Below are 72,089 nucleotides of genomic sequence, written 5' to 3' on the forward strand. Positions count from 1 at the left end.
GGAGGTTTAGGGATTTTCACCCAGGAACATTTATGGCGCCCGTATGCTAGAACCAAACATTTCCGGTGTCCCATTTGGCCATCTACGATATACCTGTGGAGGCTACGACCCTGATGTCGCTAGGGCGTACAGTAATCATAATGTGAGAAGCATGAGTCATACAATCCAGTCATGCATCAATCATGCGCATACCGCGTGCTCAAGTGAGATAACCTCTGCCTATCAGGGAGTATCATAACAACATGCTTAATGACATATGCAATAATCAATCGCATCTCATAACCAACATGCAGATGATGCGTATGGGCATGTATCATGATGTTATGCTGTCACATACTCATAATCGGTATCAATAACCGGCATCGACCATTGACATCGACAATGTGGACATTTAACCAACATTGCCCCTAAGGAATGACCCACATATAGCCAAACATATAATGGACCCACAGCCTCACATAAAGGCCTGATATACAACACAGTGGGTCTTACTCAAGGGACACATAAACACAACAAGTGGGCCCTTCTCATGCGCCTCAAATACATGACATGTGGGCCTTACACATGGGTCTCGAATACATCGAATGGGTCATGCATCATGGGCCATGAATACATCACAATGGGCCTTCCTCATGGGCCTAACATACATCACAATGGGCTCCATCGCCTGGCCCTCAAATGCGTCACAATGGGCCTCATCACATGGGCCTCATATACATCACATTAGGCCTTAAACACGGGCATAATACACATCATAACAGACCTCAAATATGAGCTGCATATACATCACATTGGGCCTCAAACACGGGCAAAATATACATCACAATCGGAATCCACAATCGGTCATGATGATTGCCCTCGATCGATAATCGGCCAATCGGCCATGACAATCATAATCGGCAATCACCCTCGATCGCTAATCGGCAATTGGTCAAGTCAATCGGAATCAGCAATCGGTCATGATAAATGACCTTGATCGCTAATCGGCAATCGGTCAAGTCAATCGGAATCGAAAATCGGCCACGACAATTGAAATCGGCAAATCGGAATCGATCAATAATCGGAATCGGTAAATCGGTCACGTCAATCGGAATCAGCAATCGGTCATGATAATTGGCCTTGATCGCTAATCGGCAATCGATCAAGTTAATAAAATCGAAAATCAACCACGACAATCAATATCGGCGAATCGGTGCGACAATCAGAATCAATCAATAATCAGAATCGGCAAATCGGTTATGTCAATCGGAATCAGCAATCGGTCATGATAAACGGCCTCGATCGCTAATCGGCAATCGGTCAAGTCAATCGGAATGGGCAATCGGCCACGACAATCAGGATCGATCGATAATCAGAGCCGGTAAATTGGTCACGTCAATCAAAATCATCAATCGGCCACGACAATCGACCGAACAAGGCCTAAGGAAAGGACACAATGTGGACATTCAACCACCATTGCCCATCAATGTGGACATTCAACCAACATTGCTCCTAAGCAGTGGCTCACATAGAGCCAAACGTAGAGTGGCCCTATGACCTAACACAAAGGCCTAATATACATCACAATGGGCCTTACCAAATGGGCCTGAAAATACATTACAATAGGCCATGACATATGGGCCGTAAATACATAGTAGGTGGGCCTCAAATAGCCAATGGGTGGGCCTCAAATATACATCATAGGTGGGCCTCAATTATACATCACAGGTGGGCCTCAAATATATCGAGGTGGGCCATAAAAAAAATTCATATTGGGCCTCAACGAAGGCTACAAATACATAATAGTTAGGCCCTTAAATACATCACATGAGCCATATAAACATCAAGTGGATCGCACTAATGGGCTGCACATACGTCAGAACTCATGGACGGAATACTAATTCATCGAGGTGGGCCTCATGGATGACCACAAATATATCAAGGTGAGTCAAGGTAGGCCTCATGGACGACCACAAATATATCAAGGTGAGCCTTATCACATGTGTATTACCTCACACTATCATTCTATGGGGCACGTGGCCCACTAATGATATCTAGTATTGTCCAGACATTGTCCATGCAAATCAACACCATCTAAATATTGTCACCGTCCAACACTATCTGGACGGTGTGGATGAAATACATACAACATGGTGCGGTCCACAGCACCACCCAAAGATGGTCCAGCACATCAGCACCGTCCAAGCATTGTCCAAGTAAGTCTGCATTGTCTAAGCATCGTTCAGCATGGTCAGCACCTGTCCATGCATTGTGCAGTGTGGATGAAATATATAGATCACGGTGGGATCAAAGACGTGTAGCAAGTGGGGTCCACGGCTGGACCGTGTGGTTAAAAACACATATCACAGTGAAGTCCACAGCACCGTCCAGCAACGCCCAGCACTGTCCAGCTGGACGGTGTAGGCAAAGCACGTACATCAAGGTGTACCCCACGTGTGAGAAATGGATGGTACTGGATCAAAGCATATAGCATGGTGCCCCACTCGTAAGGCAGGTGTGGATGAAATGGATGGACGGTTGGATAACATACGTGCCGCATGTGGGTCCCATAGGCCCTGATGACGTCATGACAGCATCTATATTGCTGCTGTCAGCGCATACCAGTCAATACGTTGTAAACAAGGTGGGTTCCACGTAGGGCCCACCATATATCTAATATATTATATTATATAATTACTATTATTATTATATCATTATTATATTTGTTTATTTTTATTTTTCATGGACCAGCGTTCAGCCAGTCACTGTCCAGAGATTGGACGGTGCTGGTGCAACACACAGAGGTGGGTCTCACCCGTCCAAGGTGTTGGGCGGTATAGATTCCACATGGTGGGGCCAGAGATATATGGTTGGCGTGGATACAAAGTATAAGGTGGGCCCCACTAGCAAATGGATGAACGGTTTGAACAAAATAATGCATTAGGGTGGAGTCTACCGTCCTGGCCAATGACGGCTGGATGAAACCATACACCTTGGTGGCTGCTGAAAGCTCCTGCCCATCCAGTTAAATGAATGGACGGTGTGGGAATAACATAGGCATCGTGGTGGGGTCCACACACGTGGCCCACCAAATATATAACATATTATATTATAATATATAGATATATATAAAAAAGGGGGGTCTCCAGAAAACTTGCTGACGTCTCAGCATCAGCAGCTACAGCTGCATGTGGCGCTCTAGCCAATCCACTCCCAATCTGGTGGGTCCCACGTGCTGATGCAGCACGTCAAGATGGTGGGCCCCACGTTGGATCAAGCTGTTATTTGTGTTTTCCTTTGTTCAGGGCTGCTGGACCATCCAACTAACCACTGGACGCCAGCAAGGTGGGATCCATGAGTAGATGGTCTGGATCAAAAATTAGGTGGGCCATAGGTCATCACAAGGGAGAGGGATAGAGAGAGAGAGACATGATGGAAGGGAGGGACCCCGCCACTATGGCCCTCCTTATATAATACATACATCAAGATGGGTCCCACATATGTGGGCTCTCAAATCATAAAATCAATAAATAAAAGCACCCACCAGTAGATCTCGGACTCTTCCTTCCACCGATGCGATCTAGAGCTCCAATGGTTAGAATTCAACTGTCGAGATAGGCTTTGGATGGTGGGGATGGGAGATAGGAAGGTGGGCCACAACTAGCTCTCATGGTGCTTGAAAATGCTTTGGACGTTAGCTACTCTTGAGAGTTGCTTGAGTGAAAAGAGAATGAGAGAGAGAGAGGTGATGGGAGAGAGGGATGATGAGTGAGTGATGGGTGATGGGGAGAGTTGACTTTGGGGATGGGTAGTTGTACTTGGGGATGAGTGAGTGATGGGGTGTGATGTGTACTTGATTGATGGGATTGATGTGATGGATTCCCTTGGAATTAGTAATGCGCGGCGTTTATCCCCGAACTGAACGCGGGCCCACATCTCCTAGTAAGGGTATTGCATCGGCGTGTGAGACTTGGCATCGGAACCACGGCGACGGCACGGTCGCACTGGTACAACTCTCGAGTCGACTGGACGTCATTTAACAGATGATCAGGATGAAATATATATGCCAGGTGGGTCCACATGTGTGGGACCCACCACACATATATCTTGTGATTAGGGCCCACAGAACTGAGGTCTTATAGTAGCTACAGTTGTCGATGGACGGTTGGATCTCATACAGCAGCAATTGGAGTCCACGGCTAGACAGACTGGATATAACACTTGCCTCATGTTCAGACCCACTGAACTTGCTGGCGTTAATACAACAGCTACAGAGCTGCTGTACACAGTACTTCAGCCAATCCACTTCATAAAAGTGGGTCCCATGAGGGGCCTACCATAATGTTTATTTTCCATCTGACCCATTGATAAGGTTAGAATACATACCTCAGGGCCCCACAGCACCGTGTAAATGGTCCAGCACCGTCCAGCACAATCTGGACGGTGTGGATGAAACAAATACATCACAGTTAGGCCCACCCGAAAATGGGTAGCAAGGTGGGCCCCCGGATGGACAACGACGTGGATAAAATACATTCATCCTGATGGGCCACACATCAAGAGAGAGAGAGAGAGGGAGAGAGATAGAACGATGATGATGGGAGGAGCTCCGCCACTATGAGCTCCTCCATGGTATAATGCATACATCAAGATGGGTCCCACCACAAGTGGGCCCTCAAATCATCAAATCCAAGCAAAAACATATAAATCTAATCCTAGGAAAGCACCCACCTTAGGTCTCTTCTTCCTTCTTCCGCCAATGCATGCTAGAGCTCCAGTGGATGAATTTCAACGGTTGAGATGGACTTTGGATGGTTGGATTGGGTGGTGGGAAGGTGGGCCATACTAGCTTCTTTGGGGATGGGTAGAGAAATGAGAGAAAGAGGGTTGTAAGGAGAGAGAGGGATGGGTGATGGAATGATGTGTACTTGAAATGTAAGGAATGGGTTGCCTGGACTTTGGGGTTGCTTTGGTAAGGGAATGATGGGATATGTACTTGATTAATGATGTGTACTTGATTGATGTGATTGATTGATTGATTTGACATGTTCTCTTAGGTTTTGCAAAGCGCGGCATTTTTCTCAAACTGAACGCGAGCCCACATCTCCTGGCCTGGGTATCACCTAGGTGCGCGAGACGCGGTGTCAGAACCGCAGCGATAGCGCTGTCGCAAGGGTGCAAGTCTCAGGTTGAGCTGACTCAGATTGACAAGGTACAACTCAGGGTTGCACACAAATGTCAATTACATGTCGTGGATTGCCGGAATTCAACCAGGAGGACTGCGGAAGCCTATGGAACGGTATGGTCTAGGATACGGGCCTTACAACTGAGGTAAGATTTCTAAGAGGACTGGAAGATTGCATTTTCTCAGTTTAAAACTCCAGTAAGTGACTGAGCCATTGTCAAAGATCATGAGTAGCGACAGTATCATTACTTTGAAACAAAGTGAGTCTCTTAAAGAAGTATCACTTTCTTCTTGTAATGCCCCCTCCTCAATTTGTAATCTATTCAATGTTGAATCAAATGGCCAAAAGGTGCTGGATAAGAGCTTTTCATCCACTCATCCATCCTTCAATGTACAAAAAGAGTCACTTGGTTCATCCAGACCACATTAAGGACCTAAATTCCATCCTAAGATGTTAAGCTCGCACTCTAATCCAAGCAGTCCTATTTCTTATAATTCTCATCCCCAAGACCCCAAAGAGCTTAGTTCTCAATCTTCTTCTTTCTGTACCAATCTGTACTTGTCATCTTCAACAAGCTTAGAGACCCATCGGTAGCTTGGCAACCTACCCTTCCTTCCTCATCCTCCGAAGTGGGACCAGCCTGTATATTCAAAGTCTCCATTGCATTTGGGTGAGGTTCTTGGTGATCAATGGGATGAGGGTGATTGCTCAGAGGATCTGATGAAAGACTTTCTTAATTTCACTAGGATGCTTCTAATGGCAGCTTTGATGATGAGACTTACACGAGCAAAAGTTTAGCATTTACAAAACAACTGGACTTATAGATTTTGTCAGAGGAACTCAACATAGCCATCATAGGCAATGGGGAAAATCCTGAGCTGGACTTATAGATTTACCATGTGCCTTTTTTTTTTCCTCCCCTGAATGAGGTGCTAACAGGAACATGTTCTTTCAACACGTCTTTTATTTAATAAGTTTGTGGCAGTGTCTTGCTTTTCACATTGTTGATAACTTCATGCAGGAAATTTATGAAATGCCTCAAGTTCCACCTATCCCAGTAGTTAGATCTAAAGGCATTGATACCCATCAGCATCTGGTCTCTCCTCCAGTTCAAATCCCTTTAAGCTCAACTTCTGTGGCCGCAGCTCTAAACAAGCCACAGTTGAGATGGACGCCTGAGCTCCATGAGCAGTTTGTGGAAGCTGTTAACAAGCTTGATGGGGACGAGAGTGAGCATATAATTTCTTCTATTTCCTTTTTTCCTTTTTTGTCAAGTAAGGTCAGTGACGGATGATCCCTCTTATGAGGGTTTAACCACTGTCATCTTGCTCGGTTGTTGAGGGTATTTGCGAGTGCACAACTTCAAGTAATGCACACACACACAAGGCATTTTTCATCTCACACAGGTCAGTATGAAATGCAGAGGCAACTCTGAAGGGTATATTAAAGGTAATGAATGTTCAGGGTTTGACAATCTATCATGTAAAAAGCCACATTTAGGTATTTTCAGTTTTTTTTTTCCATGAATTATCGTTATCTTAACAATTCATTCAACTATTATCACACTTGATTACTTTGTGTATTCAGCTTCTCATGAATTACCTAGATCTTTAATATTGAATCAGTTCCAATGTCATTTGATACCTAATAGTTTTGTATGTGGTCATAACTTATAGAAATACCGACTTGCCAAGTATCTTCCGGAGGCAAAAGAAGGTAATATATGATAACACATATGGACTTGTTCTTATGTTGAGTAATGAAGTGCTTACTACGTAATCTAGTAACATGATATGTTAACCACCAGTCAGTCACACTACAAGAAAAAAGGGGCTTTAGCCTCGGTTCAAAACTGTGGCTAAATAGGTTAAAAATTGAGGCTAAAGCCTTTAGCCTCAGTTTTGCCTCGGTTATCCAAACCGGGGTTAAAAACTAAGGCTAAAGCCTTTAGCCTCAGTTTTACCTCGGTTATCCAAACCGGGGTTGAAACCCCGGTGGCTAAAGGCTTTAGCCTCAATTTTAGCAACCGAGGCTAAATTGACTTTTATAGCCTCAATTCTTCAAGTGAGGCTAAAAACCTTTTTAGCTTCAATTTTCTCGAAATGAGGCCAAATCAAAATTTTAGCCTCCATTATTTTCAACTGAGACTAAATCTAAATTTTAACCTCAATTGCCTCCAACCGAAGCTAAATCTATTTTTAACCTCGGTTCTCAACAACCGAGGCTAAAACCTTTAGCCACGGGAGTTGTAGTCTCAATTTAGGTAACTAAGGCAAAACTGAGACTAAAGATAGATTTAGCCTTTGTTGACATCAATTGAGGCTAAAATCAATTTCTAACATCATTTATCAATAATCGAGCCTAAATCATTTATTTTAACCCATTCATAAACCTATGCATATTCAGTGGCCATTGATCAAATGGCTTGCATTTTTGTTCTCATAAGGTAACAACTCATGGAGAAAAACATGAGAATCACATCGACTTTTCAAATTGAAATTTTAGTTTCTATTTGGAATAGAAATCTGAGAAAAAAAACAGAAAAGAATTCAACAACTGAAGCTTTGATCAACCGTCATCACTGGATTCTAATTCAGATTGCTAGATCTTGACTGCAACAACTGAAGCCTCTGGTCCATCTCAGAGAAATCAGCCAACATGATGGAGCTGTAGTTGGGAGAGATCTGGTGCGTCATCGGCAGTGGAAGCTTTCCTCTGCCAACGGCCATAATCACAGGATCGATGAATTCAACATCAACATAGCAGCTATTTCCAGCAACTTGTTGTTGCAGATTCAAATTAGCTAACTGCCAAGGAACGATACTGTGCAGCTGAACCTGCCACAAGAAGGAATATAAGCATCCACAACAATCAGAAAAAAGATCTTACCAGCAAGAAAATAAAAAAGGAAAATAAAAAATAGATGGTAGCAAAACTGCAAGAATTTGAGCCAGTAGATCAATGGTAGACAGGGTGCATTTCAACATTGAGGTCTCAGATTTGAACCTTGCTTACCTGCCAGTCAACAAAAACAAAAGAAAAGAAAAAGATTTTTAAAAAATAACTTGAAACTGCCAATGACATATCCACGATTTGGATCACTGAAACATGGGTATCAGTTGCACAAACTGAAACCTGGAGTATACTACATATCCTGTGGTTGTTGATAGTCCAGGTCCTCTGTGATCATACCCTTAATTTGTATCCAACCGATTGTTCTAACCAAAAAGAAAAAAATCATCATCATAGTCCTGTGACTCCTGTCCCACAATTTAAAGCTGGCTAGAGGTTGGTATTGAAATCCCTTCATCCAAGGGTTTTTTTTTTTTTTAATTTAAAGGCAACAGATGTATAAATGGATTCCAAGGAAAGGAAAACATACACAAACATATTAGCTGGGTACAGATTGGTATTGAGAGTCCTCCGAAACCTACTCTGTTGATCACTGACAATATCAAAACTGCCCTTCATCCATCAAAGATTGAGGAAATCAAGACAAAAACTGTTTTTCTCTTTTATCTTTGTTTGACCACTAAAGGTTTGGTTTGAGGAAAAAAAAAAAAAACAACTTTTGGTTTCCGAGAGGTGCCTTTTATTAGAAAATGGTTTAGGGATGGTCTTTTGTAACTATAGAGATCTTTGAATGGTTGTCTTTAGGTATAGAGCGTGACCTCCTATGACTACATCTCAAAGTGGATGATCTTGGATGTGTTACATGTCGGCATGTAGAAGACAGGTTTTTGGCGCTTAAAGATGGACCAATCGGAAACAGCATTGCTCTTTATAAGGAACTCACAAAACAGGAGAAGTTTGTATAGGAAATGTACCTTTCTGTTCTTGAGTGATTTATTTTCTGATTCAGCTTTTGCACGCAACTGCCGACGCCGCAAGATACCGTGATATTGCTTTGCATTGACATACACAGGCTCTTCAATTGCATCTGATGGCAATGGCACCCCAGCTTGCTGCATCCCGAACAAATGAGGGGGGATCTGAAACCAGTCATGAGTGAAGAAACACCAAATTCATATTAAAAACAAAGCACCAATTTCATGATCAATGGCACAAGTCTGTATAGGTCTAGAACTGGAGGAAATGACAAAAAATAATATTAAAACATGGCATTGTAGATAAGTGACGTACTGGAGCTTGTCCACCGTAAGTTGCCATCATGCCGGCATAATAGGGATGTGGATACGCATATGCTGTTTGAGCCTGCAAACAAAGTTATATTTCCAATAATGTAGTCCAAACAACATCATCTTTGATTATATAAATCTCCGGTTCTCACATTAATATATGGATAGCTAATATTAAGACCATTTCCCACATTTTTTTTTCTTGTAGAACTTCTAAATCGATACACAGTTTAGAACCAGAATGAATTAACTTCTAAAAGATTGAATACAACTTCCATAATCCAAATTTATGCCAACTACAAAAATCATCTCAGAACCAACCAATCCGATAGTGCGAGTTTCTAAGGGCCTGTTTGGATATGCTGGAATATCATTTGTTATTTGTAAATTACTTGTAAACGCCATTTCCATTTCCCTCCAATTCCTGGAAAGTGCACCATTTTCATTTCCTTGCTCATACTTACGAAACATAATTTCCATGAAATTGGGGAAAAGGAGAGGAAACAACCCTTTCCACAAACTTCCCCAAAGCCACGTGTGCCAACAGCCATCTCCAAGTGCCCACGTTTGCAACTGTCCATTTCTTATGTGCCAATGTGCCACACATGCAACATGTGCCACCATCCATCTTAAAGCATTGTGCATTTGCAATGTGCCACATGTGCAACAACCCATCTTGTTGCTAATGGCGGTAGTTCACAGTTGATGCATGTGGTGATAGGTACTTCTCTAGATACAGAAATTAAATGACCAACTTTATAGAAGCGAAGACTTGAATGAGGTAGCATCTCTATATGGAGAGTAGAGAGGATTAACACACCTTATTTGCTAGCTGTACAAGGCACTTCTCTAGAGAAGAATGCAGAGCAACCCTTTGCTCATTTATGGCATCTCCCAATTTTGGTAATTCAATGGAGCACAGGAAGCATTTGCGCAAGTATCTCATCAGGTCATTTATTGCACCAACTATAGCTACCATATCGAAAAAGAACAAAGTCTTTTGGAGTTTGTTTCAAAATGAGATCCCGCACACAGCCTCCAACAAGGTAAACGTCATATCCTGCACCAAAAGCCTTTAGAATTGCAAGGAGGATGATATGAAGATACTACAGACACTGAAGTCAATGATTCAGAAAATCAAAACACAATGAAAGACTAAATTCAAACCCGATGCCTTATCAAGAAACAACATGGACTTGAAGAGTTTTTTATTTGAAACAACATATATTTATATCATTCAGAACAATTAAAAGAAATTTAAATTCATTGCTACCCAATTCACTAGTACACTTGTTGGAAGAGCCTCTTTTTCTGGAAGAGCCCAATATGTCAGCATATGCATAATTACCTGTCTTTGATTAACGTATCCATGTGCAAAACCCAACATTATGGAGGTATCACACAATGCTCTACCTTTAACATTAAAATGATCCGTCAATCAGATAGTTAAGAACATCCATGGAGAGAGAATCCTTAGAGCATGGCGCATGCATGATGTGGCCCACCAAATGAACAGTGGATCACATAAAAGTGGGCCCAACCCATCATTATGATAATTGCGAATTCAATGCTACTACATGTATATCGAAGTCCTCAGTACTTCATTGCTTAAAATTGTAAATCTCCACCACATCCTTGATTACATTCATTCAAAACATGACTGAAAATAAAATGCTAGAAAAATGCAATACCTTTTTTCCTAAGTCCATTGAGAACTAATCTTGTCGGCTTTGCAATCATCGACGTCGTGATCCCGAGTTCTTTAGAACTCAGCTTCTTCCACTCCATCGCATTGACATCATCAGTCGCTTCAAACAAAATAAAATAAATAGATGAGAAAAGACGATTCATCATAAGTTTCAAGATTGACCAAGCGTGAGTTCACCATACTCAAGAGAGTATTAGCAATCCATCCATACATGCGCTCAATCAAATTCAATCATGACTGTCCAAACCATCGTCCCCAATGTGAATGGAGCATGGACTAGAAAAGATACATGATAATCCAATCTTAACCATCCAATTTTGCCTGTTGATTTGGAAAGTTTTACATTTTCTTTTACACCATCCATTTTGGTAGCTACCAATGGGAAAATGGTGGTAGGCCAATATAATTTTTGGGGTATGCTCTGTCACACAACTACACTTGTGATTTGGATGGTTCCAATTGACATGTGTACGCAAGGCGTACAGTGGATAGGGCCACCAATGGGCCAGGTGTGACTGAAGGACCATCAAACTTTCGATTGGGTACATCCAGCGGTACTGTACTGGCCCGGCTAACATTGCCTCGCTGGCTAAATGTATAGGCAAATGCACCATGATATCAAAGAATGATGGTGGAAAGATCCTCTCTAAATGGCAAAGTGTTAAAGCAATCTGAGATTCAAGAAACTTGAAATCCTGCATCTGTTTGATTGATTGGACTCAGCAAACTGTTTGAGATGGTTGACAGGATAATTCCATCCCGTTGCTGTTGAGTAACCTCCATGGCAAGACCTGCGTCCCTTGAAATCCTTCAAGCTGATTTCTCCATTCTCTTCACAAGCTTTCCGGTTGACAACAGCGACAGAGTTATAGTTCTCAGCATGGTTCCAGTAAACCTCATTTGCAATTGCTTTCATGGAGTAATTCAAAAACGCAATGTATGCTAGTCCTACATCCAAGTTTATTAAATCTGCTTCCCCATTCTTTATTGAATTCAAACATGCTTCAGTTGTTTGCTGCTGAACACTACACAGAGAGTGCAAGAAAGGAAAAAGGGAAAGAAATCAAGATCTCTTTCACATGTTTGTGTGTTCAACTGAATCCATTCACAATAATTCAATTCAGTAAAGATTAAATGACCATAGTGTGGTTAACCCTTCTCCGTAGTTAATGACCGACTAGCCAGCAAATGAAATTATTAGCATTTCGAGAACTGCAATTGACTAGCGATGGCACAGAAATGTAAATGTTTTACGGTTAATCATGACAAAAGAAAAGCTTGATTATGCCAAAGGTAAAAAACAGAGAAAAGTGTTGTAACTGCCTGCAAGTGCATAAGTTCATATACAAGTTCACATGGAATCTTTTGGTCCAAACATGATCAGTCCAACAATATGAAGAACATGAGCACATCAGAGTACTGAAATTACGCAGAGTATGAGCCGCTACAACAGCCATTTATAGGTCCCTTCTAGCCCCGTTTTCCTTTGACTTCCACATAAATTTAAAATGACGACTGGGTCCTCAGTACAAGCTACTGAAATGGTCATTTTTAGATCTGTTCTAACCCATTATCAAGTGAAACTTGCCTAAATTCTAAAATCAACTGTAGAATCAACTGTAGTTCCAAGCATCCCAAGCTCAATAGCCCCAACCAACTAGCATTCAGTAATAAAGGCATACTAATAATCACGACTAAATAGACAATTTGATAAACTAGTAAGTAATTTTTGAACTACTAAAAAATAGCAGATGAATTTTTAAATAGATAGGCATTAGCAAGTAACAATGCTCTTTAACTAAAACCACGATAAAACTTGAAGAAAAGAAAAGAAGAATGAGGAAGTTGCCACATTCCACTAGAACCAACTATTGAATGATGATCCTAGTGTAAATGCACAGACTATGAACACAAGTCTGCAGCTATCACAAGGTAAGTGAGGATTGCCCATGGGCAAAATAAACATTAAAACATCAACAACCAAGTCTTGGTAAATGATGTGAACAACGAAACAATTCAAGAAGTAAAAGAGCGTAGACAATTCAAGAACTACATAACTGGAAATGAGATCTCAGAGTAGCATATATACCTTGTCCATTTGTAGTTAACATCCTTCTCATTATAGGCAATAAAATGGGCTCAATTTGTATAAAAAGAGGGTAAAAAAAAAAAGACATTAACATATGCATGGATAAATTTTATCTGGATATAGTAAAGAAGAAAATTGAAAAACCTATTCAAAAATAGAATAATATATAATATTCAAAGAAAGATAAAATGAAAAATATATATATATATATATAAATTAAAAAATAATAATAATCTGGAAACAACGAATTAGTTGAATGCCATGTACGGAAATCCTAAACAACTTGTAGCTGCCTTCGTATCATCCATCATACTATGCTAGAGTATGGCCGCCGTTCCGTAACTTGGGGATGCTTTTTAACCAGTAAATGAGTTGACTCAGCGTGTTTGCAACAGAGAAACAAGACCTTGTCATTAGACATTGCAAAAGCTAAAACTGCATTCAAATATCCCTACCCAAAAAATAATAAGAAAATAGAAATGAACAGAGACAGTGTAATAGGCTGCCACGTGTCACCCCAGCAGGCCTTATTTGATTAGGAAGCATAAACTATTAATTACGGATGATTAAGGTGAGTTGGTGGAGGCGGGAACAGATATCCAGCGCTAGGGTTTGTGTTGGCCCTTTGATCTTCGTAATCCATTGTAAAATCCATCATCACCCTTCCTTTTTCCTTTTTTACCTAAATGCCAATAAAAAAAACAAAATCAATACAATGGCCTGGAAATTCCGATGAGAAAAAAAAAAACCCACCTCAATTTGATTGAAAGAAGCTACTTTCTCAAATCTCATCTCCTTTCTTCCGGATCCTACAAAACAGAGGGCTCAATTTGCTGTTGCTGCTGCTTCAATCTTTGCTGCATTCTCCCAACCTTCTTGAAAGTATTGTCCAGGAACCCAACGGAAAAAACAGCAAATCTCGGGCAAGAACCCTAGAAAGGAGCGACGAAGAAGGATTCCAGCTCTTTTACAGAGATTGAAGCTGAAGACGAGAAAAAAGAGAGTAAAATCTACGAATCGGGAGCAGAAACCCTAGGCGAAAAAGCGAAGAAAGAGATCGAGGTCTTGATAGGTTCTTCAAAGATCGAAGAAATCAAAGAGATTTGTAGAAAATTAAATGAAAAAAAAGGAGAGACGATCGAGGTGTGAAAATCCCCGAGGAAAACCCTAGAAAGAGAACGAAGATCTCTCTCGCTCGCTTGCACAGCGAGTGAGAAAAGGAGTCAGGGAAAAATCATCCATGCGCGCCTGTCGAATTTATATTTCAGAAATAGAATTTTAGCCTCAGTTCCTTATGCAACCGAGGCTAAAAGGCAGACGTTTGGCCTCGGTTCCTATGCAACCGGGGCTAAAAAGTCCAATTTTATTTGATAATTCTCAATTTTTTTTTCAGAATTTTCAATTATTTGAAATTTCTCAATTTTAAAAAGATTTTCAATTTTTTTTTCAAGATTCTCAAATTCAAAATTCTTATTTTTTTAAAAATTTCTTAATTTTTTTAAAATTCTCAATTTAAAAAAATCATACTTTTTCATAATTATCATTTTTTTTATTCTTAATTTTTTTTAAAAAAAATTTCTTAATTTTTTAAAAGTTCTCAAAAATTTTAAAAATTCTTAATTCTTAAAAAATTCAAAATTCAAATCTTTTTCAAAACTCTCAATATTTTTTTTTCAAAATTCTCAATTTTTTTCCAAAATTCTCAATTTTTTCACAATTGTCAAAAATTTTAAAAATTATTAATTCTTTCAATATTCTCAATTTTTTTTTTTTAATATTCTTAAATGTAGACTTTTGGCATTGGTTCTAGGATATAAAGTAGACTTTTGGCCTCGGTTCCCATGTAACTGAGGTTAAAAAGTAGACTTTTCGCCTCAATTCCTATGCAAATGAGGCTAAAATGTAGACTTTTCGCCTTCGTTGCTAAATTGAAGCTTAAAAGTAGATTTTTCGCCTCGTTCCTATGCAATTGAGGTTAAAATGTAGACTTTTGGCCTTGGTTCCTATGCAACCGAGGCTAAAAAGTAAACCTTTCACCTCGGTTCTATGCAATCGAGGTTAAAAAGTAGACCTTTCGCCTTGGTTCTGCAACTGAGGCGAAAAAGTAGACCTTTCACCTTGGTTCCTATGCAACCGTGGCTAAAAAGTAGACTTTTTGCCTCGGTTCTATGCAATCGAGGCTAAAAGTATATTTTTCACCTCGGTTCCTATGCAATCGAGGCTACAAATTACACTTTTCGCCTCCCTATGCAATCGAGGCTAAAAATTAGACCTTTCGCCTCGATTCCTATGCAATCGAGGCTAAAAATTAGACCTTTGCCTCGGTTCCTATGCAATCGAGGCTAAAAAGTAGACCTTTCGCCTCGGTTCCTATGCAATCGAGGCTAAAATGTAGACTTTTCGCCTCGCTTCCTATTGAGGCTAAAAGTAGACCTTTCGCCTCGGTTCTTATGCAACCGAGGCTAAAAGTAAACCTTTCGCCTCGCTTCCTATGCAATTGAGGCTAAAAGTAGACTTTTCGCCTCGATTACTATGCAACCGAGGCTAAAAGTAGATTTTTAGCCTCGGTTCCTAGCAATTGAGGCAAAAATGAACTTTTAGCCTCAGTTCCTTACCAATTGAGGCTAAAAACACATTTAACCTCCATTTTTTCAACCAAGGCTAAAAAATTGAGGCTAAAGGCCTATATTCTTGTAGTGAGTAGAACCATCTTGAGTTAAAACTATATATTTGTTAATGGCATGTATAGTGATTTCCAATATGTGCTCCTAATTGATTAAGTCGGGAGGGAAGATGAATTCTCCAAATGTTCTGGTAGAATAATGAGCTCATCTTAATTAAGTAGACATGTCTGCAAATTCTATACATCTCCCTTAGAGGCATACTTGTAATTGTCTCTTTACTTTTGACAGTCTTGTCTTTAGTTATGTATTTTCTCATTTTATTCTTGGGTAATTGTTTGTATTTGGGAGAACACCTCATTTCTTGCTGTTGCAAGCATGATTTTTCCACCATCACCTTCTCTCAACTGGAAGCATCTATGTTGTGGGCTCTTGGAGCTTTGAAATGGCACCGAAAAAAAAAAAAAAAATCAAATATTTGTAATGAAATTCATAACCCCACAGAAGGGTACTTTTCATAGGAAGGTCCTTGTGTAGTAGTGGAACTTAGATTTCTTTATGATTTTTGGTTTTGACTATGTGCTATGTAGAGAAAAAATCTTCATCCGAAGACATGAAGGGAGCTTCTGTTGGTACTAAATCCGATCCACGCATCCAAAGGTAAGCCTTCATCCTATCTTTTTTTCTTTCTTTTCTCTTTTGTTCTTTTACCCGCAAATTTGTCAAGTAACTCTTCATTATTTAGTATTATTTTAATTTTTTTATTATATATTTTTAATTTCCCAGATTCTCATAACCATATAGCATATAGTGGACACTTAATCCCTGATGCTTCCTTAACCTGCCAAGTTGCCTTTTAGTCAGTTTATTTATTTATTTTTTAAATCTATAAATTAAAAACAGTGCCGTGAACCACTATCTATCACTGATTTTTGGATTTGTTAAATGGGCAGAACCAAGCACATGCTGCATGAGATGGAAAAGTCTCAAACTGAGTTGTGGGTGAGATTGGTTCCTTACAAACCCAATGTTAATTCGGGGGAGCTTCAAACACTATCCATTAGTTCTACTACAATTTGATCTTCATATGGAAATGGCTCTATCCACTTCTTCAGTTACTGGTAAGTTGAATTAGGGAATGTTTGTAATCTTTTGTGCATGGTAGTGGAAGAAGAATGGGTTGGACCTAATGGATGGTCCAAGTAAGTGACATGCTCATGAGGCCAAATGTTACTGTGTATGGGATGGTTTCTATACACTTCGCCCACTGAATCATTTCTCTTTAGGAAATTATGAAAGAGGAATATGGCATGTAAAGACCAACGTATTAAAAAGTAGTTATGTAATGGCCGCTACGTTGTTACATAACAACCATTTCTTTTACACGATTGTTCTACTCTCTTCATTAATTAAACTGTTTTGGTTTGTACTTGAAAAGCAATTAAGCTGCTTTTATTCTTGTCATGAATGATTTGTTTGGATGCACACAGTTGTACTATCTTGATGTACGTTGTTAATCCAAAACCTTAAATCTTTCTATTTGTAGTACATTGCAGATAACAATCTTGAGAACAACCCATGGCATGGATTTGATGAGTGGTCACTCGAGATAAAAACCAATGTGCCTGAATGAAGTTCTGAAAATGTTGTTGGTTTTTCTTCTTCAGTTATTCTTGAAAGTTATATTGGTTGCTTTCAAAAGATAAGCGACAAGGCCCTCAGTATTCAAATAAAATCTTATTAGTTGTTGCATGGTTTCTTTCACGAGTTCTGGTATATTGCCTCAAGAAGTTGCTACACCCACACCTGCATGAGGTCTTTCCCATCCACATGCAGGCACACACGCCAATGTGGCACACATGTACAGGATATGAGATTTCCATTAGGTATGCGACACAGTTTAGATATTCTGGCCAAAATAAGGCCATTTCACCTAGATGAGCAACAGTTAACAAAAGAAATGCTTGGCTAAAACATTTTTTTTTCTAGCCATCCATTTGTTTTGTACACTTTGGCCGACCTGAGTGGAACAACCTGGTTTTGATCTAAACAAGTGCAGCCCACCTGATGGATAGCTTGGATCTTGCACAAGTGTGCCATATTGGCACATGTTCTTTTATGTGGATGGGCAGCAGTTCACTTGTATGTGGGCTCAGCAAACCTGTTGTCTCAGTTCTCAGTCTCCTTAAGTAGTTAGTCTTATAAAATACCAAATTTCTTCTCATTTTCAGGATGAAGTGAACAAGCTTATCAGTTCAACCCCGGGTGAAAGGGAGAGAGATATAATACGCCTTTACTATGTCCTGGATAAAGAATCCCATACATGGGAAGACATTAGTAGACAGTAAGTAGCTGAAGTTTTTGTCTCATTTTCTTTTTTCATTTTTTAATGAAAAATGACAGAGTGATGCTTATCAAGCCACGGGCTGCTATAACCTCCTATGCTATGATGTGCAAAATGGTAATAATGGGATTGACACTTTCACTTGGGTTGAGTTGTTTAGTTATTAATGGATGGGTGGAATTTTGGTGTTGGGTGTTTTGAGCATATGGGCTTGGATTTTGCTATTAAGTTTTTTACGTGTTTGGATGCTCAGTTCAATTGCAAATCAATTTATTAGGATTGTTGTGTAATTTGGAGTTAAGTCTTCCAAAGTGAGGGGAAGTTGGGCTAGCCCCAAATTCATTTAGGACTTGTTTGCTTGGATAGGCCTGATGAAAATGGATAGGATAGGCCATCCATTTTGCTTCTATTGATGAAAGGCAGCAGATTGGAAATGGGTCCATTTTTAATGTTTACTTTCTTTCAAACAGAACATTTTGATAGACCAAACACCTGATTTTTTCAATGATGAGTTCAATCACCACTGCTTTCAATCTAATGTTTATGTATCCTCATCATGGATGTAGAGCTGAAGGCGAGTGGTGACCTCACCAAGGATGTAGAGCTAAAGGGCGTGTTCTTAGCCATTGGTTAGAGTGAGAGGCTACGGAAGCTATTGATGTCTATTGGTTGAAATTTAAGTTTATTCAGGTAAGCATGATTTTTGAGCATGGATTTTCTCAGACTTGAGTCTATTTCTATGATAAGAGTACTCATCTATACATAAATGTAGCAATGCTTATTAGTTGGAATGGGTTTTTGTAATGCCCCGAAAATCGGGGGTCAAGCAAAACTCAACTTCCGAGTTCCAACGCATCACTTATGCAATATAAATAATGATGATTAAATGTTGTCCATATTCATGTATTAAACATGAGTGGGATTACACCAATTCAGCATATCATACTCCATAGTCAATGTAATTAGGCAAGCGGGAAACTGAATTTAATATATAAAGTATAGGTACGTGTTTAATAACTTCTAGAGTATGATTATGTAGTTGGGATGAATATATACATAGGTTATTTCAAAATACACAAAATGTCAAAATGTAAATGTTCAACTAATCCAGAGTCCATGTAATCCCCGCGATCGCAAATCTAGGTCCACCCAGACCCACCTAAGAGCTGAACGTAGGAGAACTCCTCCTCCATGTCGAAGAAGTCCAGCTCCATCATGTAAGCCGCATCACTACCTACATCTAAATTAGAGTCTGGTTGGTGTTTTAAAACACCGTCCCAGAGTGGGAGTGAGTGATCAACTCAGTGGTACTATAAGGCGAAGGTTAACATGTTATCAATTCAGTCAAGTAGAATGATAAAGCAATACAACAATCATATCCTAATTACTCTTGTTAATGCAAGAATGATATGCGTAATGATGCATGCCCTCGCCTGCACTCCCTCAGTGACATCATCTCACGATCGCGCATGACAAACTCCCTAAACGTGTGCTTCCTCACCAAAACACATGCAATGCAGTGCATGGTCGTGTTAGCCAAGTAATTTATTAGGCTTATTCATACAGCAGATTTGGAAAACTAAGGTACCTCCCTTTATATCATTTACCCAAACAAGGATCCATCTAGGGTCATCAATCCTAGTTAGTCACATACGATAGGCAAGTTGTAAGGCATCACCCCTGATGAAAGCAGTGGATAATTAAATTCACGAGTTTGCACTCGAGCTCACTACAGAGAGGCTCGTCACCTTCAACGTAGGCCTATTTTATACTCGAGGTCACTACGAGAAGGTTCATCACCTCATCGTAGGCCGACAGCTCGAGTACAATGTCCCATACCACCATATTTGGCTTACGAGTTTGGGTTGCTCACTGGTCACTACGGGGAGGCTCGTCACCCCAGCGTAGGCCAACAACTTGACCATGGTGTCCCATACTACCATGCCCGGCTCATGAGTCTTAGCGGATCTTGGTACATGGTTGAAACGGATTTACACTGGTAAGTGGTACCTTAGATTCAAGCAGTAGCGTCCATACATGGTAAACACACAATAGGCCAATCGGGTTATTTGACAAGTTCAATTGGTATAAGCACACATTGAATTGATCGACATGGAGTGCGTAAGCACTCCGCGTGGTCTAACCACTATCGACAATCAGCGTATGACTCGGATTCATCGAACATGTCTAATGTGGCAAAACGAATTCGGCTACTAAATCGGGAATCGTTACCGATTGCATTGACGTAGTCCCAAACATACTCAAACATAGCATGGGGATACATGTGATATTCATAAAAGCATTTAACAGACAATTTAAATATAAATCTCATTAGAGCATTTTATCGAACTCGTTGAACCTATTGTCACACATATGTATTTCAACCATAAATCGCGTAGTAGCAAATTACATTACATGAAAGAAACTATAACTGTGGACAAGGTAGTTGAGAATCCTATCTCAACACCCTTGTTGGAAACAATTTGTCAAACACTTTCTCATTCAAACATTTTATCAAACACTTAGACTACATAATACTATATACACAAACTAAATTAGTTATAGCATATATTTTGGCAATTCCTTTCATGAAGGAGTTGTCATACACACAACACACATGTATTCTAGATTAATAGTCATGGCAAGCATAAATCGTAATTTCACTTTCATTCAAACATTTCAACAAACACATGGAATACATAATATATTCACATAGTTCATACACATGTACAATTTATCGAATACATCGTAACTAAGGTCATGTGGCAACAATCAAGTTAGACATAAATCATTGCTGACATTGAAAGCCTTGAAAACCATAACCTAAATATTTATAGTCTGCACATTTCATCGGTTTGCTCGTTACGAACATGGTTCGTACACTGCGCTTCCGTCCACAACACAACGGCTACCTAAATCATGAAATAGGTTAGCTATTTCGTCGATTCCTCTATTTAGATTCCTAAAACAAGATTAGAGTTAGGATTTCTTACCCAAATCAAAGTTGAAATGATTTGTGTAGCTAGACGTAGAGGCGATCTAGTGCATGTAGTCGTAAGAGAGGGACTCTGCTTCGATCTCCCATACTCTCTCTTCTCCTCACTCTTTTCTCTCTTCTCTCTCCTAGGGTTTGGAGAAAAATCGTATGGAATGAGAGGGGTAGTTTAAGGGTATTATATAGGCCCAGAATTGATGTCAATGGCCTCAGGGCCATGGTATACCTAGGTTATAGCCAAAGGGTGTCTGTTTCGAGTAAACGGGACTCATCTAGAGGCCCATTTCTCACCCAAGTCATGGAGTAAATTTTCTGACCATGGATCTAAGCCAGATTAAGGTTTTGGTCCGATCAAATTTGTAGATCGACCGTGGAGGACCTGTTTCAGTTCAACGGTCATCGTCACTCGATCAGGGCCACAAGTATATTGACATGTGTAGGAAAATTTTTCTGATCCAGGGGTATAGTTTGGTTAAGAACTGACGGTCTGAAACCTTCAATTTGACCTAGAAGAGAATGGTCCAATTCACTTTAGTTTGAGTTCATTTTCTAAAGATACTAGCATTTCTCACACACTTTGCTCAGGGCTCAAGTTGTGCATTTCTGGATACTATTTGGGTTCGATTCCCACGATGCTCAACAAGCCCAGTATGGCGGTCATAACCTTATAATTTTGCGGTAATCGGTCTTTTGACGCGTGATCCAGGTCCGATTTGAAGTTTTAATGTGATCTCGGGAGCAACTGGGTTTTGAGATTACTCCTAGGTTTTTAGGTAATTTTGAGTTAGCGATTCTAATGGTTTTGGGTCTTGTGGTTCATATAGATAGTAGTTCAAGATAATTCACTAATTAATTTAGCTTAGTACTTAACTAATTTTCGTCAAATTTTTAAAGGATTCGCTCATTAAGGATTTCTGCCTAAGGTGGTGCTCGGATCTTTGTACGGATTTTTCCAAAGCGTTACAATTTTATATGTAGCCATGGGCATTGCTTAATATATTTGATGTGGGCATTTCATTAACATGGTTAAAAAGTGAGCTTTAGACAGGGAATACGTTGGATGTGTATTTGGCATGGTCACTTTTATATGTTTGTGTTTTTTTTTTTGTCTTTTCACACGTATTTACTGTATGGTTTATATATGTGTATTTGGATGGTATTCTCATTGTTGCATGTTTGATGTTTGCTTTGGTAGTTGGAATGCTGAAGTTTAAAGAATTAGCAGAGGCTTCTATTATGGTTCTCAGATGTCGAAGAGCATCAAAGCATGCTTGCCCTATTGCCGACTGGTCTCATCTTCTGTTTTGTGGTTGTGATTTGCTGAGGAGATGTTGCAGCTACTTTCAGTCCCCAACTAATGTACGATTATGCCTCTTTGGCTATATCAGGCTATCTGGCTGCATAGAAAGTTGTATTGCTATAAACATTTGTAGCATGGAAAATGGACATTCATGTGCATTTGTAGTCTGAAATCATTAAATAGACCGTTTAACTATTTTATTGGCATTGTGTTGATTATTGTCTTAATGAATGTTAAATGGGTGAAACATGCACGCACATGTTTAATCATTGATTGATTATGATATTTTTAAACAATCGTGTGAATTATTTTTTGAATGACTATCAGGTGTATGATTAAAAAAATAAAAATACAAACAAATCTAACAAATTTTTTTTTTTTTAATTCGTAGATATTTTAGCAATGGACCCAATCCGTTTCTAATCTGTCCATTGCTCTCCTCACATTAGCGACGGACCTTATCCATCACCAATATTTTTAATGATGAATAATTCGGGTGGTTTTTTTCAAATTTCAGCGATGGATTTTTTATTTTTACGATGGATAAAATCCATCGGTAATCTGAGACGGACCCAATAAACAGTGACGGAGGAAATTTGTCGTTTATTTGGTTTTACGACGAATTTGGTCCACAAATTGGCAATTTTGGCGGAGTGCACAACCCATTGCCTCCCATACCTAAAAGTACATGCTTCCACAAAAGTCATTTATCCTTTGGTCTAATCTAAACCTTGGGCCCAGCTCTTGGGTTTGTATTCCACCCATCATTTCAAGTAGGAAGATTTACAATGAAAAGAAATTTCTATATATTCTTACCTTAGTGATTAGGTAATTATATTATATTATTCAGATTCATGATAAAAGTTATGACATAACTTTGATGTTGGCCGCCAACTTGATGCAACTCTCCTCCTTTATTTAGAATATGGACTGTCAATGGGAGTATAAAAATCATACAAGTGCAGTATAATAGATTATTAGATGGTTGATTACAATCAAGCACTATGTAATGGCCCATTCCATAAAATCAATGAGTTGACTCCAAGCCCAAGCCCAACATCAGATGTGTTGGTCCTGTACATCTCAGAAGCATTGGTCCTTCAGCTCTCTGGACTTGTAGATCTCAGAAGTATTAGTCCTTTAGCTCTGGTCCTACAAATCTCAGACGTGTTGGTCCTACCGTAATTGATTCATCGCGCAATCCCTGTTGGTATTCTGTTGATTCTATTGATTAAGTCACTTCATTACTTCGTCAGGATCTTTCATCAACATCTGCTGGCTTTCTGTTGATATTGCGACCCTTATTCAGTCATGATTTAGCCTTGGCTTTGCTGAACATGCCATTCTCCCTTCCCAGTGGATGTGTGGTTGAGATTTGTGGACCATCTCATTCCTTCCACTGTGGTTGGTATTGCTTTATGGTTATAGGACGATTCTCAAATAACATGCATCCATTGCTAGGTACATCTCACGTTTTTGGATCTTCACTGAGTTTTCATTTTGCTTGCATACATCATGAATTTTGAATCTTTTTTTCATTGCAAACTTGATGAAATCGTTTATGTACTTTGGTCCATTCACTTTAAATTTTTTGTTCATGAAAGAGGATTGTGAGGTATAGTTAATGAAATTGATGTTATTCGTACAATAGATCATCCAAAAGAAACGGCTAATTAGAAAACAAAAAATGAAAAGATTGTCACATGAATATTAAATTCGATTGACAAGACAATTACTGTTGGACTTACTCCTCGTAGGACTGCAAAGGCAATGAGGGATCAATATTTAAGAACGCTCTATCAACGGAGCAATGATGTTTGATTATATTGGTTAGGGCAGGAACTAGCAAAAATCACCCAAGGAGAAGATGCGCTATCACTAAGGGCCCATTTGGATGGACACAATTCCAATAAGGTGGAAGCTTGTCACGATCCCAAAGGTTTAAGAGCCTAACTTTATACATTCCTCAGCCCTAGCATATTAGTTAGGTTCTTAATAATTGGTATCACGCTACCTGAAAAAGAGGTCAGAGTGAGTACTGCCACAAAGTGGGTCTACTATGGGCATTGGCTATGGAGCCTAGTGGAATCTCAAGATCCCAAGATTTTAAAAGCCTAACTTTACATGTTCCATCAGTCCTAGGGTTTTTGACATATTGGTAAGGTTTTTAATAATTGATATCACGTTATCTGAAAAAGAGGCTAGAGTGAGTGTTGCCACAAAGTGAGCCACCACAGACGTCGGCTGCAGAGCATGGTAGAATGTAACGATTCCAAGGGTTTAAAAGCCTAACTTTACATGTTCGATTAGTCCAGGGGTTTTGGCATATTGGTTAGGTCCTTAACAAAGCTATGTGAGCACACCGTAATGTCTGTATGACATCCACTCCATTCATTAGCTTGGCCAACTCATGTTAAGAAATGAGTTAAAAAATGAAGTAGTTCCAAATTAAACACAAAAGGATCACATCACAAGAAATAGTGGGGATTGAATGCCTACCACTAAAACCTTTGTGGGGTTGGAAAAAGTTTCGGAATATCATTCTAGCCCTTGTGTTTTCAGTTTGTCCCAATAAGCTTAGGAATAATTGGAATATGGCAAATAAACATTACGTTGGGCCTTGGCAAGGTTTCAAGTACAGTGGCAGTACACCAAAATTGTTTATTAGGTACGGCCAGTGCTTTGGTTCAGAAACGGTATTAAGCCGTTTCTAATTGCACACGGTTCTAAACCGTTTCTGAATGCAGGGACCGTAGCTTCTTTCCATGTATGGATCTTTTGCTTTCCCCTTTTATTCATTCTCTCGTCTTGCGTCTCCTTCTCTTCAAATCTCCAGTTTAGGTCATTCTGCCCTCCTGCTCATCGTGCTCTTCTTCTTCTTTACGCTCCTTTGAAAAGCAACCCCATTACGTCAGATCTATGCCTCCAGATCTATTACCTCTCTCGTTGTCCTCCGTTCTTCCTCCTTTTCCCAATTTCTCTCCACATTTCTTCAGTTTCCTCAGATCTAGGGTTTACAGATCCCATTTCTGGAATCAGATCCACATTTCGTGCATTGTGGCCACGGATCTGTCTCTTTTGTAGCTGATTTTATCTGTTAATTTCATCAAAAGTGGGTTTTAGGAAGAGAGGGAAGAAACCAATATCTCTGTTTTAAGCGCAAAAAAATCCCCCAAATCTCTCTTCAGAAAATCTAGGGTTTCTTTCTGCAACCGATGATGGCAATTCTGTAATTCTTCTATAATTCCTTCTCGATTTTTCCCTCTCGATCTGTTTTCTCTGTTTTTAGGGGGGAGAATTTGGGTCCTAGGCTTCAGAATTTGTTCTATTTTTTTTTTTTCTATATCTAGAAATGGCATTTCCGTGAATATTATTTTTAAATCTCTGTATGAAAATTGAAATTATGTATTTTTTTATTTTTATTTTTTCTCGATTTTTGATGGATGATTTTTCTATGTTGTTCGATTATCTGTGAAATTAGGGGTTTCCACTTTAAATCGGATTTTTTTTTGTCATTTTCTCTGATTTTTTTATTTTCGAAATTCCTATTTGGTTTTGTTGTTCCGTACGTGTTTCCATAGAATTTCGTGGGTGATTTTCATGTTCAAATGAAAATTTTAGTATTCTTTAATTCAAGAAAATTAGGCAATTCTAGCCACTGAATCCGTCCATTCTCTATTGATTTGTACAAAAATTTCACGCATTTTTGTTGCATTAATTTCTTGCGATTTTGAACTTCTTTTGAAATTTCCACAAAAATTTCCAAATGAAGCTCCCTGTCCACATCAAGGAGAAGGCGAAATCTACACCATCGGATCAGGCCCCTGTGATCGATCTCATGCAGTTTGGGTATGTCAAGCTCCTCGGCAAGGGGATGCTACTGGAGGGGCGGCCTGTTGTCGTGAAGGCGAAGCTAGTGTCAAAGACCACAGAGAAGAAGATCAAGGAGGCTGGCAGGGCTGTCATGCTCACCGCCTGATCTGTGGGGACCAGTCGATGAATTGTAGGTTTTGATTTTAGATCTTCTTCTTCTTCTTCTTTTTTTCTTTTTCTTTTTTTTTTATAAATTTTTTTTTTTTTTACAGGATATGGATACTTTGGGATATTTTGAGTTTCATGAAAGTACCATTTTGCACTTAGTAGGCTTTTTGTTCTTTGGTGCAATATTCATTATATATCGTCTTTGGTATTTGATCTGCTTAAATTCATTTATTTAGTGACTGATTTGTTGGTTTGGACCTGAGATTTTATTGTTATTATTATTATTTTTAACATACATGCATTAAGTCTCTCATATAGTCTGTCCATTCCAATTGCAAATATACATGTATATGTCATACATAAGCACATAGGCTGCCCACTCTAATAACATAAATGCAAAAAGTGTCTCTTACTCCGAGCATTTCAAATTTTATATATATATATATATATATATATGCATGTACGCATGCATGCATATGTATATAAGCATAAGAAAGGATTAGCAAGCTAGATGAGGTTAGTTTGGCGTGGAGGGACGAAAATGACATTATTACTCCCATCAGACCTCAAAAGCTTCACAAGATGAGGATCCACATTGAAAGCTGCTTCCAGAAGTGATGGTGATAGAGCTCTGAACAGTGATGTCTTCCCACCAAAATGACTGAACACAGGCAGTGGACTAGAGATGACAGAAAACCATTCCAACCCTTCACCATCTGCAATTGAATATGAAGGGTACAGTTCTACTATATGCTGTAGTATTAAAGATTTAGTTAAAGATTCATACATGTAGTAGCCAGATCTATTGGTGATTTCAGATTTACATCTGTTGAGTGTTTCATATCTACATCTTCTCTTTGTAGGTTGATGATTTTTTACTGATCGATCTGGTAAAATGGCTTATTCATTTGGTAGCCTCTTTATCATGTCTTAATGTTCTCTTTCTTTCTTTATTATTAGTATTATTTTTTTGTCTTAACTCTCCCTTAGCATTAGAAAAAAAATGCAGGGGAGTTGTTTGTTAAAATGCCAAGGAGATGTGATTTTGTGGAAAATTGTGCTTGATCTATGTAGTCATTAGCCATTTACTGGGTAAAATGGTTTAAGTGAGTATGAAGAGATCATGGTGAGACTATTGAGCCCAATGCAAATGTACACGTTGCTGGAAATTGGATGTGCTTTTTCATGCATGCCCAATACATGGTGTTATTGCACCTTGCAGGCATCCCCAAATCCTCAATTTTTTGAGACTTTTTATATAGTCTTATCTGAGTGTTGAATGGCTGCAAGCTGATATCACAAAAGCTTGAAATCATTTATGTCGGAGGTTGAAAGTGGTTCAGATGCCTTACATGTTCAGTCTTTGGAAATGTAAGTGGGTGTTTCAATTGTTGCAAGTTGGTCCTGTGAAGAGCTGTTCTAAGTACTTGGCAACATATTAATGGATGGTGAAAGTTTTGCAAGATTGAGGTTGGATTCGGCCATTCAACAAAGAACTGGTCTTTGGTAAATTCACAATACATATCTTACATAATTTATTTTTTTCCCTGCATCAATTTTCTCATAAGATGTTGCTTCTTGTGCAACAGATTCTGTACGTGCATGTTTCCATTTTCACCAAGACACTAAGAATAAAAGACAAACAACAGATGACTGTGACTCTGTAATAGCCAAAAAGTGAGTGCCACCAATTTTATAGTTAGTAGTAGCAAAGGTGGAAATGGAGGGCAGAGATGTGGATAGAAATTCAAAATAAATGTGTTACTTACAAGGAGAAAGAAATCATACCTTACCAAGTTGGCTAGTTGTGGCCAGTAGTACATTACATTTATGTTTATTTTGGATTGCAAAGAAATCATACCTTTGTACTCTTATTGAGGTCAATGCATTACAAATTTCGGAGTAACCATTGACATAAAAAGGGTAATTAACCAATTCAAGGGAACCGTAGATGTGGATAGAAATCCAAAATAAACATGTATGTCACAAGGAGAAAGCAATCATACCTTACCAAATTGGCTAGTTGTGGGTAGTAGCACATTACTTTTCAAATTTTCTATTAACAATGCTAGTTGGGAATACCAAGGTTTAGCTCACTACAAGGGATGATCCTATAGAAACCATTTCGAAAACATAATGAGCAGGTCATGTAGACCATGGGGACCAATTGATGAACAGGGAGCAGGGAGGAATATTGGTTGATTCAGATAGGTGATATGAATGCCAACAAAATTACACAGCCATGTATATATATATATATATATTTTTTTTCAAACTCTTACCAGGGCACTAGTCAATAGGCATGTCTACATGCCTATTGTGACTTTTAAAAAAAACTTTAAAATAAAGAAAAGAAAAAAAAAGAAGTCAATAGGCATGTCTGCAAGTAACAGAGGAAGCAGAGAAGGAATATAAGAAATGATCAGACTGGATTATTGGAAATATGGAAGTAACAAAGCATGAGATGCCAATAACTAAGCAAGAGTAGTGAATTTTTGACAAAAGCATGAGAAGGCTCACAACAAATAAATAAATAAATCACGGTCTAATAATATCAGCGCCCAAACACCTCTCTCTCTCTCTCTCTCTCTCTCTCTCTCTCTCTCTCTCTCTCTCTCTCTCTCTCTCTCACTCTCGATCTCTCGCCCGCTCCCTCACACCTGATTTCCCTCTCTCTCATTTCTTGCCTCTTTTTGTTCCTTCCTCTATCTCTTTCCGTAGATGCGAAATCAAATGCATTTTTCCCTCTTCAGAGAGAGATAGAGAGACTGAGTGAGAGATTCGTTAATGGCAGTAGATCTTAAGCAAGATCTAACTTTTTAGAAGGAAATCCCTAATTTTCAATCTATCTTTTCGTTGGGAGACATTTCAATTTCGTTTCAGTCAGAAGCATCTCTCTATCCATACATCCGAGTGGAAATGGCCATGGAAATGTCAGATTTCTTCTCAGATCTTGCATTTTCCTGCAATTGAGGCGTGTTTAAAGCAAAAGACAGACGAATACCATGCTTTCCGACGATTTTCCGTAGGAGTACGCTGCGGAATTGTTAATTTCAGGCTTTGTGAAGGTTCTTTTAGCAGATTCGGTGATTTTCAAGTTTTTTTTTCCTCGATTTGTAACAGATTCCGGGGTTCTTAGGGCAGATTCATAGAATTAGGGTTTTCTGTGGTGTTTTTGTTTTGAATGATTTGGTGGTTTCTAGGGTTCGTTGTGAGCTTCTGTGGGTTTTTGAAGGGTTTCAAGTATTCTTGTTATTTGCATAATTGAAGGGTTTCAAAAACTGCTACAGCTGCTCACAGGGGTGGTTATCAGGAATCAATTCTGTATATGCACCGTTCATTTGGTGGGCCTGACCACGTGTTGTGAGCAAAAATCAGAACAGTCCTGTCATCAGCTGGGGGAACATGTACGTTAAGGGTGTGGACTGTTAGACATTTTTTTTCCCTTAACCATCTTATACCTGAACTCAGCCAAGGACATGTCCAGCCTGATTTTTAGGCCGTGCATATGTGCAAGTGGCACCAGATCAATGGCCCTGCATCAAACATATGCCACACTAGCACATGTACAAGAAATACGAATTGGATCAAATGAACGACAAATCTGGCCTGATTTTTTTGCTATAATGCATATGCAGAAGCACGGCCAGATCAACAGGCCAGAGATCGTGAAGAGTAGTATTCAGATGGCTTCCTGCACTTTTCTCCAATAACATGGTGGTGAAACTGCCTTGATTACGTTGATATGGTGGGCCACAATATATGCGGATGATGAGACAACTATTTGACTATCCAATTGTTGTGAGTTTTACTTTGTTGATCATAGACCACTGCAGTTGACTCTTCCTTTGGCAGGCCACTACTTGTGTGAGGGTTCCTGAAGTCCAATCCTATTCTCTCTGGGATATGGTTAGGAGTATATATATCCATCTTCTCCTACATGTATTGGCCATCTGATTACTGATCCCTGGATCAGACTGACTTCTGGGCCTGGGCGACAGTTGCATCATCATCTCATTTTTTTTATTTTTTTTTTAATGTTATATAGATATGTTATATGTATACAAACATGCTACAAGGATTTAATTGTGGTTATTTCATTTGTATCATGCAGAAGGCTTCCTTCTACAAATGTTCAGTCACCTGACATAAATGCACCGTAGTTCTGGAAATGAGAAGGTATTCCATTCATACGAGTTTTTAGACCATTTCCACCTTTTTGTCTGGAAAATTCCACACTTGGATGCTCAAACTACATTTTGTTGTTGTTCAATTTATATAGTCCTACTTAGTGACATTGATAATTAGTGGAGCAATTAGCTACTTTGCTGGTGAGTTTTTGTTTTGGTGAAGATGAGTTCAATTTATATAGTCCTACTTAGTGACATTGATAATTCATGTTAATTGCACTTCTCTTGTTTCAGGATGGAAAAAACGGTACCTTGGAAGACAAGTAGGTGAGCTGTGGCCTGGACTCTGTACTTTGTATAAAATGATAGGATGAAACCAAAATCTTATTTGGTGCTTTATCTACAATGTGATATATTGTTTATTCTGTTTGCTTATACCAGTTGATGTTTATGAAGAAAATATGATCATTCACTGTTTGATACATGTATGGGTTCTAATCACGCATTTGCAAATGTGAATGCATGTACTGTGATTTCTTTGTGGATTCAAAGTGTGAAAACTTGCTTAATGAAGATGTCTGCTAATTGCAAATTACAATTTAAAAGTATACATAGAGAATGATTAATGGCTGGATGAATTTGCTTCCCACCTGTAACTGTGTGGTAGCATCAATCTGTATATTTGTGTATCCTTCTTGATAATTTTGGTTCCTTGTGATATGTGAATGCATAATGTTATGGTTTTGCCTCTGTTTTGATTGGACTGTACTGTGGTTCTAGGATCCTAGCCTCATTATGGAATGGTAGTTGGTTCTGTAATGATATTTGAATACTGTTATTGATCTTTTCCTTTGGGAGTTCCATGACCTGCTGCTAGAAAGATCTTCTTGTCCCCTTAGTTCTCTATATGTGTTGGATCTTCCAATGTAAATCCAATCTGATATGTTCGAATGTGATTTGCAATTCACAGATCTTCTTTTCACAATGAATCTGTCAATGTCTAGTATCTACGACTGATCTGATGTTGTTATTGTTAATAGCTTTCTCAGTTTAAGTCATGTTGTGTTTGATCTGTTTGAGCTGAGATCAGGAACATTCATTGGTTTCAAATCTACTGTCACATTGGCCTGCTTTGTTCTGTTCTCATCTGCATTCCATAGATCTTCTTTTTCATTTATTTATTCTGTCTGCATTGTGGTTTTGATGAACATTCATTGGTTTCAAATCTACTGTCACACTTGTTTGGTAATTGTTATTGAAGTTTGAATATTAAATACTGAATCTGAAATTACCTTTGTTAACAAATTAGTTAAAATGTCTAAAATTTGTTAATTTAATACATTTGTCCTTTTCTCTTTAGCTAGGTTCTAGTACAGGTTGTAGGCTAGTAGCCAATACCAGCCCATTTGACAGTTAACAAAATAGGGTGCCCCACTGGGATCTAGCTAGAAATGGTCAATAACGTTAGTGGCTCTATGTAGCAAGCTGGTTGTGTGCATGTGTATGCAAAATCATCATGCCATTATTTTTAGTCTGAATGCATGGATTAAGTTGAATGTGATCAATCTTCAAGGTGGTATGTTACCCTTCAGCTTTGTTGAATGTAGGATGGCCATTTAAGAGTTTTCAAGTGGCTAGTATGGAAGTCCTTCTTGATCAGCCTGATGCCCATGCCTCTGTGAAAGATTTGGATTTCAGGTACATGAAAATATTTGTATATGTCTGGAAATTGTTTGTATATGTTTATCATCATGTGACAAAAGCATTTCTTTAGAATGATTAGCAATCCAAGGTGAGGCATGTCAAATAGATGTTTCAAGTTGATGATTAGATCTATTTTTATCTGCTTTTACTGCCATTCTTTCGTTAGTGCTTGCTAAGAGTCAGATAGAATGGTTGGGCAATCCAGACCAACGGATAGACTATACAATATGTGCAAAGCAATAAGTTGCATTGTGAGTCAATATAGGCATTTACATATAAATCTCAGAAGAATATTAGTCTTGCAACCATTTATTTAGCTGTTTGATTCGATAATGGATCGATGGATTCGGGCTCTCAGAAATAATCCCTATTTTAAGCTCTAGGGTTTCTTCTGGGGTTTTGGATGTAGCTGCAATAAAAATGTTTGTTCTGAATTCTAGGACTTTATGACAGTTGATACTGTTAATTTTTGTTTGATTTTATGACAGTTGTATTGGATCAATTGATTATGGTTGATACTACTAATTTTTGCAATAGGTGGGCCTCTCATGCACAGCTTTATCAGGCCATGCATATATTCCATCAAACATTTTATATTTCCTTAGTAGTTGATTGACCCTCCAGTCCAAAAAAAAGAACAAAGTAGTTGATTCCACACTTTGGGTTTTCTTTTTCGTGGTATTTAGGTAGGGATGGTCCTCTAATACTGGATTTACCAGAGTTTCTTTCAGCATTGCAGTTGGATATGTGGATTGGGTATGCTGAAAGTTCATCTAAGCAACAAAGTAATCCTTATGTTTAATCAATTTTCACCTTCTTGTTGTTTCAGTTTTCTGAAACCCATGTTCCTGAAACATTTCAAATCCAGCCAAAGCAGGCTGGACAATTGTTGGGCCTGGTCAGCCCAGCCCACTTTCACCTGTATACCTGGCTCTCCAGCAAGTTTGGTATGAAGAATGAGTTTTTAGTTCATTGAGTGTTTCTTACCATTTTTATCTTATATTTTAATGTAATTATGTAGTTCTATCTCAGATTCTCATTCTCACTGCTGGATTTGGAGACGATTAGTTATATATACTCTGCTTCTCACATTCTGTTTCCTCATAGGGTAGTGAAGGTGCTGGCAATCTGAAGATTTTGCCCATTACATCCAGATTGATGATGGGCCTCTTTTAAATGATCTTGACCTTCCATTTTGCATGTTATTGATTGTATTATATGTTTAGGATCATAATTCTAGACTTTCTAGTACTTGGTGACTGGACTTGAAACTCAGTTGACTCCTAGTCATTGGTAATCATTTCTTAAGTGTGACTTGGTCCAGAGTCGATAATACTCATCAAGTCGGTTTATTAACTCCTAGTAATTTTGGTTGCATTCACACCCCCATCTCCCCCAATGGGCCCACGTTTGGATAAGATCCTGAGCTGGTTGGACTTGTTGACCCACAATTCCAAACAAACACATTGATGAAAGAGTTGTTGGTGGTGCTCAGGTAGCCAGGATTTTTCTTCAAGCATACCAACAACCCCTGATGTAATGTCAGGTAGTCCGAGCTCTCTGCGTGGAAGTAGTGATAATGGGATCCAGTCTTCAAATTCTAATTACTTAAACAGGTGATACTAAAAATTGGGGCCATGAGATGATTTTCATGAATTTATGCTTTATGTCCATGATATGATTGGTTTAGGATTCTGACCAACAGAACATTCCGTGTCATATTATTTAGAGTGTATGCTCGGGAGGAGGTTCACAATGCTTCACCGGGGAGTTTACATAGGTCCATGATCAAAGCTGCCCAACGGGTGCAGGTGCAGGTCACAATCCTGCCTTCCCTACCCAAAATTCAGGTCAGTCTAAGTCTTATCATTTGATAAGCCATATATATAGATTAAATGTTGACTGTCCATTTCTTTAGCATACATTTAGCTCACCTAGCATACATTTAGCATCCTTCTCACAGATAACAGTGGAACTTGAACAACTCCTGCAAGAGGTTCAGGTAAAATCCTTTTCCTAGATTTCGCTTTACGCTCCACATTCATTCAACTCTCCCTACATTTCTGCTTCCACTATTTTGGTTGGTAACTTGAGAGCAGCCAGACATACAGCTGATCTTCATATTGGCTTGTGCATTGTTTTATGCAACGGTTTCGGAACTATTACAAGTTGGTATTGCCGATGGGTCATTTTTGTAACTTCGCTTTTCCTGTGGCAGAAATTACTGTCTATGAAAAAATGTTCTTCTACTATTTTTTTCGTTATATGCAAACAAGAGGCAGGCATTAGACAAAATTATAAGAAGAAATAAAGAAACAACTACTATTTATTTTTATTTTTTAATAAATAGCGAGTAACAACTATATAATATCTAGTGGTGTATAAAACCATTCATGGCTATTTATCTTTTCTTTTAATAAATAGCGAGTAACAACTATATAATATCTAATGCTGTATAAAACCATTCATGTCTATTTATCTTTTCTTTTCTTTTATCTTTTTTTATTTTATTTTATGTGACAGCTATACAAATAAGGCCGAATGCCGAGACATGCAGGAGAACTTATTTCTTTAGGGAAACTAGGAAAATGCTGCTCTCAGAGCTGCCATTGACTACCCATTACTTGAGAGCAATATACTCTTCAAAGTTGAGTATTTAAAACTAAAGCAAGATCTGCTGATGATGCTATCTCAAGAAGATGGAGATACAAACAGTGGTGCATGGTTGGTGAAGATGACAAAAATAGTGTTTACTTCGTTCTTTCTTCTTTCCTTTTTTCTTTTTTGGGTAGATTAACAACAAGAAGAGGAGGGAACACCTTCCTCTAATTAAATTGGAAAAGCTATGGGACAGATAATCGCATGTTAAGGATCAGTTATTTCTTACTGTTACGTACTGTAAACCTTTTGGTTCGTTTCCCCATCTTTGACTTAATTCTCATCCAGAATCCAATGAAATAGAAGATGTGCTAGCAACTATGAGGATTTAGATATTATTAGCAGAAATATTTAGTCAAAGGTGGCCCTTCACTTCTGAATCTTGCCCTGCACTCACTTTGGAGTCCTCTATTAGTCTGTCTGCCCGCCACTAGTAAGACTATTCAATGCCTCAACTCTACCAATTTGTTCCATTAGCATCTGTTGGAAAATCTGTGTTTCTATAAACACAATCACTAAATATGTTTATTTTTATATGTTATTAAATATCAATATAATTTCAAATGCTTTTATTGCTAACTTGTACAGGTACTCATAAGCGCTCTCAGTTTTTGACATTTTTTTATATCTCATGTTTCCCCAATGACTCCCGTGTCTCCTCCTGCATCGATGCCCACTGTGTTAAACTAAGGATTAAATGGCTTTTTTAGATGGTAGGGCCTATATACTTTGATTGCCAAGTTTTCTGTTCACTTCATTTGACCTTAGTACTACCTATGGGGGGAAAAGACTAGTTTGAAAATGGAAATACTGTTCTTGTATTTTTCTCTTAGAAACTGGTTAGTCTTTCTAAAATGTTTTCGAAAGTGATTTTATTGGTCAAAATTGCATTGATTTTGTTTCAGGTCAGGCGCAACTTGGACCAAGCCAAAACAATAGTAGAGATTTTATCTAAGGTATTTGTTTCTTATGATGCATTTAAAGTTCTCATGAATAAAATATATAGCTTATGTTTATATAGCTAGGAAATGTGTTCCTGTATCTGATCACACAATTTTTTTAGAGGGAAGAGAAGAAGAGAAGTCATGGAGAGTGAAGTTAACCTTCAACGGATTCATGAGCCGCCGCCTGCGCTGCTAATGCCTTCGTTGGATCTTGACATGGGCATTTACTTCAGACATTTCCATGAGCCTTTGTACTTGCACTAACATGATACCAGAGGCAGATAACCCACACTTCACTGATGGTCTCATGGAGCATGAGAAGCCAATGGCACTGGAGCTTGTGTTTTCTCTACGAGTGGAGCACATGAGGATTTTTTATTTATTTTTAATGTATTCATTTTATTATAAAGTTGTACTATATTTGTACAATTAATTTTTAATTGTATATAATATTCTTTGGTTTTTAAATATAAAAACAAATATACAGCTTTTATTGGCCATTCGTAAATAATGATAAATACCATTCATAAAATTTAAAATCTGACCGTTGGCAACATTAAGAAGGGTTTAAAACCGTTTCTAAAATTTCGTTCGTAAAATTTAAAAATGACCGTTTGCAACCTTAGGAACGGTTTAAAACCGTTCCTAAAATTCCATATGTGAAATTCGAAACGGTACCCAGAACGGTTGTGAACCGTTCCAGTTTTTCTATGACGCCTCTTTTAGGAACGGTTTAAAACCGTTCCTAAATGACGATTTTGCAGGCATTTACATCCCAGCTGTTTCTCATCGCTGAGGTCTACTTGAGTTTTAGATGTCTCATTTTTCCTCTCCTAACACAACATGGTGAAACTCATGAAACTGAGTGAATTTGCATGAATGAACAAGCTTTTACCTCAGGACCTTCCTCGGTGGGTAGAGGAAAATCATAATCTTGTTCAGATAATAACAAAAAAAAAAAAAAAAAAAAAAAAAAACATAGATAACTTTTCTTATGATCGGGTGCTTTGTTGTGTTTAGATTACTCGATATTGAATTTCAAAAAAGTGATAATTGCCTAAACAATATTGTCAAATTTTCATACACAATATATGAGATAACTATTATGAGAGCTTCACAAATATACAAATTACCATCCAAATAAGACCCCCCTAAATATGTAAGCCATGTTTCAGTAGTTCCCGTAAAAATATTTAGTTTTGGTGAAAATATTTGATAAATCATAGCGGGATGATCATTACGATTTTCTTTTTCCTATATCTTCTTTTCCTACCTATCCAAACAAGCTTTAAACATTGTAAAAAAAATTATGATTTCGATGGCATGAAAAATCAATCTGGGTGGTTGCAAATATCAATTTATAATATCAAATCCTAAGATCATAATGGTCTAATAGAAGGCTATACATTTTAAGTACGAAAAACATTTCAAATTGATTATCAGTGCCCAAAGCTTCTTTTTTTTTTTTATCAGTCCCCAAAGCTTACCTAAGTTTGTCATCACACCAAAGGTTGCACATTCTAAAGGAACATTAGGAGAATTGGATGCTTAATCAGCCTGATTTGGTGCAAAATATCATGATATTGGGTGCAACCAAACACTCCCTTGACTAAAACAAAAGGTCCCAAAAGTTCATCTATATATGGTTATACAATCACAATATATAAATGCTATTAAGCACTAAGATCGTCGTGCAGTGATTATTTGGTGTGTCACCAATGGATGGGCCACCAGAAAATACATACATACCACTCAAAACCAATTCAAAATAACACTACCAAAGCTTTCTATTTTCACCATCACACCAAAGTATATAATGATGCTTATACAATCACAAGAAAGAAATTCTATAATCCAACTTAGTCATTATACAGTGATAGGTACTGATGATCCAGTGGGCCACCTTGTGGGTAGGTTATATACCATGAACGGTGGTGATTAGACAACTTTGGCCATTCAGCCACTGTGCGTTTTCGCTGATTGATGTGGGGCGCCATTGCTCTAACCATTCCTTTTGAAACCCTAATCCCTTTTCTTTTGGACCATGGCCTGGCCCAATAGATCAACAGTTCTGATCACCACACATGTATATAATATAGTAAGGAAGCTGCATAATAGCAACTCTCTTAAGAACCTAAGAATCAAGTACCCACATGGCTAGCTAAAACTAAAAGACTCAAACCACTCAGACTCGAATAGTTCAGTCCTGAGTCGAGTCATGACTCGCTCTAGTCGGGGCTGAACCGATCGACTCCTTCGATTCTTAATACCATCCTCATGCCCTATCAACGGTCGATCACAGCTAGTTTCGATCGTCTCACCCTCATCGATTGTTACAGTGGTAGAATCCGCTCGATGAATGGTTGGCAACTGAATATCCGTTGCTTCGCTGCCACTATCTTCATATACTTCTCTTTGCAATGAAGTCTCTTGGAGTTGGAGTGCATTTTCTAGGTTCCACAAGACATCGCCTATCATAGGCCTGTCCTTGCCATGTTCAGCCAAACATCTCTCCACTATCTCCCAATACTTCTTTAGAGAATTTGAATCAATCTGATCTGCAATCCTTGGATCGACGATCTCCTCCAATGACCCGTTCTTCAGCTTATGCATGGCCCATTCTTCTAAATTCACCTTCTCCCTTGAATGAGAGAAATCTATGATGGGCTGAGCACATAGGACTTCAAGAAGCACGATGCCGAGTGAATATATATCGGATTTTACAGTGAGCTGGCATCTCTGAAAATACTCTGGATCAAGATATCCATATGTGCCTTTGATGTCTGTGCTTACATGGGTCTCATCAATGGAAGGCCCCAGCTTCGACAGCCCGAAATCTGCCACCTTGGCTGAGTAGTCCTCATCAAGCAAGATGTTCACCAACTTCACATCGCGGTGTATGATCACATGCGGCCAGCCCGTGTGAAGGTAGTGTAGGCCCCTTGCAGTGCCAATGCAGATCTCCAGTCTCCGTTGCCATGACAAACACGGCAAATCGGAGCCATAGAGATGTTTCTTCAGTGGGCCATTCTCCATGTACTCATAAACTAATATCATTTCTGACTGTTCGTTGCAGTACCCAATCAGCGAAACGAGATGCCGGTGGCGGAGTCTTGATAAGAACATGATCTCCGTCTGAAATTCTGAGAAGCCTTGCTGGGACATTGTCATTCCATGCCTCTTCACGGCAACTTTCGTGCCATCTTGGAGCACCCCTTTGTAGACCTTACCAAAACTGCCTCCCCCAATAATGGAATTCTCATCGAAATTGTTCGTAGCCAGTTTAATTTCTGCGAAAGGGATCAGCAATCTGCAGTTCATATTCGCAGGCCCAGCTTCCTTCAGTTTGCGCAACTTCCAACGTTTGAACACCATTAAAAGTGAGGAGACCAATAAGATAATCATGGTGCCAATGGCGATAGAACCGATGAGAATGCCGATGGCAATCTTCTTAGGCCTGCTGCTTTGTGAATTTGAATTTACTGTAACATGTCTGTCAAAACTACCTGCTGAATTGTTTATCTTCATGATCTCCAATCCATTCAATATGGCATTGATTTTTTCAGGATCACTCATATTTGAAGGGCCGACGCTTATGCTTATGACTCCCGAACTGTCAGGACCCACAATGAAGTCTAGGTAGAAAGGGGATGCGAGCATCATCTGGCCAGTAAAATGAAATGGATGAAGATCTTCATATGCGAATGAATCATGTATATAGACATTGAAGTACAGCTGACCAGCCCACTGGCTAACAATGTCACAGAAATGCATCCGAACAAGGTAATGGAATCCAACTGTTGCAGGGAATTTCCAAGTGATGTTCATTTTGTGGGGCCTATCCATCTCACGGGCTGTATTGTAGACGTAATCCGGAGCGATCTCCTGGCTCGGCCCACCACTCCAGTGCTTTATCTGGCCGCTGAAACCAACGGCCTTGGTGGAAGAACTCTGTTGAAGATACTGATAATCGGGGATCCAATTTCTCCACAGCGTATCATTAAAAGGCGTTATGCAAGAACCGCCTACATTGATCCGATGAATGGTTTCTAATCCCTGTGCAGACAAACCTTTGAATTTGGGTTTTATCTGAGGTATGAATGGTGCAGAATCACTTATCAGGCCATCGGGTGCGGAGAAAACTTCGATGGCATTTACAAAGGCTATAGGCAGTGTTGAATTGCTGGAAGGGGTGAATAAAATTCTGAGTTTTGGTGTGTTGATGTTGATGATATACTCTTTTAAGAATTGGGTTTTGTTCGGGACACAAAAATCTTTCAATAGAAAGAACCCGAGAGTGGAAACGTCGAAAATGGTGGAGCTGAGATTGTAGTTTGGATTGGAGAAAGGGAAGAAATGGAAGCGTACCAGATGAGTGCCTTTGCTTTCAATGTCGAATTCGTAGGAAGATGGTGTAGTGAAGATTCTTGCAGTGTGGTAGAGAGGAGATGAATCTGAAGATGGGTTTGGATCTTTGATTGAGATCTTTGAACCTGTGAAGCGGACGAGTGAATTGGAGCTGGAATCTCCTGTGAAATCTCGGCCGTCGATTGTTGTGCTGTTGTTTGATCCGCAGAGGATAAGGTGATTAGTTGAAGGAGTGAAAGCTGATGAGAGGGAATGAAGGGAGCAGAACAAAAAGAGAATTGGAAGAAGAAGCTGTTTCTCCATTGATGAGAGAGAGAGAGAGAGAGAGAGAGAGAGAGAGAGATTTTCCGAGACTTTTGCAGACAGATAAACAACGAAAGAGAGATTCTTCGAAGGGAAGAAGGGCGACACCCAAGCTGTGTAAAACATCCAAGCTCTCTGGGGCCCACCATATTTTCTATGTAAATCCACTCCGTCCATCGGGTGAGAAACATCATCTTATCCGTAGGAAAAAAAGGATAAAACTGATAAAATCTTTAATAGGCTACACTAACTGAAAAGATGTATAACAGTTAATAAAACCTCTTAAGTTCACAAGGTGTGGCCCATGAGGATGATTTTTGTATTTTCACTTCATCTGGGTGATTTAAACCTGATTAATGGGTTTGATGAAAACTAACCATCATGGTGGCCCGGCACATGAACCTATGGTTGGCATGCCATCCCATTGTTAACTATTCTACAACCCACCTAAGTTATGCATCGAAATGATATTTTCCCCTAGATCCTGTAATCGAGGATAGAACCTGACGGACGGTTGGATTTTAAAAATACAACATGGTGGGCCCCACAAGCCTGGGTGTTTAACACGCTACTTAAAGCAGGTGTTGTAGAGACTCCAGTCGCATTATGGGTATATGATTAACTGACTTTGGTCTAAAGATGTCGGATACTTTATGATGGAGTTATTTGATACTCTGGTGAACGGGGATGGTTAATACGCAGGCACTCACACACCGGACACGTGGGATATATTACTCAAATTACTCTTCCCAATTTGTGGGAACCAGCTAGATAGGTCACTTACCATAAATCAGATTCGTCGAACAATCTTAACCCCTGATTGGCCTACGCTGGTTTTGCTTGATTTGGACCGTTGGCTGTATTTCATCTAAATGTCCAATAACTGTCCACCAATCAATTATTATATTATCAAATTAGTACAATTTTCTAGGTATGATGCATGCAAAATCACTATTTGGGTAGTTTAATTTGAGTTATTTAGATGCCATGTATAAAATTTACTGGTGCACGTGTATCAACCACACCGTTTGGCAGAGGATCAAAGTTCTTCTCTATTTTATCTTAGAACTTTTGACTATTGACCATTAGTACGGCTTGTCGGTTGTGCATGCATCTCACGATCGTGTCGACGAGGACCGTCCAAGTTGTGGGTCCATTGCTGAGTAGCCCAAAATCACTCTGATCAACCGATCTTTACTGTCCGATTCGTTGATTCAAACAGCTGATCTTTTCCTTTCCAATAGATACTGACCATCGGTCAGTGTAAGGTTTGGCTATTGAGATTTTTGCAATTTGTTCCATGGACGACGATGGGGTCCATGATTTAGATGGTCTGGATTGATGTGCATGCGTGTCACGTGTAGTAGATGGGCTATACAATTAAATGAATTGTAGCCAACGTACACTACACGAGAGCCATTTCTCCTTTGGCGTGCAAGGGGAGGCTTCTTTAGTGGGATGCAAGAACCATGCAGCCTTCCATATGAAAAAGGACTAAAAAAGTCTCCTGAAAAGGACCATATATTTGTTAGAAAAAATTGGAGTTTTAATTTTATTTTTTGTTCTTTTCTTTTCTTTTTTTAAGGCTTGTGTTATCTCATTTGCTGATTTGGATTTAGTTTTAGTTTCACCTCGAAAAGTAGAAGAGAAATTTTTATCTTTATACTAGAATCCTCCCCCTATTATTTGTATTGGAAATCAATAGTATATATTAGGTGCAACCTCGCACACGACCATAGTCGAGGCGTGATGCAATGCAATGTGTCATTGATTGAACACCATTTGTTTTCTCTGCATAGATGATATCATAATCATGCACATGCGGATAAAGAGCCTTCTCTATATGGTAACTCATTTTCTCCAAATTCTATAAAAATAATAAATAAATAAATAAAGAATCTATCTCCTTCTTTACTTCTTTCTCTAATTTTTTTTCTCTCGAAGCTTCTTTGGGCAATCCTGCATAAGTAACTTGCGTTCGTGTGGTTGAGATTGTGAGTGCACCTGATCGAATCCGTTCTTTTTTAAGGAGAGTTGTTTGTATCCCAGGAGCAGAATTGTTGGAACCTAATGCATCATGGATTTTCTTATAGAGAAAGTTTTCCTTTAAGCCAGCAATTGTAACATGCCTTAACTTTTCAGATTACTTTTTATCATTTCTAATTCTGTTTTTATTTAATTTTTCTGTTATATCTCTGTATTTTAGAATCAACAATTTAAAGATACGTTTCTTCTCAAAGTCTCGAATGCTATGGCAACCACTTCTAAGAATCCTAGAATCGAGAACTTTGACGAGAAGAATTTCAAGAGATTGTAATAGAAAATTGAGTTTTACCTCACAACTCTTAAGCTGATATATGTAATCGATGATCTTACCTCATCCATTAAGGCAAATGAACTAGCAACATCCTTCAAACAATCTAATTGGAAGAATGATGACTATCTATGCTGAACTTACATTATTAATTCTATGATTCATGACAACTATGGTATTTATTGTTATCTCTCAATGGCCAAGGATATGTAGGATCATCTTGAAAAGAAGTTTGGAAGGGAGGATGCTGGGAAGAAAAAATATGTAGTCAATCACTTTATTGATTTTAAGATGTCTAATGATAAGTCCGTAGTTAATCAGGTGCATGCTTTATAAAAGATAGCTCATAAAGTCTCTTCCGAGAGTATAGTGATTGATAAAGATTTCCAAGCTATTGTAAAAACTGAAAAACTTTCACCATCTTGAAAGGAGTATTAAAATTCTCTAAAACATAAGACAAATGATATAAGTTTGGATGATCCCATCCTTTATATATGGATTGAAGAAGAGATAAGGAACCATGATAAACATTGCCTAAAATTAGAATTTGTAACGTACACCTGATTGAGAATAATTGAAAATGGCAAGATAATTGAAGGTCTGGTCCACTAAAGAAAAAGCACACACATGAACAAAAAAATTTTAAAAATTGACAAAAATAATAAGAAGAATGAAGGGTGTTATGTATGTGAGAAAAAAATGATCACTTTACAAAAGAATGCAAATTCCACAAAAGTGACAAGAATGAGAAAGATCATGCTCAAGTCGTTAAGGAGTTTGTAGGGGTCATCACTAAAGTACTCATCGCTTGTAATACACATGAGTTTTGTATAGACACAGGAGCCACCAAGTACCATTGCTACGACCTAGATGCATTTTCTTCCTACGAGAAGGTTAGGATGCTAAGAATATTTTCGTGGGGAATTTGTCCAATGCAAAGGTCATTAGCATGTGAAAGGTGAACCTAAAGCTTACATCTGGAAATGTATTTAATTTTTTGGACGTGTTGCTTGTACCAGACTTTTAGAAGAATCTTATATCTGGTTCTACTCTTGAAAAGAATGGATTTTAGTTAGTATTTGAATTTGAGAAATGTGTAATATCAAAAAATAATACATTTGTTGGAAAATGTTATGTATGTGATAGATTGTTTAAACTTAGTGTTATGAATGCCAATGGTAGTAACTCTTCTACTTATTCAATTGAGTCTCTTAATATGTGGTGTATTAAACTAGGTCATGTGAATTATCATTTTCTTGAAAATATAATTAATATGGGGTTTATTCTTAAAATTGAAAGAGAAAATCAAAATAAATGTGAAATCCGTGTACAATCTAAGCATTTCAGAAAGCTGTTCAAACGAGTTGAAAGGAACAATTAAGTCCTATATTTGATTCACGGTGACTCCTCATCAAACTTGTCATTGCGGCTCAAAGTGATATTCCAAGTGACCCGATCGTACATACTGTACCCTTCCATGCCATCACCATAACCCACAAAGGTAATTTTCTTCAACATTTGGTATAGCTTATCTATCTCAACTAACGGTACATGAGAGTAAACATTGCAAACAAAAACCCGCAACTGTGAGTAATTGGCATCATGACAACTCCATACTTCTTTCAGAATCTTACAATTTATCATCGTAGATGGGAATCAATTCAACATGTAACAAGTTGTGTTAACGGCCTTAGTCCATAACTCCTCCCCCAATCCAGCATTACTCAATATGCTTCAGGCTCTCTCCAAGAGAATCCAATTCATTTGTTCCGCCACACCATTTTGGTCAAGTGTGTGCCTCATTATATTGTTCCTCATAATCCATTCATTATTACATAACTGGTTGAATTTCTTTAAAGTGAATTTACCTCCATTGTCTGTCCTTAAAACTTTCAATTTCTGCCATGTCTACTTCTCAACCATCACCTTTCACACTTTGAACATGACGAATACATCGGATTTATTTTTGAGAAAATAAACCCATACTTTTCTGCAGTAGTAATCGATGAATGAGACAAAAAATGATAACCCCCAACAAAAACTACGGGTGAAGGGCCCCATACATCTGAATGCACATACTTAAGCACTCCCTTACATACTTTCTAGTCATAAAAGTTATATAGTTGTGATTGTTTACCATATATACAATGTTCATGTAACACCCGTACTTTTCAGTACTCGGGTGTTATTATAAAAACCCAACTTGGTGTAAACATAGATCTTACCTCCTTAAATATCCAACTTCATACTAATCTGGACCTAGCCGTCAAGTATAATCATTATTCATAGATTGAACTATCCGTCCATTGAATTTCAAGTATAAGACTAGCACATCATCTAGGATCTTGATCTTCTTTATAAGTGGAATGAACCATCCATCGTCAATAACAAACCCCTGGTCCCCAAACCCGCCATTCATTAGGCTGCGATAACTAAGCTTTATAATCCATACTCAATCATCACCTCAACACTTTAAGCAAACCATACGATCAGCTACAAATTCTAACTTAGATCAAACTAGAAAACTCTACTATTGATAATCAAGCCATGAAGCCATCCAACTGTTGGATCGCTTAACATCACTGTTTAAAACCCCTAATTTCATACGATAGGTACTCTTGAATGAATGCAATTGTCATGGAATTGGTGGCACAGATTACTAAATCCATCTATTGTTATGCTCACATCACTCAATATAAAAACTCGGCACTGACCATCATAATCAAGTTATTTGACCATTGAATCCACCACTAATTATCCTTTAAACAAATCCCAAAAACCTTGTACTCTAATGTGAATTAGACTTTAAATAAATCCGACCATTGGAAAACACTTAAATCACTTAGTGTGGCCCACTTGAATACTGGATTTGCCTCATCTTTGGTCAAAGGCCTCAAATGGGACTTCCAAAGTGAATGAGTGGATTGGATCTCACTAAAAATCATAGTGGACCCCACTTTTAACTTGAGTACACGCGGACGTTACATGCACTCGATGTGCACCAACGTAAAGTCAGGTCAAACCGGGTTTGAACCGACGGTTTTCCGAAGAAGGAAAACCTTCTTCCTTTCTCAATTTTCCTTTCAAAGCCGTTTAAACTGGCTCGTTTTGTGCATGATCTATGGCCCACCTCATGCCCCATCCACCATATCTGAACCATCCATCAAGTTCGGTTGAGGATTCTCGAGCAAAACCCCGAAATTCCTACGTGTGGACATATACAAACATATGAACACTCGTACATGCAAACATCTCGGCGTGCGGGTGTGGTTCAAATGAAACAACTCAATTCGTTGTTATGTGGCCCATCTTCATCACACGGAGAGATGATCTAAACCGACCATCGTCTAGGACACTCAACATCGATCAAAGTATGGATGTTTGGCACGTTGGTGAAATGATGTGTGCAGTAAGCTCGTGCACAAGAAAAGTTGTGCGGTAGAAGTTTCTTAAAATGGAAAGACATCTCCTTGCTACGCTAGCAATCCTAACCTCCTACAATCTCGGTCATAGGATGAGTATCATCCCGACCATCCATCTTAGGGCATCCTAGACGTCCGTGCTAGGGCTTCACGAGCCTCTCTCACATTCATCGACGAGATCTCGAACGAGATCTCGTCATTTGTAGAAAAAAATCAGCCGCAAAAAAAAAAACTCTGAACCCTATATGCTGCGTGTTATCCTTCCAAAATATGGGTCCCACCATGACCAATGGCCCAATCAAAATCGGCCCAAAGGCAGCAGACCACAAGATCATCCACCTATAGAAAAGCTAAACCGATTGAGAATTTGTTCTGAAAGAAAAATGAAACTCAAATCTTATTCAATGGCAACGTGAATACTTAGGCAATACAAGTGCAGTATTTAAAAACAAATTACAATGATTCAGTTGTAAATCAAATAAAAAAGGAATCCCATGAAATCTGGTTTTAGACGTTTGACAATCTGTTCTACACACCATTTGTTGCAATGACAGCTAGATAACTGGGCTTGATAACAGGGAAAGTTGTTATGTTGATAGCTTGATAACAGGAGAATTTGATAACAGAGAATCCCTCTTTACTTTGGGATTTGTTGAACTGTCATGCAGATTTTAAATTCAAATTTGAATTTCCCAACTTTATAGGCTCGATTGGATTTCCATCTTGGTCTGAACATGTTGCCGTTAGAGCTCCAAGATTACTCAACTTCTCTCCACTAATTGAGGCTAGATTGTGAGAGTCTTCACCCTTTTTTTCTCCAAGAATCTCGTGTATCCTTATTTTTCCATTGACTCTCACAATTGTTGGTAGTGCTGAGCTGTGATAGGTTGCTAATACCCTCCCGCAAACTTTGCCGGGGCTGAAGGCAAAGTTTGTTGCGGAAATATTGAAGAGTTGTTTTTGGCATTGGTTTAGTGAAGAGGTCGGCAACTTGATTATCAGAGGAGATATGTTGTGTGACAAGCAGTCCACGGGCAACACGTTCACCCACAAAATGATAATCCAACTCGATATGTTTGCTTCGGGCATGGAATACCGGATTTACTGTCATATGAAGTGCACTAAGATTGTCGCAATAAAGTATGGGAGGAGATGACAATGTAATGCGAAGATCTTTGAGAATGAAGGTCATCCAAGTGAGTTCAGCTGCTGTGTTAGCCATTGCTCGATATTCTGCTTCCGTGCTTGACCGGGAAATTGTATGTTGTTTCTTTGCACACCAAGAGATAAGGTTGCCTCCAAGGAATGTACAATAACCAGTAGTAGATTGTCTCGTTGTAGTGCACCCTGCCCAATCTGCATCTGAGAAAGCAAACAGATCAAGTGTAGTGTGTGAAGAAAAATTTAATCCCATATCAATTGTTCCTTTGACATATCGTAAAATACGTCAAACCATTTTTAAATGTGTCATTGTGGGAGCATGCATGAATTGAGATACATAATTAACACTAAATGAAAGATCAGGATGAGTGAGTGTAAGGTACTGTAAAGCTCCAACAAGTCCTCGATAGTAACTTGGGTCTTCCATGAGAGTATCATTGGAAGATATTTTTGTTTTAGTTTCAAGAGGTGTACTTATCGGCTTACAGTCAACCATATTTGAGCGTTCAAGTATCGTCAATGCATAATGTGACTGGGATAGATGAAGGCCACTTGTTGTTGTCGTTATTTCCAACCCAAGAAAGTGGTGAATAGGTCCTAAGTCTTTCATTGCGAATTCACTGCTTAGCAACGTAATAAAATTTGAAATAAGTGTTGGAGTTGATCCTGTGAGCAGCATGTCATCTACATAAAGAAGTAAAATCAATGAGCCATAGTCCGAATGGAAAACAAACAATGAAGGGTCAGCTAGACTACAAAAGAAACCATATTTAAGAAGAAATGCACTAAAACGATCAAACCAAGCACGTGGTGCTTGTTTTAGGCCATAGAGAGCTCTTTGTAGTTTGCAAACGTGTGTCGGATGTTGAGAGTCTGCCATTCCTGGTGGTTGTTGCAGGTATAGATCTTCAGAAATTAAACCATGCAAGAAGGCATTTTTTACATCCAGTTGACGAATGGACCACTTTTGAACAAGAGTTATGGTAATTATCATGCGTATTGTCCCTGGTTTGATAACTGGAGAAAAAGTTTCTGTGTAGTCTACTCCATCAATTTGATGATACCCTTTTGCTACTAAACGTGCTTTGAGTCGATCTAAAGAACCATCTGGTTTGAGTTTTGATTTAAACACCCATTTTGAACCAATGACATGCATGCTTGGTGTTCGAGGAACCAGTTTCCAGGTCTCATTCTGATGTAGTGCAGCCAGCTCCTCCTCCATGGCTGCTTTCCAACCAGGATGTGCCAATGCAATCTTAATATTGTGAGGCTCATGAGGTATATTAGCTGAGGTTATGGTGGTTAAGGCATACTTAGGATTTGGTTTTACTACACCTAGTTTAGACCGAGTGACCATGGAGTGGACCAATGGTGTTGAGGGACCAAGACTATGATGGGAGGACTCAGGTGTTTCACTTGCAGTCTCTTGAGCTATTTCTTGGGTAGACCCGTGAGACTCTTGACATTCTTGTGATAGAATTGTTTCGGGTGAACTAGTGTTGTGAAATTCATTAATTTCTGCATTGGTCTGAGACTCGATAGAGGGGGATTGCCTTGATGACTCTGTGGGACTAGAATTTTGGGAAAAACTTAGTGGAGAACAAGTGTCAATTGGAAGCAAGGGACTTTCACATGGGGGTGAGGGAGAGTCCGAAGTTGTACCTGCAGAAGAAGAAATGTTAGTATGTGGTAACCAAGAATCAAAAATACTAATTACCTGTGGCTGATTTGCTGTCATGAAGGATTTGTTGATAGGCTTATATGGAAAAATTAACTCATCAAAGACAACATGACGAGAGATGAAAAACTTTTTACTTGATGGATGATAACACTTATAAGCTTTATGTTTTTCACTGTAACCCACAAAAATGCACGGAAGTGTTTTTGGATCAAATTTGTGTTTGCGTATATCCCAAGTGTAGGGAAAACACTTAGACCCAAATGCTCGGAGTGAGGAATAATCTGGATGTGTCCCATGAAGTGCAAAATATGGTGTTTCAAAGTTGAGAGCAGATGAAGGTAGGCGATTCATAAGATACACAACTGTGGTGAAGGCCTCTATCCATAAGAATAAGGGTGCACCACAGTGAAATAACATAGTCATTCCTAATTCTCTTATAGTTCTATGGCGCCTCTCAACTACACCAGTTTGCTCAGGGGTATATGGGGATGATACCTGATGAACAATGCCTGTAGAAAGAAAATGAGTCGACAGTCTTGAATTGATGAACTCACCACCTCCGTCTGAATGAAAAATTTTAATTTGCTTGTTAAACTGTCTTGCAACATATTTCTCAAAAGCTAAGTATGCATTAAAAAAATCAGATTTGTTGCGCAAGGGAATAATCCACGTATACTTAGAAAAATCATCAACCAAACATGCATAATATTTAAATTTTGCAATTGATAAAACAGGTGTAGGTCCCCACAAATCACAATGAATTTTTTCAAAGACAGTACTTGAATGTTCCGAACAAGAAAAAGGTAAACGACTAAGTTTTCCTAGTTGACAACTATCACAAAGATGTTGAAATTTTGTTGTCCCTACGACATCAATAAGTCCTTTATTTTTTAGCATTTGTAAAGCTGAAGACTGTGGGTGGCCTAGGCGTTGATGCCAAACTTCTGCAGTGCCTGATTTGAACCGATGGGAGAAATACAACTCTGGTGAAGTGGGCAGGACATAGAGATCACCCTTGCGTTTCCCTCTTATCATTGCCTGGCCTGTTTCCCGTTCCTTAACACAAAAATCAACATTAGAAAATTCACAATTAACAAGAAATTGTTTAGTTAACTGGCTTACTGAAAGTAAATTTTTTGTTAAGTTAGGAACCAATAGAACATCATTGAGAGGTAAGGCAGACACCTTTTGTTTTATACAAGAATCACCAATTGCAAGAATTGGCATGGAAGACCCATCTCCAATTAGCACGAAGTCAGCACCAGAGTATTTACGAAGGTTAGTTAGCATACCTGGCTTACCTGTCATATGGTTGGAAGCCCCAGTGTCAGTTGTCCATTCAGTGTCAGCAATGGTGGTGTCCAAAGTGAGTGCTGCAAGTGCTTGTGGAATCTCATCTTGTTGAGTGGATTTCTTTGGCACCCACCAGCATATCTTAGCAACATGGCCCATCATCCCACAATATTGACATTGTTGGTCACGGTACTTGTCCCTCTCTGCAGGTGTCATGCGACGCTCACCAGGTGGTGGAGGTCGACTTTGTGATTTTGCTAAAGAAAAGTTCCTTTGCTGTTGAGCCTGGAATCCACGACCATTGGAGGTGAATTTTTGTGAAGGTGCATGATAGCTTGAAGAGTTTGGCTGTGGGCGTTGCTGCTGCTGTCCATAAAAAGCCATTTGATGAGTGAGGGAAGAAGCTGAGATGTCTGTGTGGTTAGAGAACCAGTTGCGCCTTTGATCAAAGTTTTGGAGTTGGGAGACCAACTCAGAGTATGATGGCCTGGGGGGCTTCAACATGGTTGTTGTGAATGTTTCATAATGAGGACCAAGGCTAGTAAGAAGGCAGAAGACTTTTTCTTGGTCTGGTACGGGCTTTCCAATGGCTGATAAATTGTCACAGAGACCTTTGAAGGTGTGAATATGTTCTGTGATTGTTGTGTTGGCTTCCTTTCGAAGATAGGTCACTTGTTGTCGCAGTGTGAACTCACGTTCTTGTGAGTCTTGTGCATATGCATTTTTGAGAGCCTCCCAAACAGCATGAGCTGTGTCGAGACCAACGAGTCCTAGAGGTTTCCTCAGAGAGTGTGCCAATGATCCACCCTCGAAGGAGACGATCTGACTTTCGCCATGCTATAAAAGCATCTGTTAATTGTGGTGTTGAATTTTCGACATTTGTGTATTTGGTTGGAGCGGGATCTTCATTTGTGAGATGCCCGACCATTTCTTGACTCTTGGCAAGAGCCAAAGCTTGCTCACGCCACAAGGGGTAATTGTTTGGGGTGAGTCGGAGGGTGATGAAGTTGCCAACATTGAGTGACAAGGTAGTCATGGTGAAAGAAAAGAGCGAAAGGTAAGAAGGAAATTGAAGAGAAAAGAAGAAAAAAAATGCAGTAGCTGTGATAGGTTGCGCCTAGTGTTCACAATGGCTTTGATACCATGTAGAAAAGCTAAACCGATTGAGAATTTGTTCTGAAAGAAAAATGAAACTCAAATCTTATTCTATGGCAACGTGAACACTTAGGCAATACAAGTGCAGTATTTAAAAACAAATTACAATGATTCAGTTGTAAATCAAATAAAAAAGGAATCCCATGAAATCTGGTTTTAGACGTTTGACAATCTGTTCTACACACCATTTGTTGCAATGACAGCTAGATAACTGGGCTTGATAACAGGGAAAGTTGTTATGTTGACAGCTTGATAACAGGAGAATTTGATAACAGAGAATCCCTCTTTACTTTGGGATTTGCTGAACTGTCATGCAGATTTTAAATTCAAATTTGAATTTCCCAACTTTATAGGCTCGATTGGATTTCCATCTTGGTCTGAACATGTTGCCGTTAGAGCTCCAAGATTACTCAACTTCTCTCCACTAATTGAGGCTAGATTGTGAGAGTCTTCACCCTTTTTTCTCCAAGAATCTCGTGTATCCTTATTTTTTCATTAACTCTCACAATTGTTGGTAGTGCTGAGCTGTGATAGGTTGCTAATACCCATCTCCGAACAACCCCTCCATCTTCTCCATTCAACTGTGGGAACCATCTTCGAGTAATGGGTCCCATTCACAATTCTAAGACATTCATCATGTGGCCCAGGACTCCATACATCCACCTAGATGATTAGATTTCATCCATGCAAACTAGATTTGAATACACTATCTCATATACTCAACTAGTCGAGCGATTAAACCATAAATAATCCTGTAGATTAGTTACTTCTGAAGCCTCTAGAATGTGATTAGGAAAGCTTATAAGAGGCTGCCTTTTAGGGCAACCCTTTCCCAAAACGGAAAGCCGGAAAGAGAGGAACAAGTGCTGCTTTTAGAGCTGTAATGAGTTGGGTAGACTTGGTTTGAGTCGTAGTGAATTCGGTTTGAGTCTGGGCACCTTTGAGAATCCAGAGCATGAAGGAAAGGAGGAGAAGCAAAGAAACTAAGAAAGAGGAGGAAGAAGAGAAATTAGAGAGAGTACGAGAAGATGGGCAAGTCAGTGACTTGGTAACTCAAATCAATCTGGGTCAAGTCAAGTCAGGTCTGGCATCCATTGTCGAACTAGCCACAAAGACAGAAAATAAGAAGATCAGAAGAAGAGGAGAAAGAAAGAAACGAGGGAGAGAGATGATGGTGGCTGATTGCTCGGTTCTAAAATTGAGTTGACTCGTCAAGTTCTGATGGAGTTGGGTCAGGTTCATTGCTGGAGTCCTAAGTCCAGGTGTGGGACTAAACATTGCAACAGAAATCAAAAGGGAGAAGAGAAGAGAAGGAAGAGAGGAGGAAAGAGGGGGTGGATCCTACCGAGTCAACTCGGTTAGAACCCGTTGCTGCTGAATCAACTCAGTCCAACCTAGGCCTAGCCTTCTAGTGGTTGGTTGCCTAGTATGCTCAAAGATGTTGTCAGTTGGGCATCATAACAAGAAAGAGAAAGAAATGAGGAGAAGTAGAAGGAGAAATGAGTGAGTCAACCCGACTTGACGACTTGACTCACTAAGTCCCAACTCGAGTTTTCTTCTCCTCTCATTTCATTCAAGTGTTGCTTAGCGAGCAATAGGTGGTTCAAGGCATGTGAGAACTCTTATGAGTGATGCTCTAGTTGAGTCAATCTAGCTTGAATGAGGCTGAGATTAGGTGAAGCACATCATTCTTCAAGTAAGTTTATATATGAAGTTGTTGCTTAAAATTCTTATTGATTATGTTTTAGATTATTAATTTAGATTTTGAATCTTCCATAATTAATTATCTTGATTAGTCCTCCATGAAGTTGTGTTATTATTTGGGAATTGATGTACATCGAGTCGTGTTGACTCTGTATCATCTACGCTGAATCATATTCAATTCAAGTTTAACTAAATCAGCTAAATCAAAAGAGTAGGTCTCTAATAGTTTTATGTAAGAATTTTGGTGTGAAAGCTAGGTTTGTCTAAGTCTAGGATGAAGCTCACACCTAAATTCGATTCCTAATACAAGATAATGTGCAACATCTCAATTTAATAAAGGAATTTGTCTGACCTTAGGGTTGGGACTTGAATTTCGAATAGGTATGCAAATTCTAGCGACTCTAGATTGGAATCTGCATCCTAAGGTGAGGATCACCTTTCAAGCTTTTTCTACCTCATGATAATTATCTTAGTTCATTCATTTTACTAATTGCTTAATTTAATAATTGAATATAATGATAAATGTTATTTTCATTCGTGTAATTCTTCATAAATGATTAATGGGTAGATTTAGAATTCAAGTATGATCTCAAATATTCCTATTCTGGTTAAATTTAAACACTTTATATGTGTAAGTACTATTGATATCGCATGTGACTTGTTTTACCACGTGTGATTATTTTATGGTGTATTTAGAGATCCTCAAATTAGTAGTCATTTATGTAATAGATTAAATGAAATTATATAGTAGACTTAATCTTATTGATCATTTGTTGCGTAAGTGGCTTTTGTGATAATCCTTTTTTATCACATCCTTGGCATGGATTGTTTACCCTATGCGGCTTGATGGAATATTTTCCTTATGTCGCCTTAATGGATCGTCTTCGTATAACCTTGCAATGGTAAGTTCCGCTTGTAGAATTATAATTGGCCACTAGTTAAAGAGGTTACATTTAAACATCTTATTTGTTAGAGTTTCATGAGCCGGGTGTCATGCCCCAAATCCAATTTCCGACGCTCATTCCCCATAGACCGAATTAGGTACTAACAGCCTCCGTGGCACCCCAATTTTGATTCCTATCTTACGCCAAGTTTCGAAATCGGAATCCCACAAAGAGGACTTTCAGGGTATTTTTTTTAAAGGAGAAGCATAACCATGAATGTACGATAAGCCAAATGTCATCACATATATCCATTATAAAAGGATTCGAATATAATACTGGAAAGGGAAATACAATACATATATAAAAACTCCAAAAGGTCAGGCATGTGCTTATGCCTCACTACTGTTGTCTAGCATAACATGCACATAAACAACGTGCGTAAGCTTACTACGAAGCTTAGAGAGTGCGTGTGTAAGTGCACAATAGGCATGACAAGTATAACGATATCAGATTATGTAGAAATGATGGAGAGGTATGCTGCCAAGTCTGTGAATGTCAACGGTCATACCAAGGTTATATAAAGTAAAAAGCCATCAAGCCAAATGTCACATACAGTAATGTAATATATAAATGCATGATAAAGGAACAAGTCGTGGTGTGTAGTGTCGTATACCAGTAGGGGCCTCGCACCCAGGGTTACAACACATGTTAGTCTTACCGCAAACATGTAATGTAATTCCAGAATGATAGACTCCTGATCCCGAATAGTCCCATACTTATTGGGGATCGGGCCCATGACTGTATAACACTAAATTATATTTATGCATTTATAATCTCGAGTGCTACGTGAATGTATGGTTACCATATATCACCTGTCAATCTTGATGTCTAGTCCACATCTCATAACAATTCACAATTAGATTATCACCAGGGTCTAATACACTTCCAACACTGGTTGCCGCCCATCGTACAGGAGACCAAGTGAGTGTAAGAGACATCACCATCCACCTTGTAAGTGGTATACGAAAACCCACCTAGCTCGCCGATAACGAACTCATTTCACGAGCTGGTCAAACTCGACCTAGCATGTAGCCTTCTTCACCCGGGTCAGTAAGGTCAAATCCCCTTTCAATCTACCATGACACAGTGAGAGATGCAGCCTACCAGTATCTAGCCCTCACGCTCTCATGAATCTACTCGGTCTAGACATTGAAGCATCCTACTGGTATCACAAGGTTTAGGGGCTTTCACCCAGGGACACCTCTGACGCCCTATAACCTCAATAGATTTCGATGTTTGTACTCATATATGTCATCCATATCCCGACTACGAAACTACCTCCCTGGTGTCACTAGGGAGTATATGCAGCGTGTCATAGCATGAATCACACTTTCAAGTCATGCATCAAGTCATATGATGCTCATGTGGGTGACCCTGTCTCATACAGGTCCCCTAAGTATATCGATCTGAAAGGCGTATGCTATATGATCAATCGGAATCCATAACAGGCATACAGATAATGCATGTAGCATATGAATGAGCATGGTATGCCTTATACTAAGAATAATATTAGTGTCGACCTTATCAAGGCCAAGTATAATAACATGTTACCAAATTTTGGTACACACATATTCATGTGATAAGTAACATTAAATAACTTAAGATAAAAAGTGTGTACTCGAATGCGGTCATAGTAGAAATTTAAATATTCATGTGGCATGGCCCACTTAAGACTTGCATTGGCCCCATACTTGGGCATATGCGCATAAAATGAGCTAGTAAAACAGATATAGGGTTTAGATAAAACATATACTTCATGGTGGATCAAGTTCTGTCCAAGACAGATGGACATAGTATGCTTACCACGGACATCTACGTGGACTCTGGAATGTCTGCAACAGTGGTTGCCACGGTCACCACTGTTTTAAATGGTGAGATCCACTTTTAACCCTTAGATCTGTCTTACTCATGGGCTAATGCCTAACATGAGTTTGCAACAGGGATGGACGGTAAGGATAAGCCCATGCAACACAGTAGACTTAGCCACTGGACGGAGAGTGATCAAATATGTACAACACAGTGGCAGCATGGAGATGGTACACGTGTCACATGTGGGCCCAGCTACTAATCCCACCAGGTTGGTGTTTATATTATCCTTTCATCTAGGTCTGAGAGACCTCGTCAGCGGGCTGGATGCTAGCCAACATCACCATGAGCCCTTAGAAATGAATTTCAACGGTGGTTATTCCGCCACCATTGCCTCACATGGTAAGGTCCATTAGAGCCATGATCTACTTCTTATGTATGGGCCAGGCCACGGTTCAGGTCGCACCACCTCATCAACAGGTTGATGGAAAATAAACATCAAAGTGGCCCTAGAAAGGTTTCAACTGTATGCGTCATTGACACCACTGTTTCCTATGTTATGACCCATCTCAACTATGGGTTAGCCTGATTGTTGGGTTCATGACCTAAAACGATCAAACCAAATAGATGAACGGTGTAGATTAAACATATACATTATGGTGGGTCCCGCTGTTGAATGGACCACATGGATAAAATATAATATGACCGTCAGCCGGGTAAGTTTCTAACGGTGGTGGTGGGACCGTTGTGCTTTAGATCAAACTGATATTGTGTGGTCCCTTAACTTAGGTTAGTGTGACCTTATCAATAGATAGGTGGTAACTAATCATCACGTTGGGACTCGCACACGCTGCAAGTACAGTGGGCCCAACTGATTCCAATGATGGCTATTCAAATCCTCCTTGTTTTCTGTGGTGTGATCCACCTGAAAAGTACATCTAGCTGATTTTTGGTTGCTGGCCCTAAAATAATATGAGCAAATGGCTAGACAACATAGATACAACATACACACTAAGGTGTGTCCCACGAGTGGAACCCCTATTACCACCCAAAGGCTTCTACCGTCACGTAACGGCTCCAAGAAGTTTCCAAATGTGGGTGTCAGTTACATGTTTTATATGATAAGGTCTACCTAAGATTTGGATTTGTCCCACTTTTCGGTGAAAGTCTAAAATGCTATGGTAAAATGAATGGACGGCTTGGATAAAACATATACATCATGGTGGGTCCCACAAGTATACCGCATCTTGTTTGAGATGTCACTGTCAAGCTTGTATCTTCCACGGTAAAAGTCATATAGAAATAAATGTCATAGTAGGTGGTTTTCAATGGTGGACATTCTTATATCATTTGTTTCTTATAGCGTGGCCCACCCCATATATGGGTCAAGCCGATATTTGAAACCAATGGTTAAAATGGCCTAGCAAAATGAATAGATGGATTGGATGCCATGCATACAACATGTGGGTCCTGTCACTGTGACTTTACGAGCGTGGCAATAAATGCATTGGTAAATCTCCAAGAAGGTTTCGATGGTGAGCATTACTGTCACCATTATTCCCTACAGTGTGGTCCACCTATAATCAAACTTGGACTGAAATTTGGGCCCTAGCTATAAAATGATCCGGCATAATAAACAGACGATTTGGATTTAACGCAAACCTCAAGTGGGTTACGAGTAAAAACTTCACTCTGTCTGTTGACGTAGACAATCTCTTTACATGCACACTAAATACCTATATTGATTTTATTTTTGTAAATACATAAATAGGGTTCATATGAGTGATCTACTCCGTCTATGAGAGTGGTCAGCTCATGGTGGGCCCACTAAGCTTTATATATCCATCAAAACCCAATAAAGGAGAAATAGATAAGGCAAAAAAAACATAGAATTTCTGTCATCAAATGAGCTTCCGTCATTATGGGACCCATATATACGAATCATATGCACATCTAGGTGGACCACACATTGGCTACGATAGGTAGTATGGACAGGTACGTCCCATCTTCTGATAAAATGGAAAAATGACATAGATATCAATATATATGTCAAGATGGAGCCAATTTGATGGGCCCAACATCAAGATAATAGGTAAATGACCCATGCACTTACCTCAACGGTTGATTTGGACACCGGATGTATATGAACGGTTAAGATCACCCTTCCTTCTTCCTAATCTCTCGTTTTAACTATATATTTTCTTTATCTGCATCATTTCTTTTTCTTTTCGATTTCTTTCATGCAGTTGTTGAGATGGACTGGAGATGATTTTATACACAAGGACGGCATGGTCATCGTTGAATATAAAGGCGAGGAGACGTGGGATAGGCATGGCGCGATAAGGGTAAGGCATAAATGCGTTAGATATTTTTTTTATTTGAAAGTGACGTTTTACTATGCCAGATATTTTATACTAAGCAAGCCCCACATCACGTGTGCACATATGTACGGTGCATGCCATGCATTAATTCTAATGGGGCATACATCTTTCGATTTAGCCGTCAAAATGGAACGTGTCGCGCGGCGTTGGAATCATAATGTCTGTGTGGTTGTTTGAGTATAGGTCTTGGATCATTAATGTATTCAAACAGAGTATCTGATCAGAACTCGTTGATCTGGTCTATCAAAAGTGTGCTGATACCAAAAATTAGGTGCTCAAATAGTCTTTTAGGATACGGTGGTATGGGACATTATGCCCGAGTTGTCGGCCTATGCTGGGTGACAAGCTCCCCATAGTGACCTTTGAGCTTTTTAAAAATGGCTGTTTGAAATTGGAATAATAATGGTTGGGCTGATTATGCATTTTCATGGCATACAGACTTTACCGAGTGGTCGATGTAAGACACAGAGTTTCTTGAGTCACTATAGGCTGTACCATAAAATATTTTACTGAGTGATCCTAAGTTAATATCACGTGCATTCTTATCACTATGGGTTGTCCTTTCGTATGGACTTTTCTGGGTGTTTAGTCCTCCTGAGGGCATACCTGTGTGTACTTTTTCGAAAAACTAATTCATCTTGGGTGTCCTCGTTGCATAGTCTTTTTTGGGTAGCTAGTCTTCCTTAAGGCGTACCTTTAAGTACTTTTCTGGGTGGCTAGTTTTCCTTAAGTGACTTTTTGCCAGCTGGATGAGCATCCCCAGGTCTGTGAGCATTTACATGCATCCATGCATTTAAACAAAAATACCATTGTGAAGTCTATTTTATATTTGCGCATCTGATGGACTTTGTCTCATTATTATGATGGTTATTGCGAAATATTTATTATGGACTATTCGTGATAAACTATGCTTAATTATCTTAATGTTTCGATAAATCTTGGGAGTTATACCTCACTGCGATAGTCATTAATGCTATCAAACCATATTCATTGTGCAGGAGATGCAAATAATAATATGCTGGTGTTCACGTAGAATCCGATTAGTCAGATGACCTTGCAACTAGATTGTAGATTTTATTCATGCTGAATTTATATTTTTTTTATATTTGTAAAAACTTAAGACATAGGTTTGTATAAGTTGTTGGGCAGCTACTTAGATATTTAATTATGTATATTTGGGTTCCCTTTTATACTTGATTTGTTTTTATTCCGCTAAATTGTTAACTCTGATAAAGAAAAAAAATGTGTGTGAAATTTGGGCTATCTTTAAAGGTTAACACTCGAGTTTTTAGAAAATGAGTAGTGCACTGGGGTTTCGGGAACCGAAGTGTTACGGCTCACACATGAAAATCAACACTTTTAAAGACATGAATCAATCTACAATCGAAAGTACCTTTATACTATGGTCACTCATGTGACCAAGGCATGCATGCCACAATCCTGTCGATGTGGATTCTGTTACAGACACTACATATTCACCCAATATAGTATTCTCAATCAACTTGTAAAGGTTACTGCTTCGTTACACTTTCATTATTATGAGAGCCCCCTTTATAATCTTTAAGGACCCGATTAAAACCAATGAATTTGCACCCAAATGCCTCTAATTGCTTAAGAGAGTTCAGGTTCTTCCTACGGTTAGGAATGTGTCACACAACTATCAGAATACACTCCACTCCATCGAACATCTTGATGTGCACCGAACTAATGCCAATCACCTTACATGCATATAATTGCCCATAAAAATCTGTCCACCATCATACTCGCTCTCAGTAGTAAACCAATCTCTGTAAGAAGTCATGTGGTACAAAGATCCCGAAAATAAAATTCAGTCTTTATTGAGGTAACCAAATTTAGATGCGGTCAAGACATCACCACCATCTTCCTCCTCATTAGATTGCGCTTTATTTGTCTCATTCATCGCATTTTCATATTTATTTCCCTTCTGTAACTTTGGATTCTGACAATCCTTCTTCATATGTCATGTCATTTTACAATTCTAATACTTCATATTACCGTTCCCTTTCGATTTGGATGTAAACTGAGAATTATCTTCTCACATTTAGAATTCTATCCACTAGCAACCAAAGCATTTGTAGAGATACTCTCACCACTATCTTTCCTTCTCAACTAGTTCTTATGAAAGGACTGAGATAACGGTTTCAACATTGATGGTATCCCTACCGTGGATCAGAATATCTATGAAATTCTTATAAGACAGTGGAGACGAACTCAACATAATTAAGGCTTGATATTCTTTTATGATCTTAACCTCCGCATTTGTTGGTTTATAAAATAATTCGCTGAAGGTGCTCATGTATTCATTAATATCAGACCCCCCCCCCGTCATCTAAAGATTATAGAATTGCTTCTTAGGATACAAACGACTGTCTATGAATTTCTTCATGTACAAATTGTCAAGTTTCGTATATATCCCTATGGTGATCTTTTGATCCAAGATATTGTAGAGAACATTATCCGTTAGACATAATTAGATCGAGGTTGTAGCCCTCTCATCAAATTCATCCCACTCTTCATCACTTATAAATGCAGGACATTTCGCCTTACCAAGGAGAGCATGTTGCAATCCTTGTTGACCTAGAAAGTCTCTCGTCTTCACCTCTTATAGTTCAAAATTGTTCATTCTTGTGAACTTATCCATTTCATACTTCATGTTAGACCCTTTCATCAACATATTTTAGATTATAACTCAAAACCTAATGATATTTCTAATACCACTTGTTGGAGATTGCGCAGAAACAAACCCTAATTCAATCAAACAAGACGAAATCAAACGTAATGCAACCACATAAAGATCACAAGATTTTTTTGTGAAAAATCCATTGCGGGGAAAAACCACGGCACAAAGCAACAATGAATCCACTATGACAATGAAATTACAAGAGATTGATGGACTTACCGATCCGAACAACCCCGAAATCCATTCACAAAACCCTGACTTTGCTCCCCTTTTACTCTAGTGGCCCCTTGTATGTCATTAACCCTAATACCTCCATTTAGAACCCTTTATATAGAGTTATGACCGAATTAATAAACAAAATACGCACTTCCGCAAAATCTTGCGTGTTCGTTGACAGGACCTTCAATAGAATCGACGACTGTCGTTAGGATCAAAGCTACCTTTGATGGGATTGAGTAGCACTCCAAAAACTGTCCGATGAGTAACTGGAAATTTTTCAGAATTTCTCGATAGGATTGAGTGGATTGCCGATGGCATCAACATATACCCGATGTGATCAAGTGATCTGTCGATGCTTGTCTCAAATAAATTGAAGACATCTAACAACAACATATTAGCTAGGGAGAGCGAGAGCCCTGAGTCGACCCAGCGACCTTCTAAACACTTGACTAGAACCCAAATCACATGATAAAGAAAGTTGGAAAACCTAAGGCTATGTTAGGCTAATGACCATTTCATAAACAAATCAAAATCATTGTTGTTTTGGAATTTCTACTCTTACCGGAAATTTTACGAAAGAAAAATCACAAATTGGGCCAGCGGAAAATACATATATAACACTGAAAAACACTTTAAAATCACACCATCAATGTCCAAAACTCATCTATGCTTATCATCACACCAAAGCTTACAAATTTTATACTTTAGTAAATCAAATCAACACATGAAAGTTCATCTATATGTGCTTATACAATCACAAAATACAGAAATGCTATTATGCGGCCCTCCTCATAAGGTAACTGGGCCTGTTGATCTGGTGGGTCACCACATGGATTGGCTATAGGCTAAAAACCAAAGTGATTGGACGACTCTAGCTATCCAGCCGTCGTGCATTTTGCTAGTTGAATGTGGGCCATTGCTCTAACCATTACTTTTGAGCCATTCAACCCAGCGTCACCATAGCCCAATCTCGTTGGCCTGTCCGTTCAGTGCCCCACCAGATCAACAGTTTTGATCAACACACATATGAGACGTGCTGCAGAGAGAAGAAGCTGCATAACAGCAGCTCTCTTCACAATGATCTGTGGATCATCTACCCTCATGGGTCATCAACTGTGAGAAAACCTTGCTTGTGGTAACCTCCGACCGATCGCTGTCCATTGGGGTCGTCTCATCTTCATCGACTCTGATAGTGGTAGAAGGCACTCGTCGAACGGTTGGCAGTGGTATATCTGTTGCTTGGCTGCTGCTATCTTCATATGCTTCTCTCTGCAATCCAGTCTCTTGGAGTTTCAGTACATATTCTAAGTTCCACAGGACATCGCCAATTGCCGGCCTGTCCACACCATATTCAGCCAGACATCTCTCCACTGTCTCCCAATACTTCCTTAGAGAATTTGAATTGACCTGATCGGCAATCCTCGGGTCGATGATCTCCTCTAGCAACCCCTTCTTGTGCTTAAGCAAGGCCCACTCTGCTAAATTCTCCCTTGAAAGTGAGGGATCTATGACAGGTCGTGCACAGAGGACTTCAAGAAGCACGACGCCGAATGAATACACATCGGACTTGTCGGTCAGCTGATTCCGCCTAAAATACTCTGGATCAAGATACCCAAAGCTGCCTTTCACAGCAGTGCTTACATGGGTCTCGTCAAAGGAAGGCCCCAGCTTTGACAGCCCGAAATCAGCCACCTTAGCCACGTAATCCTCACTGAGCAAGATGTTCGATGATTTCACGTCCCGGTGTATGATCCCCTGCGACCAGCCTGTGTGAAGGTAGTGTAGGCCCCTCGCAGCACCAATGCAGATCTCAAGCCTCTGCTTAAAAGACAAACAGGGCAAATTCGAGCCGTATAGATGTTTCTTCAGTGGACCATTCTCCATGAACTCATAAACCAATATCATTTCTGACTGTTCTTCACAATACCCAATCAGTGATACAAGATGCCGGTGGCGGATACTCGATAGGAGCATAATTTCAGTTTGGAATTCTGGGAAGCCCTGCTTGGACCCTGGCATCCCACCTCGTTTCACTGCGACTCTCGTCCCGTCTCGGAGCACCCCTTTATAGACCTTGCCGAATCCGCCTGCCCCAATAACAGAATTATCATCGAAGTTGTTAGTTGCCAGCTTAATGTCCGTGAAAGAGATCTGTAATCCAAGGTTTATGTTAAACGAAGGGGACACAGTCCCTCCATCTGTCAATCTACTTCCACCGCTGATCGAATTCGCCCCCATCTGTGAAGATGACCACACGGCCCCTGTTTCCTTTGGTTTCTTCTGCACCTTCCGGCGTTTGATCACCACTAAAAACACAGCAGCCAACAAGCTGATGATCACAACACCACCAATGACTGAACCAACGACAACGCCGACTGAAATATGCTTACGCCCACTTCCCGAATTTGAATTACCTGAAACGCTTCCATCCAAGCTACCTGCTGAATTGCTTATCTTCAGGATCTCCAATCCATTCAATATAGCATTGATTTTTCCAGAACTACTCATTCTCGAAGGGCCGACGCTTATGCGAATAACTCCCAAACTGTCTGGACTTGCCACGAAGTCTTGGTAGAAAGGGGCCGCGAGCGTGCGGGAGGTGAGATCAAAGGGATGAAGATCTTCATACGCGAATGAATTATGGATATAGACATTGAAGTACAGCTGATCAGCTACAGGACTAACGATGTCGCAGAAATGCATCCGGACAAGGTACTGGAATCCAACAGTCACCTGGAAATTCCAAGTGATATTGAAATTTGGGGTCACCATGTTGAGCTTATTCATCTCACGAGCGGTGTTGTAGACGTATTCGGGAGCGATCTCACGGCTCAAACCAATACTTGGGTACTTAATCGGGCCGCTGTAATTGGTGGCCATGGCAGCAGAATTCAATAGAAGATACCCATCATCTGGGATCCAATTTCTCCACAGAGTATCATTAAAGGGTGAGATGTTAGGCCCGCCTACATTAATTCGATGAACGGTTTCTAATCCTTGCTTAGACAAACCTTCGAACATGTTGCGCTTGGTTGGAGGTATTAGCTTTGCAGAATCGCTGATCAGATCATTGGGGACAGTGAAAACTTCGATGGCATTGACAAAGGCCATCGGCAATGTAGAATTGCCTGAAGGGATGAGTGAAATTACAAGCTTTGATGTGTCGATGTTGATTATATACTCTTTCAGGACATGGGTTTTGTTCGGGATGCTGAAATCTTTCAACAGAGTAAACCCAATAGCGGAAACATCGAAAATGGCAGAGCTGAGATTGTATTTCTGATGGAAGAAAGGGTAGAAATGTAAGCGTACCAGATGGTGGCCTTTGTTTTCGATGTTGAATTCGTAGGAAGAAGCTTTTGTGAAGATTCTTGCGGTGTGATAGAGAGGAGATGAATTTGGAGATGGGTTTGGATCTTCGATTGAGATCTTTGAGTCTGAGAGGAGGACTGAATTAGAATTGGAATCGACGGTAAAATCTCGGCCGTCGATTTGTGTGCTGTTGTTGGAGCCACAGAGGATGAGGTAGTTAGTTGAAGGAGTGAAAGCTGATGAGATGGGTTGAAGAGAGGAGAAGAGGAGAATTAGGAGGAGAGAGAGGTTCATGTGGTTTTGGAGCTGTTTCTCCATTGATTGCGGGAGAGAGAGAGAGAGAGAGAGAGAGAGATTTTCTGAAACCCTTTGCAGATGAAAGATGGGAGAAAGACAGATGGAGAGATTTATGAGCTTTCGTAGATTCTTCAACTCTTGGTAGGATTTTTATTGTTTTATTTTATTTTTGTTTCTATTTAATTTTTATTGGTGGATAGCGACATGAAAGAGTGGCAGAGTGCCGTTCCTGAGAGGGAGCGGACTAGGTGCGGCCCCGTAGTCACCCAACACGGTGCAGTCCTAACGATGGGGCCCACATTGATGTATCTATTGTATATCGATGCCGTCTATCCGTTTTTTAATATCATTTTACGGTAGGGAAAGAAAATGTAAGCAGATCGGATCATACCCCACCATTAAAAACTTCTCGTGGGCTACTAAAGGTTATTTGTAAAGCTGATATCTGTTTTTTTTTTTTCCCCTCAATCTAGATCTATGTGACCTTATCAAGGAGTTGGGTGGAAAACAAACGTTATGGTAGGGATTAAGGTGGCCCCTAGGAAGTTTTTAATGGTAGGCGTTCAATCACTACTCTCTCCTACCATAGATTTGGATCTGCTAATGACTCGTACCTTAAAAGTAGCTGCAAACACTGATGGACGGAATGAATATACAATATAAATAAATAAATATATATATATATATATATATATATATATATATATATATATATATATATACACACACACATCAAGGTGGGGCCACGGTCAGGGCGGCACCGTGTTGGATGAGGCCATCCGCTACCGCCACTTAGATTACTTTTTAGTGTGGGGATTGACTTTGTTTTGAAGATGACATTTTGTTCATCAGGAGCTGACGCGGGTTACTGACGTGGGGCCCACCTTGATATATGTGTCCTATATCCACGCTGTCCATCCGTTTTCAAAACTATTTTTAGGGTATGATCCTAAAAATGAATCCGATCGACATCTCAGGTGGACCATAATACAGGAAACAGGCAATGGACCGTTAAAAACTTCTTGTGGGCCACAAAAGTTTTGGATCCAACTGATATTTGTGTGGTATCTTCATCCAGGTCTTTGTGATCACCTTATGAACGGGTTGGATGGGAAATAAACATTCTGGTAGCCCAATGAAACTTTTAATGGTGGGGATTCAACCAATACAGTTTCCTGTGGTATGGTCTACCCAAGATTTGGATCTGTTTCATTTTTGGGACCATACCCTAAAATGAGCTTTCAAAGTGGATGGACTGTGTGGATTTAAGGAACGTACATCAAAGTGGGCCGCACAGTTAGGGATCCACCTAAACCGCACCCGAATAAAACAGTCCAGCTTTGTAGGGCTCACCCAACCACTAAATCCACGCAGTGTGGACTGCATGAGTTTTAGATCAGAATAAATTTTGTAAATTCACTTCATCCCGGTCAATTACACTTGATTAACGGGTTTGATGAAAGATTAAAACCACGTTGGCCCCACACACAAGACTATGGTTGGTATTCCATCTCCATTTTCCTCGTTATGTGGCTCACTTGAGTCGTGAATCTGTCTGATTTCTCACCTTACGCACTAGAATCTAGTATAGAACCTGATAGACGGAGTGGATGTTACATATACAACATGGTGAGGCCTAATAGAGCTTGGGTATCTTACGTGTACTGTAGAGGATTCCGGTCCCACTAAATTGGAGCCACACATCATCTACACACGTGGCATTTGCACGTGTCAATCAGGACTTTCCAGATCGTAGGCCCCATTTCAGAGTGTAACAAACCTCTCTCTGATCGGACGATCTTTACTGCCTGTCTTTGCCCGTTGAATCAGATCGCCGATCTTTTCCTTGCCGATGGATACGACCAATGGTCCGTTATGGTTGTTTGACCAGTGTGATTGTTGGGTTCTGATCTGTTAAAAATGGGTTCCTTGGTTTTGGAGGGTCTGGATTGTTTTCACGCGAATGAGAGGTGCGGTGGATGAGCTGATATAATTTTTAGTGAGTAGTGTGTAGCCGACGCACATTATATTATTTGGGTGGTTGGTTACACAGACTGTATTTGTCATTTATCTAATGCATGTATTGTTGGTTTACATGCCGATCAATCTGGTCCGTTGAATAGGTGGGCCACCCCTGGATCTCTATTATCTGTGATAACAAAAAAGAGAAATGTTAACATAAATGCGTTGTATGTGAACTTTCATATAAAACGTTTTATCTTTTATGTATACTGCACATCAGACCCATGCAAAAGATGGGTAGACCATGCCGTGAAAATCATGTCCGTTCAGTTGTTAAGAGGAACACACCTGTTCATTGAGTCAGCCATCTGCTGTCTATTGATTAAAGATTACATGGCACTGCTGATGAGTAGACTCGGTTGATTTTCCTCCCATGTTTCTTCATGGTGTGGCCCACCTATAGCACGGCTCAGATGTTCTCAACCAGTGATATATATAGTTGGCAGGAAAGATGGGGCTGTAATGATGTGGCCCACCTCTTGTTCGACCTGGATCGTCAGTAAATATTACGTGCAAAGGTTAACAAAATTGGAAAGATGGCACGTGGGTAGATGTGTAATAGCTAAACCAATCGATACCGTTTATCTTACTCATACTTCGAGTTGGGCATCGAGTCGAGTCATACTGAGTTAAGGCTGACTCGACTTGATTTGATTTTGAAATAGGCTTGACCCGAACTTGATTCGACTTAATACCAAGTCTAGCATGCTTGACTCGATCCGAGTTCAGTCTAATGTGGACTGATCCGAACCGAGTCTAATTCGATCAGAAATACTGAGTTAGGCCAAGTTAGCACGAGTCGGATTGAGAGATGAGGGAGGGAGAGATTCAGAGAGTGGAGAAGAGAGAGAGGAGGAGGAGGAAGAGGAGGGTGATGATAGTGGGTGATTGTTGGGTATGGAGGATGAGGGAGGGAGGGAAAGATTTTCAAATCAAGTTAAGATAAGGCAAGGTGGGTAGTGTTAGAGAGTCGGGTTTTAGATCAAGTCGGATTTAACCGGATTAACTCACGAGCCATGTTAAATAGAGTTACTAGATAACTCGAACTCAACTCAATTTGAATTTGAAATAGATGAAGCTTACTTGGTTTGGACCAACTCACTCGTTTGATTCAAGCCGAGACGGAAGTAAACAAGTAAGATAAGTTGAGTTAGCTGGATCCAGTCGTCCAGTGCCCACCTCTACTGGTACCAAAACCATATGAAATGTACCACCCCTTTGCAGAAGTCCTCGTTTTGAAGACGCCAATCCAATCGTGCAGGGAAATGCGAAGGTGACGTGAAAAAGGAGAGCCTTAAGAGGAGATTAGTACCATGTGCCAACATGGTACATATTTACAAGATCTGAACCATTCATCATGTGGGCCCACCACGAACATGCAGTGTCCCAAAAATAGGACTATCTACTCAGCAAGTGGGCTTCATGCTGTGGTCCCATACACATGTGGAGTACTCTAGGCACTTTTACAGTGGCACCAGTTGATGAACATCCAATCCCACATTTCTGTCCTTGGATAATGTGGTAGCGTGATGGATTGTCGGTGAGGCGTGTCCTTGGGCCAGATATGCGGATGGATGGAATGGATTCCAACCCATCTCCACTCTGCTCGCAGGCATAATCACATCAGGCTGCCGCCTACCCAAACCCACCCACTTTGCTCGCAAGTAAAGCCTTTTGTAGCACTACTCCAAAGGAGAAATGAGAAATGGTAGAGTTTTCCATGAGATCGAGCTACGTGGGTCCCATCGTGAATATATATTTGACATCCAAACCATGCATTTTGTGAGTTCCATTTAAGTTATGATATATCTAAAAAAGATCAGCCATTTCTATAACTGAAGTAAGTCACGCCTTTTGAAACCGTGTGAAATCATGCGTAAAACATCTATAAACACTTGGGCAAGGCATACCTGAGTTTTGGATTCGGCTGAAACTTGGAGTGACGGTTCCTCCAAGTTTACACGCGATAAATGGGTGGGATGGCTGAGCCACATATTAATGGGCCATATAAACGATCATGTTGCAATGGGTGGGTATCCACTTTCACTTATTTAATGTGGTGAGGACCACTTAAGGCATGGATTATCCCGACCAAGAGGGAATCTGATTTGATGGGGGTAGATGTCTGAAATAGATTATGGTGGGGCCCACAGCTTGACCTCATGAAAATCTCCCACGTGTTGACCTCATAGTGGCCCCACATGATTTGTTGGTGTTTATACCTAGCACATCGAGGTTTTATCGGACAGATCAGAAAATGCCACATGGCAATCATGTATATTACTTGGTATTGATAAACATCAAAGGCAATAAGCTAAATACATTTCTATGTTGGGAATCATTGAACGGTAGAATTCTAACAAAAGCAATTATTTATAAAAACTAGTTAAGATAAAGAAAATCAACTCTTAGCAAATAAAAGAGTCCAACAACTTTAAGGCGATAGCAAAACCTATTATATAGGTTACTTATTGAATTAGTAAGAGAAAATAACGTATAATAATACTGACTAGAAGTATGATTTCTCTTATATATGTGGCCTAATATAATAGGTTATAATTATATAGAAGCTGAAGAAAATTTACAAGGCCAATCATTAAAATCTTTCATGCTGAACACCGCACAAGGCCATTGCCTTTCCAAATTTGTAAAGGTAGAGCCAAAAATTAAAAAAAAAAAAATCATGTTAACACAATTACGCAAAACTCTTTCAGCTCAATGCTACCTATCGCTTGTTCCTCATTGACACATATCTTAATTAGTTTATCTTCAATTTCCTTCACTTTTATCCAATATCATGTTTTAACAAGCTTGAAATTCCTAGCATGGCTTTAATCTAGTTCCACTTCTATTCAAGGCACTATTGTAGTAAGTTAATTTATTTATCTCCAAAATTGTTAGCTTCTTACTTAGTAATTCCTCGGTTATAACTTATTGGCCATACACAGCAATTGTCTCACGGCTATTTAGGTCTGGAGGATCATCAAGAACATGGTTGCTTCTCTAGCTTAGGCTCCTATTGGTAACATCTTCTTCATATATTAATCTTTTGCTAATTGTACTTTATCTATTTTTAAATTAATAAAATAAACATCGGGTTAAGTTTTTTAAATTTTTATATCTTTATAGCTTTTGTTGAGGAACATGAATACGTTATTCAAGTTAAATATAACTCTGGCACACACGGCACTTAACACATTCCCATATGTTCAATTAAAATGGAGCCTTTCATTACATTTATGGCTGCATATCCAAATTGAATAACAACCGTTGAACATATCTGATTTTTGGAGTACCCACTTTTATGGTTGGACCATCTTGATGGACGGGCGAGAGATGTCATGCAAACAACATGGGCCCACACACGTGTAGAGCTAGTTGTGCCTGACCATCTATTCCTGCACATATATGCTTATGAGAAGTTCAATGAGATATCCCAATTTTAAATTGGGACAATTTTGCTGATGGACGGGATGTCGTGTAAACACTTCAAACGCTACGCGTTTGTAGTTGTGTGTAAGCATCCATCCATGCGCATGCGCGCCCACACACTTCTTTAGTAATTAAATGAGGCAGATATAAATACAGCTGTATCCAATCGGATGAGTGGAACCATGGCCAAAACCAGCTATCCGAGTTTCCAGCGACTCTCTTTTACAGGGTGTTCTGCAAGATAGAGCTCCATGGCCCACCGCGATTTTCCCATGAAATCTATTCCGTTCATCAATTTCAACACCTCATTTTATGATGAGAAAAAAAAAATGAGGCAGGTCTAAGACCCAAGTGCGCCACACAATAGGAAGTAGTGACCACCATTGAAACCCTCGATGGGTTCACCGTGATGTTTATATGCCATCAAACCCTCCGTAAGGTGATTCTCACCGTGATGAATGGACAACACAAATATTCTACTTGATAGAAAATTTATATGAGCTCCAATAAGGTTTCAACGGTGGGCATTCAATTCCTACTTTTTCTTATGGTGTGGCCTGCTTAGATATTGGATCTACCTTGTTTTTTGGCCCTTATGCTAACATGAGCTTTCAAAACTGATGGATGGAGTGGATTTAAGGTGAACATTGTAAAGGCCCCCAAGGAGCTTTGTGTTGCAGAACTTGTAACATGGACGTCCCAAAACTAGCTCTAAGATTTTAATCATGACAGTATAGAAGTCTATCAAGAAATAATTTCAATCTTTAACAAAGCTGGGAAAAAAAAAAGAGAGTAGAGAAATGCTCCACTCATGGCAAAGGTATAATGCTCCTATTTGCATAGGACTATTATATAGTCCTGCTGACTAATCTGAACAGTCCATTAAGTCCGAGTATATTTCATAGGCTCCCATAAAAAAAACGACACTAGTGGCCAGTCCAATCCATCCTCCATTTGGCCATCCTTTTTCTAAACTGTTGGTCCGATTGTTACACTTTTCTAAGAAAAGTAATTCTTTAGAACAACATGCAATTCATCTGGACTAAATTGTTGGGTAGACCTTTGTTTTTTTTTTAACGATCTTGACAGTACATCTTAAACACCATTGATTAAATCTTTAATCTTCATCGAATTTGGATGTTGTTTGTATAGCAGCCCATGAAATGCTCAATGTTCGCTGGAGAAAACCAACAGTCTAGCTAAATGGATGGGATTGTGGAAGTTCCATAGTGCAATTAGGGGCACCATAGATTATAGTACTCTCATAGCACCAGAGCATTTCTCAGTAAATAAATAATAATAATAAAACAGATGTTATTAAAGACCAACCCCTGGGAATATAAGTTATCGTCCACCCAATGGATAATTTTCAACTTATTAGTTTTGTGATACATCCAACCCAAAAAATAGGTTGGCCCCACCATGAGGATTATACATTTAGAAATCAACCCTATATACTCATGAGGTGAGCCACAACATAGAAAATAATTTCTAACCATTGATAACTAGCAAAATGCAATTTTTTCCTTTTGGAAACTCTTTGATGAGGCCAACCAATTGGACGGATTGGACGTCACACACACATTAAAGGCTGGAAGTTATCGACTAGGGTAACGTAACTTATGATTCAACAACTTGGAATTGAGACCTTCTCTCATAAATAGTATGCAGGCTGCTCTTAAAACTCAGTTCCAAGTATCCAACCTCATATTCAGCAGAGGTGGGTAGTGAGCATGACGAGAACAAACAAAATGGACTGGCAAGTCATTTTCAAGCTCCAAATGACCTTTAATTTT

The 72,089-nt window shown here is 39.3% G+C and overlaps 4 protein-coding genes and 3 long non-coding RNA genes across 21 annotated transcripts; 3 read left to right on the top strand and 4 right to left on the bottom strand.

Moving 5' to 3' along the window:
* The first annotated feature begins 6,843 nt into the window (after positions 1-6,843).
* On the top strand, positions 6,844-22,700 carry LOC131233344 (uncharacterized). Of its 10 annotated transcripts, XR_009165193.1 has the most exons (8): positions 6,844-6,881; positions 16,313-16,382; positions 16,509-16,581; positions 16,676-16,843; positions 17,269-17,367; positions 17,954-18,066; positions 18,633-18,756; positions 22,257-22,700. It is a non-coding gene; the product is annotated as an uncharacterized LOC131233344 (long non-coding RNA). The 10 variants fall into 10 exon arrangements; XR_009165196.1 differs by lacking the exon at positions 16,509-16,581 and having other exon boundaries at positions 6,851-6,881; XR_009165197.1 differs by lacking the exons at positions 16,509-16,581; positions 16,676-16,843 and having other exon boundaries at positions 6,859-6,881.
* LOC131233342 (nuclear transcription factor Y subunit A-1-like) lies at positions 8,810-9,545 on the bottom strand. Its single transcript, XM_058230035.1, has 2 exons — positions 9,309-9,545; positions 8,810-9,157 (listed from the first exon to the last, which is right to left on the bottom strand). The coding sequence occupies exons 1-2, from the start codon at positions 9,336-9,338 to the stop codon at positions 8,846-8,848; spliced, it is 342 nt and encodes a 113-aa protein (XP_058086018.1). The 5' UTR covers positions 9,339-9,545; the 3' UTR covers positions 8,810-8,845.
* On the bottom strand, positions 13,487-14,340 carry LOC131233343 (uncharacterized). Its single transcript, XR_009165192.1, has 2 exons — positions 13,855-14,340; positions 13,487-13,783 (listed from the first exon to the last, which is right to left on the bottom strand). It is a non-coding gene; the product is annotated as an uncharacterized LOC131233343 (long non-coding RNA).
* Positions 22,701-25,656: 2,956 nt separating the features above from the next.
* On the top strand, positions 25,657-27,298 carry LOC131232860 (uncharacterized). Of its 2 annotated transcripts, XR_009164966.1 has the most exons (3): positions 25,657-26,364; positions 26,906-27,077; positions 27,206-27,298. It is a non-coding gene; the product is annotated as an uncharacterized LOC131232860 (long non-coding RNA). The 2 variants fall into 2 exon arrangements; XR_009164967.1 differs by lacking the exon at positions 25,657-26,364 and having other exon boundaries at positions 26,404-27,077.
* A 1,703-nt stretch (positions 27,299-29,001) lies between these two features.
* Positions 29,002-36,168, top strand: LOC131233636 (uncharacterized). Of its 5 annotated transcripts, none has more exons than XR_009165307.1 (8): positions 29,002-29,410; positions 30,457-30,673; positions 30,767-30,799; positions 32,080-32,170; positions 33,723-33,792; positions 33,906-34,026; positions 35,740-35,790; positions 35,900-36,168. XR_009165307.1 is itself a non-coding variant. In XM_058230417.1 (8 exons), exons 2-7 carry the CDS (start codon positions 30,495-30,497, stop codon positions 33,786-33,788), a joined length of 384 nt encoding a protein of 127 aa, XP_058086400.1. In that variant the 5' UTR covers positions 29,002-29,410; positions 30,457-30,494; the 3' UTR covers positions 33,789-33,792; positions 33,906-34,102. The 5 variants fall into 5 exon arrangements, 2 of the variants coding, with proteins under 2 accessions (XP_058086400.1, XP_058086401.1); XR_009165308.1 differs by having other exon boundaries at positions 30,457-30,521; XM_058230417.1 differs by lacking the exons at positions 35,740-35,790; positions 35,900-36,168 and adding an exon at positions 33,006-33,123 and having other exon boundaries at positions 30,457-30,521; positions 30,625-30,673; positions 33,906-34,102.
* A 1,381-nt stretch (positions 36,169-37,549) lies between these two features.
* On the bottom strand, positions 37,550-40,526 carry LOC131233598 (probable receptor-like protein kinase At5g24010). Its single transcript, XM_058230376.1, has one exon. It carries the CDS (start codon positions 40,447-40,449, stop codon positions 37,936-37,938), a length of 2,514 nt encoding a protein of 837 aa, XP_058086359.1. The 5' UTR covers positions 40,450-40,526; the 3' UTR covers positions 37,550-37,935.
* Positions 40,527-61,880: 21,354 nt separating this feature from the next.
* LOC131232868 (probable receptor-like protein kinase At5g24010) lies at positions 61,881-64,956 on the bottom strand. The gene has a single exon (XM_058229374.1). It carries the CDS (start codon positions 64,858-64,860, stop codon positions 62,320-62,322), a length of 2,541 nt encoding a protein of 846 aa, XP_058085357.1. The 5' UTR covers positions 64,861-64,956; the 3' UTR covers positions 61,881-62,319.
* Between the last annotated feature and the right edge of the window lie 7,133 nt (positions 64,957-72,089).

This window comes from Magnolia sinica, chromosome 18 (genome assembly GCF_029962835.1).
Source record: "Magnolia sinica isolate HGM2019 chromosome 18, MsV1, whole genome shotgun sequence".
Lineage (NCBI taxonomy): Eukaryota > Viridiplantae > Streptophyta > Magnoliopsida > Magnoliales > Magnoliaceae > Magnolia > Magnolia sinica.

Coding starts and splice junctions, on each gene's coding strand:
- LOC131233342 (XM_058230035.1), bottom strand. CDS start 9,338: ATGATGGCAACTTACGGTGGACAAGCTCCA. Junction 9,158..9,308: donor CTTACGGTGGACAAGCTCCA/GTACGTCACTTA, acceptor GACTGGTTTCAG/ATCCCCCCTCATTTGTTCGG.
- LOC131233636 (XM_058230417.1), top strand. CDS start 30,495: ATGCACCGTAGTTCTGGAAATGAGAAG. Junction 30,522..30,624: donor GTAGTTCTGGAAATGAGAAG/GTATTCCATTCA, acceptor CAATTTATATAG/TCCTACTTAGTGACATTGAT. Junction 33,124..33,722: donor CTGGCTCTCCAGCAAGTTTG/GTATGAAGAATG, acceptor ATGTAATGTCAG/GTAGTCCGAGCTCTCTGCGT.
- LOC131233598 (XM_058230376.1), bottom strand. CDS start 40,449: ATGGAGAAACAGCTTCTTCTTCCAATTCTCTTTTTGTTCTGCTCCCTT.
- LOC131232868 (XM_058229374.1), bottom strand. CDS start 64,860: ATGGAGAAACAGCTCCAAAACCACATGAACCTCTCTCTCCTCCTAATT.